The sequence below is a fragment of the Mustela nigripes genome, chromosome 10, assembly GCF_022355385.1.
Source record: "Mustela nigripes isolate SB6536 chromosome 10, MUSNIG.SB6536, whole genome shotgun sequence".
In the NCBI taxonomy this organism is placed as follows: Eukaryota; Metazoa; Chordata; class Mammalia; order Carnivora; family Mustelidae; genus Mustela; species Mustela nigripes.
Window position 1 is genome coordinate 6,991,124 of NC_081566.1, and position 71,884 is coordinate 7,063,007.

General features: G+C 41.5%; 2 protein-coding genes and 2 long non-coding RNA genes across 5 annotated transcripts in view; 2 read left to right on the forward strand and 2 right to left on the reverse strand.

Annotated features, from left to right (window-relative positions):
- Window positions 1-2,859: 2,859 nt before the first annotated feature.
- On the reverse strand, window positions 2,860-31,406 carry FH (fumarate hydratase). 2 transcript variants are annotated; one of them, XM_059412496.1, is made up of 10 exons: window positions 31,238-31,406; window positions 23,937-24,071; window positions 21,020-21,130; window positions 18,911-19,087; window positions 16,028-16,210; window positions 12,864-13,029; window positions 11,549-11,752; window positions 9,939-10,066; window positions 6,857-7,010; window positions 2,860-3,342 (listed from the first exon to the last, which is right to left on the reverse strand). In XM_059412496.1, the coding sequence occupies exons 1-10, from the start codon at window positions 31,361-31,363 to the stop codon at window positions 3,200-3,202; spliced, it is 1,527 nt and encodes a 508-aa protein (XP_059268479.1). In that variant the 5' UTR covers window positions 31,364-31,406; the 3' UTR covers window positions 2,860-3,199. The 2 variants fall into 2 exon arrangements, with proteins under 2 accessions (XP_059268479.1, XP_059268480.1); XM_059412497.1 differs by lacking the exon at window positions 21,020-21,130.
- Window positions 31,407-31,601: 195 nt separating this feature from the next.
- LOC132025372 (uncharacterized) lies at window positions 31,602-33,164 on the forward strand. The gene is made up of 3 exons (XR_009406551.1): window positions 31,602-31,837; window positions 31,953-32,138; window positions 32,304-33,164. It is a non-coding gene; the product is annotated as an uncharacterized LOC132025372 (long non-coding RNA).
- Window positions 33,165-49,345: 16,181 nt separating this feature from the next.
- On the reverse strand, window positions 49,346-59,073 carry LOC132025373 (uncharacterized). Its single transcript, XR_009406552.1, has 4 exons — window positions 58,663-59,073; window positions 57,219-57,302; window positions 56,095-56,270; window positions 49,346-49,915 (listed from the first exon to the last, which is right to left on the reverse strand). It is a non-coding gene; the product is annotated as an uncharacterized LOC132025373 (long non-coding RNA).
- The window catches only part of KMO (kynurenine 3-monooxygenase), a 46,372-nt gene continuing 27,196 nt past the window's right edge, over window positions 52,709-71,884 (forward strand). Inside the window, 4 exon segments of the mRNA XM_059412499.1 lie at window positions 52,709-52,944; window positions 69,806-69,875; window positions 70,167-70,264; window positions 71,469-71,558. Of these exon segments, the coding sequence (XP_059268482.1) occupies window positions 52,891-52,944; window positions 69,806-69,875; window positions 70,167-70,264; window positions 71,469-71,558 (312 nt within the window). The 5' untranslated portion in view covers window positions 52,709-52,890.

Below are 71,884 nucleotides of genomic sequence, written 5' to 3' on the forward strand. Positions count from 1 at the left end.
TCTCCAGCTTCGCATCTCAGCTCCGCGTAAACATCCGATGTGCAGGCTAGTCCCAAGTTACTGATGCACACTTGCCACTCTCATCCTGAACGGTGCACTCCTCCCTCACCAGACAGAAGCAAAATGAAGTCTCGATTGCAGATTCTAAAAGAGAAGGCTCCTCTGTTAGAGTGTCATGCTTGGTAGAGGAAACCACTATTCTCTCCCCCCTTTCAGTCCCGGGGATGGAAGGCTTCTCGCTCCAGAGACATACAAGTGCATATGCTTGATGCTAAGACAGCAGATGGGATGGAATGAGCTCTTCCTGTGTGGACCTTAGCATCCTGGTCTGTCACCGGGCGCCCGTAGTCAGTCTCCGGGGAGAACCCTGGAGTGCAGGGTAGCGTCAGTAGGCATCTCCAGGACCATCAGAAGATGCTCAGCTGTCTGGCTTGAAGTGTTGCATGATCTCAGCGTTCTGTCTGCTGACATCACACAAGGCCAACAAAAATCAGCAGCTTCTTTCTCCTCACACAAATTGCAGGTAGAAGCTACTCTAGATGACTTACCGAAGCCAGTTGCTGAATGCAAGTTTAGTAACTTTTCTGTAAGAAATCCCTTCCTAATAACACTCCATGCAATTAAAAGCTTCTGTTCCAAACTTTAAAAAAACAATCCAAGTATCATTGACTTGCAATATCCTGTTCGTTTCAGGTATACAGCATGATTAGGCATTTTTATACATTATAAAATGCTCCACAAAAGTCTAGTTACCGGCTGTCTCCATGCAAGGTTATTAAAATAGTGCTTTATTGTATTAAAATATTCCCTATGTTGTATCCTGTATTCCCATGACTTACTTATAATCGGGAGTTTGTACCTCTTAATCCCCCTGAACAAATTCATTCTTGATTACCAGTTTTAAGCTTACCTTTCTGTCTTTAAAAAATTATACTAAATTTGTGTATCTCCCAGATTTCTTGTTGCCATAGTTATAAATCAAAAGGACAGTTAAGGAGGAAATGAAAGAGGCATAACACAACTATAGTCAAGGATATGGTCGTTAAACATGTGGGTATGAAATAGTCTCGTAAGTTACTGTGAATACATTTTTTCTGTCAACCAAATTAAAGTTATATGAGCCAACTTCGCTTGTGACTTACTATGAATTTCTCTGACGCTTGTGTGTATCAAGCTGGTAGTAGTTCCAGACTGATCAGTTTATAAATCCCATGGCTTTCCTCCCCTGAAACTAGTTTGCTCAAGAAAAGCCCTTGTCATTCTACATGTTTGTTCATATTCATGACACCCTCACAATCCATGGATTGTTTCTGGGTCCATTTCAAACATATTTACCTGACATTTTAACCAAAAATGTATCTAGATATTGCAAAGCATAGAGAGCCATGTGCAAAGCATGCAAAGCCGCGGGTACAACATGGCCCCGGTGTAAAAACACTTGAGGTTGGAGAGCCTGGGTGGTTCAGTCCATTAAGCATCTGCCTTCGGCTCAGGTCATGACCTCAGGGTCCCGGGATCGAGCCCAGGGTCAGGCTCTCTGCTCAGCGGGGAGTTTGCTCCTCCCTCTCATTCTCCTTCTGTGCTTTCCCTCTCTCTCTCTCTGTCTCTCAAATAAACAAAATAAATCTTTAAAGAACAAAAAACAAAATACAACACTGAGGTTGACTTTCAGCACAAACCTTCACCAGGGAATCCTATGATATAATCCTTAATTATATCCTATGGGATTATAGCAGTTTTCCTTCAGAAACATCGCAGAGACCACCGTCAGCTCACAGGATTCACTGATGGCTCCTATCACGCTAGGACAGAGTGGAGAGCTGCGCAGACTGTTTGAGGCCGGGAACTCAATCTGCTGCTATCTCTGTTACGTAACTGCTGACGTCTCGAGCTGAGCCCTCGCACGATGGCCTATTTAGACAGAGGACAGAGGACGCCTGCCTGAACAGACCATCCACGTCACCGAGTCCCACAACAACATGACAGTTGCCAGTTTGGATGTTGATTACCAGGCACTGCTAAGCCATTTAATTGATTTTACGATTTTTTCCAAAAAAAAAATTTTGAAACAAAATAGACGAAGGAGAACGCATGCTTTGTTTTAAAGCAAACTGTGCCAACGTCACATCACCACCACTGTGAAGAACACTGGCAAAAACAGTTACTGGTGGGGTGGGAAGTAGATCCTATAGGTTCCACATTCCATAAAAAAGCTGGGAAATCCTTTTTGCAGGACAAAAAAAAAAAAAAAAAAGAGTGCTCACTCAGGCTTCAGAGATTGAAAAACATAATTTCATCTTTCATCACAAGGGTTCTAAAACTCTCAATTACAGTCTTAGATGCTATGTACGCTGCCTTCTGAACACCGCAGGGGATGGGTGTGGATGGCCAATTTTCCAAGAATAAGCGAATCCCTGATGAAAAATCCTGGCACGTGCACAGAGATGATGATCAAGACTGCCTTTCACGACACCCTCTCTTCCCAAGTTCGGGCCTGTCTAATGCACGTCCTCGAATTCCTGACCCACAGTCTGCTGCCCTCCACTCGTAACTGATCTAAGGTCAGGAGGAGGGTGTGTGTGTGTGTGTGTGTGTGTGTGTGTGTGTCTCATCGGCACATGGAGCAGGTCTGCCCAAATTTTTACACCTGCCCTACTTCCTAACAGAGACGTATGCACACGCACACACGCGCACACACACTCACCCCCGTGCAGCAGGGCAAATGCTCGGTTAGCATATGCCCGGAAACCACGGGAAGAGAAAAATGTCTAAGTATATAAGGAACAAGGTAAGAAGTACCTTTTCATTAAAGGGGAATTGAAAACAGCACCAGCCAACAAAATTAAAACTCTTTAAAAATTAGTATGGCTCTTTTATGAAAGATATAAATACACATACACAGAAATGAGATTTGACTATAAAACAGTCAATTAACATAAAAGAAAAATGAGTCTATTTTTACTTTATACAATTTAATCACTTCATTTTACACTTTTCAAAACTCTAAATTTTCAAAAATTTACACTTTTGGACCCAGCACACCCTGGGGTTTTATGTATTGACCAAGTTGTTCTGCTCCAGACATTCAAGTTCAGAAGTCGTTTCCTTGCACATTCATCTATTTCTGTTTAAGAACAAATAAGGAGTCTTTTTCATTTCTTTTACTGAACATAATTACTTTTATTATAAATTTATTAAATCACTTTGGACCCAGCATGTCCTTAGGTTTCACCCACTCATCAAACTGCTCTGCGGTGAGAAAGCCAAGTTCAATAGCAGTCGCCTTTAAGGTGGATCCGTTTTTGTGCGCCGTCTTCGCAATCTTTGCCGCCTTGTCATATCCTGAAGAAAAAAATAAAAAAGGCAATGTAGGAATTCATACTGAAATCTGGTTTTCTAAAGCAAAAGGTAATCATTTACTCAACTGAGGCTACTGATCTCAAGTAACATGGTTAATCTTAAAAAATATTTAACAGAGGGGCGCCTGGGCGGCTCAGTGGGTTAAAGCCTTTGCCTTCGGCTCAGGTCATGATCCCAGGGTCCTGGGATCGAGCCCCTCATCAGGCTCTCTCTGCTCAGCAGGGAGCCTGCTTCCTCTTCTCTACTCTGCCTGCCTCTCTGCCTACTTGTGATCTCTGTCTGTTAAATAAATAAATAAAACCTTAAAAAAAAAATTTAACAGGGACACCTGGATGACTCAGTCGGTTAAGTCTCCAAATCTTGATTTCAGCTTAGGTCATGATCTCAGTCATGAGATCAAGCCCCTTGATGGCTCTACATTCAGCATGGAGTCTGCTTAAGATTCTCTCTCTCGGGGCGCCTGGGTGGCTCAGTGGGTTAAAGCCTCTGCCTTCGGCTCAGGTCATGGTCTCAGGGTCCTGGGATCAAGCCCCACATCGGGCTCTCTGCTCAGCGGGGAGCCTGCTTCCTCCTCTCTCTCTGTCTGCCAAATAAACAAAATCTTAAAAAAAAAAAAAGTCTATCTCCCCTTCTGCCTCTGCCCCAGTTTATGCAAAATAAATAAAATCTTAAAAAAAAAAAAATTTAACAGCGATTATCCTCAGACCTGTGACTTCTGATGCAGCCTAAACCCTTTACTTTTCATAAGTGAGATAGGCTTAAACATACCTCATTTTCTATAACAGATTTGTTTCTACGGGCAGTTGGCCAATTTAATCGTCTTTGGGTTCCCCTGTGTAGCTCTCTGGCTAAATGCTAATGTACAATAATTTTTAAAGGATCAAAAACATATTAGCCCATCTCAATACTACATTGAGAACAACTCCTAACTTCACAGGGGGAAGAACAAAAACACAATATAGCATTAAGACATGAAAACATACTTCTAAGTAGTAGATATATGTGTTTTTTCCAGAAACATGTTTAACTGGAAGCAAAGATTCTACAAAAGCATAACCAGCTAGGTGTCCGCAGTGCCCCCAGCAGATAGCAGTCCCATGTAGGAGCTGTGGGCACTGGCTCTGAGGGGGGAAGGGGTGGGGCTGGGGAGGGACGCACCTGCCAGGTGCTTCCAATACACTTGCCGGTACTTTGGCCTCATCCCAACATCCCAAGCATAGTGGCAAGTTTTAGCAGAAATCTATTCTCATACCAAACACCACCACCAAACATATCTGTTTGCCTAAGATATTTGCTTCTGGAATTAACAAAGGCAGGGACAGCTTTGAAAGTTGTCTTAACACAACTAAAAAAAGGTCAGAAGGCAAAAACAAGAAAGAACATAAAAGACTGTCTAGCTCGCTCAGCGTGTGTGTTTGGTTCAGGTCAGGATCCCCTGCTTTTTTCCATCTCTCTCTGCCCCTCCCCTCTGCTTGATCTCTCTCTCAAATAAATAAAATCTTAAAGAAAAAAACAAACAAACAAAATGAAACCGACAAAGGAGGAAAAAAACCCCCAAATACCCCCAGATCAGAGGACTATGGTCAAAGGGACAAAAGCCTTGAGGCAACACGATCGTCAACACGTCAAGTGACGTGTTGTTGGCATGGACCCATTAACCACCCATGAAACGAATTATGGGCAATTTCAGTATTCACCTGAACTGGCGAGGCTAAGCTTGTTGAAAAGGGCATTTACTGATCAGAGTAACTTTGAGAATATGCAGGGAATGATCCCAATCTTTTGATACCGGTTGAGTCCTGATTTAGGACCGAGGATGTGATCTATTCTGGAGAATGTTCCATGTGCACTAGAGAAGAATGTGTATTCTGTTGCTTTGGGATGAAATATTCTGAATATATCTGTGATGTCCATCTGGTCCAGTGTGTCATTTAAGGCCTTTATTTCCTTGCTGATCTTTTGCTTGGATGACCTGTCCATTTCAGTGAGGGGAGTGTTAAAGTCCCCTACTATTATTGTATTATTGTTGATGTGTTTCTTTGATTTTGTTATTAATTGGTTTATATAGTTGGCTGCTCCCACATTGGGGGCATAGATAGAAAGAATTTTCATCAGATGGTCAGGGTCACCATTAGGTATTGTGTGGCCTTATACTGAGGACGTTAGAGTCTAAGTCTTAACGCTAACCGTTCAGCTCTACTCTTCAGGTTCCACAAATCCCCATCCCCAGCCAGTGTGGTCCACGAGTGCACAGAGAACCCAGGACAAGCAGCTACAACGTTCAGGCTGCAGCAGCAAGGTGCAGCTTGCCCATTTATCCTCGTATGGCCTTTGGCTCACAGAAATCTGATTCCAAGAAAGACCAATCAATCACTTGGCATTAGGAGCACTTGTAACTTAAGTGTTTGAAGTCAAATGTGAGAGAATGTTTCTCACATAAGCCTTTGGGTTCCCCTGTGTAGCTCTCTGATTGAATGTGAAAGTACAATAGTTTTTAAAGGATCAAAATATTACCAATCTCAATTCTACACCCCAGAACAGGCTATACTGCATGTCACAGCTACATACATATATGATATATACAGATATATATCCTATAAATATTTGAAACAGTCAAATGAGCTCTAACTTTATAAAACAGAAATTACAGCTTGATGTAAAGCCAATAGTAGAAAATCTGCCTTGAAAGTTCGGCATTATAGAAGAGTATTTTAAACAGCAACCATATCGTGCCAATGACTGTATCATAACTTAGTATAAAATAGGAAATCGAAGAATATGTTAACAACCTCAGCTCATCAGTAAGAAGGTGGGAAAAGGCTTTCAAGGCACCATAACAATGCAGCGAGCGCCTCCAAACCTACGGGCTGAAACTGTGTGTTTGGTAAGGACCACTCTGGTCAGTCCCCAGTCTAAGCAGGTATGTTTGAATTTACACAATAAAATATTTATAGTTCTGGAAAAGGCTTGCAATGTAAGACTCATGGTTTTAAATATAGTATTTACATTTTCCTCCTTTCCCTATAAGCAATGAGTACTACTCTTTTTCTTCTGTCCTTATTGGTAACTCCCTATATCTGAACTGAATCAAAGAACAAAACCGAAGGGTAGTAGAGGAGCTAGAGAAGGCAGAAAAATGAGCTCATCCCACACTGCTAACCAGCCAGTGCCATCTAGTGACGCTACCCGGTGAGGAGAGCTTTCCCAGGTAGAATGTGCAGAACATTCAGCCTCTCAATACCACTGAGATCTGTGTTAATTTTGAACTGCTGAGTTACCACATTTCAAATGAAACGAAGCTTCACTGACAGCATATTAATATATAACAGTGTCTTTCAACCCAGTTGCAAATATTTTGTGAGATTTTACTAAACAATGCCCAAAAGGAATTTGCTGTCCACCTTGATCCAACAATCTCTTAAAAATATTTTAGCTTTTATGCTAAAATATTTTATGCCATTTTGTAGTCGAAAATGGCATAATTCCCAAACCTTACCTATATGAGGATTAAGAGCTGTCACCAACATCAGAGATTCATTCATCAGCTTGTTGATCCTCTCTGTGTTGGCCTGGATTCCCACGACGCAGTTTTCAGTGAAGGAAACAGCCGCGTCCCCCAGCAGCCGGGCTGAGTGTAACACGTTTTTGATCTGGGACAGGAAAGGTGAAGTGGAGAGGGAGAGAGAGAAAGAGGGGTTTAATGAGCCTAACTTTTGTGTCCAATAATATATATTATGCGCTGGTTCCTAAATAAGTATGTAATTTGATAAACATGGAGCACTCCTGTGGTGTGTAAAGCACCATCCCCCAGAAATAAATGTGAAAGAAATTATGAAGCTTTGAGGACACGGAAATCTCAAAGACGTAAAAGCCATAAACACAAACAACTGGAACCCAAGACCTGTAGTGTGAAAGAACACTGAGTGGTATAATATGTTAGCATGAAGAGAAAATTCAGTTGCAGGAATCGGTGAAGTCCTATTTGATGGAATGGACTTAGATAACCAGAGATGGATAAAGAATCTTCTAGAAGAGAAGCAAAGATGCAGAGGTTAGAAAGTTCAGCCTGTCTGAGGCAGTCAGTGTAGAGAGGGCTTCCCAGGTCTTAATGGCCATCATGTTATTAATGCTTAACAAAACAAATATTCCCCAGACCCTTTAAAATAAACTTTCACACAGTATTTAAAATGGGCAGAGGACATGAACAGACATTTCTGCAAAGACGACATCCAGATGGCCAACAGACACAGTGCTCCATATCACTCGGCATCAGGGAAATACAAATCAAAACCACAATGAGATATCACCTCACACCAGTCAGAATGGCTAAAATCAACAAGTCAGGAAATGACAGATGCTGGCGAGGATGCGGAGAAAGGGGAACCCTCCTACACTGTTGGTGGGAATGCAAGCTGGTGCAACCACTCTGGAAAACAGCATGGAGATTCCTCAAAATGTTGAAAATAGAACTGCCCTATGACCCAGCAATTGCACTACTGGGTATTTACCCTAAAGATACAAACGTAGTGATCCAAAGGGGCATGTGCACCCGAATGTTTATAGCAGCAATGTCCACAATAGCCAAACTATGGAAAGAACCTAGATGTTCATCAACAGATGAATGGATCAAGAAGATGTGGTATATATACACAATGGAATACTATGCAGCCATCAAAAGAAATGAAATCTTGCCATTTGTGACAACATGGATGGAACTAGAGCGTATCATGCTTAGCAAAATAAGTCAAGCGGAGAAAGACAACTATCATATGATCTCCCTGATATGAGGAAGTGGTGATGCAACATGGGGGCTTAAGTGGATAGAAGAAGAATCAATGAAACAAGATGGGATTGGGAGGGAGACAAACCATAAGTGACTCTTAATCTCACAAAACAAACTGAGGGTTGCTGCGGGGAGGGGGGTTGGGAGAAGGGGGGTGGGGTTATGGACATTGGGGAGGGTATGTGCTTTGGTGAGTGCTGTGAAGTGTGTAAACCTGGCAATTCACAGACCTGTACCCCTGGGGATAAAAATATATGTTTATAAAAAAAAAATTAAAAAAAAAAAACATGAAATCAGTTAGTTCGCTTTAGAGGCTTTTTTCCCTTTTTTGTAACATTTCCAACACATATAAAGATATATCTGCATCCTACTCTCTTTTGGGTCTAAAAACTCAGGGTCTGAAAAGTACAGTCCCAAAAATGGACTCCAGCAGAAGGCTCAGAACTTCAAAGTTTGATTTGGCACTAATGATTTTAATATGAGGCAAATGCTGGGGCGCCTGGGTAGCTCAGTCAGTTAAGTGTCTGCCTTTGGATCAGGTCATGATCCCAGAGTCCTGGGATCGAGCCCCACATTGGGTTCCCTGATCAGCAGAGAGCCTGCTTCTCCCTCTCCGCCTACTCGATCCCCTACTCGTGCTCGCTCTCTATCTCAAAGAAATAAAATCTTAAAAAAATGTATAAGGCAAATGTTGATTACCTTGATGGATTTTCTATAAAAGACAAAAAATAGATTTTTTTTTAAACAAAAAGATTAGCAAGACATTTGTTGCACATCTATATTGCCAGATAGCCGCTATTTCCTGTTTGGAATCTGCCATGCAAGCAAAGGCTTAGATGTCTGAGTTCTGCTTTGGCTGGGCTTGTATTTTTCATTAGATTGTACATTTCACGAGGGCAAAAAAATATGTCTTGCTTATTGTTCTATCACTAGTACCCAATATGGTGCCCAATATAGATTTGAAAAATGCGTTGAATAAATATTCTTAATATTTGTCATTTGCCTGTCTTTCTCAAATTAAAACCAGACTTTACACCAGATGCAAACTGCTAATAAGCTTCCAGTGTATTTTATATACAACACTTTACACAAATAAAGCACTCCAAAGGATGGCGGTTCTGAAGCTGAGGAAAGCGGACGAAAGCTAAAGATGACGCACCCTGCTGCATTTTCATGAAGAGGAAGACAAAGAACAGATTTTAGACGCACAAATGTTTTCCAGGTATGTGGAAAAGGGAAAACCGATGAAGGAAAGCCAGAGAAGGACAGGGAAGAACATCGGAGGAGGGTGCTGAGGAAGCCAAGGAGAAGTGTTTCAAGGCCAAGGTCAGATGTCACCAAGTCTACAGGCCTATGTGAGTTCCAAATGACCAGAAGAATAATTCGAGGACCAGTCGGAGGCAGGAACCGGGAGCAGTGAATTTGCCTTAAAGCGAATGTGGGTTATCCTTCTAAGACACCGGAGTTTGAGACAGGGTTGAGGGACAGCTCAAGGAGACCTGACTTATTTCTAGCCGCTGGCATCTCCCCCACTGGGTGAGGGACAAGGAAGAAACCCACACCCTATTTCCAGACTTTTTCTTATTAAATAAGGCAAACCATCAAATCACTTGAGCTAAAAGTCACCTAATCAAATATCCAGGCTGAATCTTCTAATACTAACAAATGCTTGACTTCCAATTGCTACTTACATCATCTCAGTACCTAACATGAAATCCTAGAAAACTTTATGCAAGAAAACCCAAGACAATTAGCCTTCAGTCAAAAAACGTTAAAAACTGAACCTCAAACTTACCATCATTGGCTTGAAAACATTCAACTCAAAATGTCCATTGCTGCCTCCGACCGTGACAGCGACGTGATTCCCCATGACCTGGGCAGCAACCATGGTCAGCGCCTCACACTGGGTAGGGTTCACCTTGCCTTCAAAAGAGCCACCAAGGAAAGAGTCCACGTCAAACGTGCTCATGGTGTCGAGTGCCAGTTAAGATTATGTATCATGTCAACTGATCAAGAAAAGGAGGAAATCTAACTTCATTAAATAAAGCAAGTCCCCCGTCATCAGGGCTGATACAATGAAACCAATCAAGAGAGAGGGATGGGTGGCCCCAAACCGTGACCCACTGGCTCAGGGGCTCCTGAGTAATGAGTACCCACACCCACACCCACACAGGGAACGTGGCCCTCCCCGTTTCCACAGCTTTCGTTCACTGCAGAACGCTGGAGCTAGGCACTGAACACCCCGTGGGGAGTGACGCAGCCCCTGGCCTGCAGAACCTGGAGGCCGGGGGGAGAGAGCCAGCAATTACAGCACAGGAGGGGTAACCACAGAGACGCCGGCCGCAACGGGAACACTCATAAAATAAGCACCGGGCTGACTTTCGGGAGACTTCTCAAAGCGGACATGAAGCAGAAATTCTCCTACTCATCCTAAGTCTCCAGAGCCCCATCACCCTGGGAGCACCCCTCTGATGAGCTCAAGTCTAAACCAGACACCGCAGATGCCTCCGACCAGTACAAGGCGACACGACGGAAAGGTTACTTCCTTATCTGTGAATCTGGGCTTCTCTTTTCTAGGCAATCACTTCGAATTTGCCGGCAACTAAACTTACATCATTTTCCAACGTAAACTATGCTAAAACCTCATCTCTTCTCGTTCTATACAGGTGCACCGATTTCAAAGAACCTATAGTCAGGTCTTTCTCACTATTAAAAGTCACCTTGTCAATTTTAGTTGAACCTACAGAGATGAATCTTGATCCTGTCACCCGGTGTGCTGCTGTTTCCTTATCCGCTGACGTGAGCCACTCGTACCCCGTGCCTTCACCCTTGGTCACCAGTGAAGCAGTGAAGGGGCAAAACCCCTCAGCCTCCCGTCTGAAGTCAACTCATTAGTGTCACTCCATCATCACTGTTCACCCACTACATTCATCTAACAAGGCTACCCACATGTCCCCAAGGGACTCAGTGACTGTCATAGGAGTCTGTAAATGACTCGCTAGTGCCTGTGTCACTTCCCTTACCTGACAGGCCAAAACCCAAAGCAAAAAATGAACTAACAGGCAGTTGGAAGAATTTGTTTCTATTCAACCCATGCTGATCACTTTAACAGCTCGTTTCAGGGTTCTTCTGGCTTTGGATTATAAAAGATGGAACTTACACATTCGCTCATGTGGGGAACCAAAATGCACGTGCTAACTCATTCTCTCTTCCTGTATTGCTGGGTGGTGTTCCCAACTCGGATCACGGGGGGCCCGCACACATTCTGAAACGAGTGTGCAACACACGTCCCTATCCGTGTTTGGGATCAAACTCATGCTCAACACACGGAGACGCGCTCTGTTTATGAGGCTGCCCGGGTTCTTGCCCAGCTGCAGTGCTCAGATTTACCAGCTAGGTCATTACCTGGCATGATACTGCTTCCTGGTTCATTTTCAGGCAAGATCAGCTCTCCCAGACCTGAGCGGGGACCAGAACCCAGAAAGCGAATATCGTTGGCGATCTTCATCAGACTGCAGGCGCTCGTGTTCATGGCTCCACTAAGTTCAACCAAAGCATCATGGGCGGCCAGAGCTTCAAATTTATTTGGAGCAGTGACAAAAGGCAAGCCTGAAGAAAAAAAATATATATCTATGAGTTAACAGGTAGAATTAAATGTTGTGGTTTTTTTTTTTCTAATATCTGTGAGTTAAACAGAAAGTTCTAGGACACGAAAAGCAAACACAGAAGAAAAATTTTACTTCAAGAAAAAATGAGTATCTTCTGATTCAAGCTTTGTCTAGGTTTAAGTCTTGAACAAGCAGGAAGAATCTGGAGATACTAGTGTGTTTAAAAGATAAAGAAACAAGGACAATAAAAGAAATGCACTGAAAGAAAAACACTATTCTCCTGCGAACATGTGTATGATGCCTACTACTTCTGAGTAAGGAGGAAAAGGGGCTAAAGTTCACTTTATTCCACACTCTTTTACTAGTACAATTGTTTCCCATCTTAGGCTGTCCTAGTGCCTCCTTTAGCCGGGACCTTGCAGACTCCCTGAGATGGCAGGGGGCCAAAAGGAGTTAGAATTTCCACTGTCGCCTGTGTTCAAATTTTAAAGATCACATATTCTAATTCCTGTAATACAGTTCTTCTCAATTAAAACTTGACTGAAAAACCAATCTCCACTAGAGACCATCTAATTATGTCTGCCCTTTCAGCCAGTAGCATCTATCTCTTCAGAAGAGTTTTCTGGAGATGACAACTCGGCTGTAATAATAGTTATTATCGAGAACACAGCACTCTCTCTACTAAAGGAAAAACAAGATTCAAAAAGGTCATTAACTCAGAGAAATGTCCCAGTATGATACAGGGAAAAAAGAAACTAAGCCTGTCAGTATCTCAACATATCTACCATTGAAAGCACTGTGTGTCAACCATCTGCTGATTTTGCCTGCTTTGAAAAGGGTATTTGAAACAGCTTTAAAGGGAAAATGACTGAGCATCATGATGACAGTAAACAAGCCAGCATTGACAGATTTAATTGCACACCGTATGAATCATAGATGGGAACCATGAAAGGCAGAAGGATGAATACTGTTACTTCTGAAACAGACATAAAACATGTTTGATGGGAAAATATTATTTTTTAGCTTTAAAGTCACAAGAATTCAAAGCAGAAACACCTAGAAAATATAGACCAGTGTAACGAAGAGGAGTCGGAGTTCATATTCCCGCTGACCTGTGAGCGCGGCCACTTTGGCCGCCACCTTCTCTGCAAAGCCGATTCTAGTATTCAAGCCGGTGCCCACGGCAGTGCCTCCAGCCGCAAGCTCGTAGACCCTTGGCATGGCGGCTTTTATTCTCGCCATCGCGTATTTCACTTGTTGAACATAACCACTGAATTCCTGGAAAAAGAAGGAAATTAAGGAGAGAACATGTGATTTCTTAACAGCTTACAAGTGACTCTGACTGTGTTGAACAGAAGTTCTTTTAAATATGTTCTTATAAGTTATGAGCTACCAAGTGCCATGTGTACCATTTTAATTCATACGATGATCAAAGTACAAGGAAGAATGAGGATTTATAAACCTATAAGGTGGGATGACACCACAGAGGGGAACATGCAGCCTGGTTAACTGTCTTCTTTTAACAGAAAGCAAAGAAAAACAACACAGGAAATAAGCTTTATTTTTTAAAGATTTTATTTATTTCTGCAAAAGAGAGAGCAAGAGATAGGGTGAGAATGAGCAGGAGCAGAGGGGAGGGGCAGAGGGACAAGCAGACTCCCCACGGAGCAGGGAGCCAGCCCTACATGGGACTTGATCTCAGCACCCTGAGATCATGGCCGAGCTGAGGGCAGACATTTAACCAACTGAGCCACCCAGGCACCCAGGAAACAAGCTTTAAGAAAGAATTACTTTAGTACATTAAATTATTAGTCTGTTTGCAGGTGATTTTTTTCTTGTTGTTATATCCCAGACAACGTCAAGAAAGAAAAAAAAACCCAAAAAACCCTGAATTGTCTCTTCAGACAAGTGCAAACAGGCATTTTCTCCACACAATTTCAGCTTAAAAACCTAACAGAGAACAGGAGGCTGAACGGCCCACTGAACAGCACAAGCAGGTAACAGGCCACAGTAAGACTAGAGCTTCCAGATGCAAGTTAATTCTGCTATTACTGTCACAGGGTTCCCAGAAAGACATTCTACAAAAGGTAGCCACAGAATGTATTGTCTGAACAGGACAGGGCCCCTTTTAAGAATTATGCTGAAACAATTTTAAGAATTATGCGGGGTGGGGCACCTGGGTGGCTCAGTGGGTTAAAGCCTCTGCCTTTGGCTCAGGTCATGATATCAGGGTCCTGGGATCCAGCCCCACCATCAGGCTCCTGCTCAGCAGGGATTCGGCTTCTCCCTCTCTCTCTGCCTGCCTCTCTGCCTACTTGTCATTTCTCTCTGTCAAATAAATAAATAAAATCTTTAGAAAAAAAAAATAAAGAAAGAATTATGCAGGGACAAAAGGCATAAGCCAGAACTCAACCAAGCAAGCTAGACTATATGGTTACACTAAAGCTCTTTTCCCTGCTTAAAAACATGGAAAAACCATGAACAGTTCTGATTAGTATGAGGATATCTTACTGTGTTAAAGAAAACATTTTAGAAGCTGTAACCCCTTTCAGGTAGACCAGATCCATCCAACCTAACGTCACTAATACATAACCAGCTGGGTGCACTGAAGAAGTTTCTTTTTATTGGGGAAAACCTGCATAAACTCAAAAGGCAATTGCAATCAAAGCAAGTGTAGGTGCTCCGGTAAGGTGAAGTCCACCAGAAAACTGTTGCTGACGTAACAGGGAGAATGATGATTTTACCCAGGCGGCTGTCATGGCCCCAAGAGACATTAGCTCCGTGGTTTTCCACCATGTGACACACACGACAAGGAAAACGTTAGAAACCCGAGGGCCCCTGCTGCGCAGAAACCATGCCAGGCACTAAGACGCGCTGCAAGGAGAAGAGGCTTCAGGGACAACAGAAGGCGGGAGCCCCTTCTCTCGCGGCACCCGTACTCCCATGAATCATTCTGTTTTCCTCGTCCCTTCCGTGTTGAAATTAAGCTAAGCAATCAAGCTTCCTGCGGTGCTCACGTGAACAAAACTACAAATGAGCCTTTTCAAGTAAGCAGCCCCGCTCCCCTCGCCGTCACCTGATACCGCATCTGGGCAACTCACCGTTCCCGAACCACGGGAGAGTTTTACCATCAAAAACCATTGCCTGGGGGCGCCTGGGTGGCTCAGTGGGTTAAAGTCTCTGCCTTCGGCTCAGGTCATGATCCTGGGGTCCTGGGATCGAGCCTCACATTGAGCTCTCTGCTCAGCCGGGGAGCCTGCCTCCCCCCCTCTCTGCCTGCCTTTCTGCCTACTTGTGATCTCTGTCTGTCAAGTAAATAAATAAAATCCTAAAAAACAAACAAACAAGCAAAAAACAAAAACAAAAAAAAAACATCGCCTGATTCCCTTCGTGTCCTTCGTGGTGCGTGCTACTAGACATGCTCTGAGGCACTGATCAAGAAACACAAAAACACTTTCTGGTATTTGGGGGAAGAGAGTAATACCCCTTCCCCATATGGCCCAAAACAATCTTACAGGTAGACAGGCCTTGCTTAATCAATTTAAAAGTAATTTTTATAGAGCCTACTCTGTACAGTAAGAGACAAAGGGAGACAGGATGATGGTCCTGGGACGCTGAAGGTGGCGGTGACCGCTAACGCCAGTATGTCCTTATTACTACGTGTCGGCATGCTTCTACACCCTTCACGCGAACCAAAGAGAACCTCACAACTGGGCTAGGGTACAGATGTTATTTTCCTCATTTTAAAGCTCAAAAAACTGAGGAGCAGAAAAGCTCACTAATTTTCCCAGGGTCCCACGGTGTGTACGTAGCACAACTAAGCTCTCAACCTGAGCCGACTGCCGAGAGACTGGCTCACTGTCCTCACGCTGTGCTCTTCCCCTGAGAATCTGTCAGGAAAACTACTGACGGCTTAATGCAGAAAAGTCTCTGCCACTGAACTGTTACAACCTGGCCTTTTATTTTTTATTTTATTTTATTTTTTAAAGAGTTTACTCACTGATTTGACAGAGAGAGAGAGAGACAGTGAGAGGAAGACAAACAGGGGGGGGGGGGGGATGGGAGGGGGAGAAGCAGACTCTCTGCTGAGCAGAGAGCCCGATGCAGGACTCGATCCCAGGACCCCAGGATCATGACCCGAGCCAAAGGCAGACGTTTAACGACTGAGCCACCCAGGCGCCCCGAACTTGGCCTTTTAAACAAGTACGATTTAGAGGGTAATATGCTGGCCATCTGTACCAATCCCCAAACCGAATCAACAGCCGCGCTCATCTACCTGCCCGAGGGTGAGAGGAACAGCATCCTGCGTGTGAGTACGCCCAATTTTGATGATCTGGGCAAACTCTTTAGATTTGGCATGGAGAGCATCGTGTAGCTTCTGGAGTCCCGGCAGGAGCACGTTGTGGACCTCTATGGCGGCGGCAATGTGCATTGCTGTGGGAAATGTGTCATTTGAGCTCTGTTGGAAAATTTACAAAAATGGTAAAATGTTACATCAGAAGCAACAAAAAACACACGTGAATGTCTCCATTAAAAACATCTCTAAATGATTACACGAAACTCATGTCTTTAGTGCTTAATGACACTGACTTGCGGCAAGACACAGCTGACTTAAGGTTTGAGAGCAGCAGTCGGGCTTAATAAGCGCAGGACTGTATCATATATGCCACCTCCTCTTCCATGCTATTAGGATAACTGCTAGTAAATGGTAGCAAACAGGAAGGACAATTAACAAGTACATGTAAGGATATCTTGCAGTTACCGATAGTCTTTTATTAAACTTGAGCAAAATTCTTGTGAGGTAGTTCATCACTTTAAAAAAGAGGAAACTCAAGCTCTCAAAGAAATGGTGTGACTTGCCAAAACAGTTAGGAACTGGCAGAACTGGGACCGAACCAGGAAGTCCATACTCCACACTCTGTTTTCAACTGGAAACCCTTTACTTTTAAATTATTATGCTACTTTAAAAAAAAAAAAGTGTTATTTTTATAGGTTTTTACTGTGGAAAATATCAAACCATTTCCAAGAGCAGAATGAATGGTACAAGGAACATTCACGGTGTACACCGATCTCACTTGCCACACAGCGCCCCTGACTCGTACACACGCGATTACTCTCACTTGGATTTCAGACTTACAGTATACATAAAAGAGAAATTTATATATTTAAACACAAGTAATAAGTTTGAAAGATCCTTCATACGGTAACCTTGTATGAAAAAGCTTCCCCATTAATACTTTAAAATAAATTAAATTACACCTAGCACCAGATCCTAATTTCTGAATATTTTCCAGTGAGATCCTCCAAGAGTTCCCTGGCAAAATGGGCACTGGCGGGGCCCTGGGGCAGGGAAGCGACAGCATGATGGGCCTGGAGCATCTGGTAGAAGAGAGTAGAGAACTGCTTTAAAGAAAGAAAAAAGGAGCAGGGGGAAGGATAGGGATACAAAGGACACAGGAGCCGACGGAGAGGACTCCCAGAGCTAGAACAATCTGAGCAACAACATAAGTAATAACAGTATCAGATTAGAGCCCTAAGAGTAAAATAAAAATGCACAAATCCATGTTGATATACATAAACAGATACATAAGTGCGGAGGTAGAGAGAAGAGGACAAATCTTCTTTACGGAAAAGTTCCAATTAATAGAGCACAAGGAATGAGGGGAGTACAAAACCTTAGCGTCACCACTAAGACATCACAGTCGTAACTGCTATAGGCCAGATCCACTAGTGAACGATAAGCTTTGTGGACAAGTTTAAGGAGAAAGAGGGTATTTGTCCAGCACCATAACTACTTATTAATTCGGTGTTGATTTTAGTACATGACCAAAAATTCCTTGATATGCCTCCCCTCACAAAGTGAAGTTGAAGGGCAGTGCCCGAGCAGAAGCAGGCCTGCGTGGCTCACTTCTAACAGAAAACAGAAGGTGGAGAAGCCCAATGGCCTAAACAAGGGTTGAAGTTCACATCACCAGTCCCAAGTCCTGGTGCTATCATGTACCCCAGCCGTGACGCAGTAAGAGGAGCCCTTCCCTTCTGAACAGTTTTCCCAAAATCCAGAGTCTCCACCTGATCATGAGAAAGCATCAAACAGATCCAAACCGAGGGATTCCACAAAATACGTGACCGCTACTTTCCAAAGTGTCAAGGTGACAAAAGACGAGAGTCAGAGACTGGAGGAGACTAAGGGAACACAGCAACTAAGTGCAACATGTAATGTGGATTTTATCTTGGAAGAAAAAAGATGTTGGCAGAAGACTAGGGCCATCCTAGGAAAGTCTATCTAGTTGAGGGTGCTGTATACCAATGTTAATTTCACAGTGGAATAAACGTACCAGGGTGAAGAAAAATGCTTAAGGGAAGCTGGGAGAAGGCTATACAGGAACTATGTGTGAAGTACCTTTGTAATTCTTTTATAATTCTAAAATGATTTAAAAATAAAGCATTTTTGGGGCGCCTGGGTGGCTCAGTGGGTTAAGCCGCTGCCTTCGGCTCAGGTCATGATCCCAGAGTCCTGGGATAGAGTCCCGCATCGGGCTCTCTGCTCAGCAGGGAGCCTGCTTCCCTCTCTCTCTCTCTCTGCCTGCCTCTCTGTCTACTTGTGATCTCTGTCTGTCAAATAAACAAATAAAAAAAAAAATTAAAAAAAAATTAAAAATAAAAAAAATAAATAAAAAATAAAGCATTTTTAAAAAACAAAACAATATAAATAGACTTATATACTAAATTCAGGTTCCCCAATAGGGATTTTTATGAAGTTTAAGACATAGACCTAGGATTTCTAAAAGAAATAAGAACATAACAAGAATTCTGGAACACTGAAAAGAAATAAAATGGAAAAATATATACTTCAAAGAAAAAAAAATGTGGTATATGGACTTTCTTCATCTGGATTGAACCTGAATTTTGAAAAGTAGCTTTAAAATATTTTATTTTTACTACTCAGACCTCTGTTGAAATAAGCCCTTTAAATTGTGAGTTGTTAAAATAAAATCAAAAGAAAATGCCAAACACACAAACAAACAAAAAACTATCAGTCCTTTCCACTAAAGAATGTAAGCCAAATGAACCTTCCTTGTCAAAAAGCTAATTCTTGTTTTACAGTCATAATCTCAGGCATTCTTTTCAATTTATAACAAAGAAAAGATCATATACTGACCTGGCTTTTATTAACGTGATCATTGGGATGTACGGGTTTCTTGCTACCAAGTTCACCTCCTAGCATTTCAATTGCTCTATTGCTAATGACTTCATTTACATTCATATTTGTCTGGGTTCCAGATCCCGTCTGCCACACCACAAGAGGAAAATGATCATTTAATTTACCTTCGGCTACCTGCAGGAAAAAAGGTTTAAAAAATGGATTTTTAAAAATAAGAAGTATTCGCTATCCATTTAGCTATTGTGATCAGCTATGATTAAGGAGTCGCCTATCAAGTGCCGTTCTAAAGATGCTCACTTTTCTCATACGCTAACTGATTTACGGATGGTGCCGCACAGCTCGTGCTTGTCCAGCGACTCCAGGCTTCTGCAGCAGCCCATGCTCCAACCACTGCTGCTCTACAAAGTGAAAGGTTATCTACTCTGAAAGATACAATTGCACGGATTGCAGGTGAAGACTGAATCAAAGCCATCTTTCTTCTATATCTCCAATGGCCTCCTCTAATAATAACCAGACAGGGCCACCCGTTAAGGCTGGCACACCTTAGACACGTTTCCTGTGGTGCTCAGTGGGAATGTCCTATAGAAGTCACAGCTGGACTCAGCATGATAATGAACGAGTCACTTGAAAGTGAGTTTGCTGACAGCTACTTCACTGCACAGACGTGCGACATGTAGCAACTGCCAAGAGTAGAGACAAGCACAGCCCAGATTTGTCCGTTTCTGTCATATAATTTTATGTGTTAGTTTTTGAATTATAAAGCTTTCTTAGAGAGTAGGTGCTGAACTTCATCTTCTAGACGTCTTCTAGAATGACTTTAGCTTAAAAAAAAAACAGTACACACCTTAGAAAATTATTACCTTTAACAATTGGTCCCTTTTAAAATACAACTTTTTTTCCTAGTTATGTAATAGACGTTCAGTGTGGAACATTTTGAGAAGTGAGAAAAATGTAGTTACGACAGCGCTGCCCCTCAGAAATGGTAACTCTTGGCATTTTGGCTTCTCCCTTTAGGCTTGTCCCAAGCAATGGGTATGCAAACATGCACAATGGAAAACACATGTTCTCTGTTCATATTTTCCAAACACAAATGGGATCATAAAATACATACATTTTGCTACCTCCCCGACCCATACTTCCTATATGGTGGGCTCCATCATAGGACATTCTTTTTTTTTTTTTTTTAATATTTTATTTATTTATTTGACAGAGAGAGAGCACAAGTAAGCAGAGCAGCTGGCAGAGGGAGAGGGAGAAGCAGGCTCTCTGCTGAGCAGGGAGCTGGATGCAGGGCTTAATCCCAGGACGCTGGGATCATGACCTGAGCAGAAGGCAGCCGCTTAACCGACTGAGCCACCCAGGCGCCCCTATCATAGGACATTCCTAAGAAAGTAATTTTCTATGGTTCTATTATATAGTTTATGTAAGCATCTGTTATGGTCAGGTACAGTCTAATTTGGTATTACCATAAATAGTACTACAATGAAAAACATTGTAAATATACGTTTTTAACCATTATCTCTACTTCCTTAAGATTACATAAGTGGATTAATAAAATTACATTCTCCATACATATCAAGTAACTGACTAGTTTTAAAAGGAACCATTTATACTTAATAAAATAAAATGTAGTATAAGTTTAACCATGTCTCTTCAGGTTTTCTTCAAACTGTGAAGAGAATAAAAAATAAAAGGTATGGGGTGCTTGAGTGGCACAGTTGGTTAAGTGTCTGACTCTCAGATTCAGCTCAGATCATGATCTCAAGGTTGTAAGATCGAGCCCTGCATGGGACTCAGTGGGGAATCAACTTGAGATTCTCTCTCCTTCTTCCCCTCCCCAACTCTCTCTCTCTAAAATAAAGTCTTTAAAAATTTAAAAAAAAAAAAATTTTTTTTAAAAGGTACAGCATCATCCCAAAACTTTTGCCACAATATTTTAAGCACCACACTAATATCCACTAATATCCAAACAAGCTGCTGTCACCCTACCTTGAAACTCATTAACTCGGGAATTCAGCGCCCCTTTTCCCTGCCAGAGCCTGACATCATCTAGCAGAGATGCGGGTCTGATGCCACTGAGTAAACAGCACACTTGTCACCTCCTACCTCATCTGCTGCCTTCATAATGGCCTCGGCAATCTTGGAATCAAGACCATAATCCTGGTTTACTTCAGCAGCGGCTCGCTTCAAAATGCCAAAGGCTTTAATAACTGGGATCTAAAATTAATCAGAAAAATATCTCAAAATTGCAGGTTTCATTAAGAATATAAATTTAAGATTATTCTTTTATGCAAGTGAAAACCTACATAAAACACTAAAGTAAGTAATGTTACAGTAACACTAAGATTACAGAGAGGTATGTAATGAACCAAGATTCATCACGTATCTGTTTAGGGAACCAAACAAAAGCAAATAGGTTGACTCTTTAATACATGTGTGTGTCTGACCGCACCCCCCCCCGAAACACACAATGCACCACTTTTTTATGAGAGATTAAAACAGACATGTGTTTATTTCATATATATAAACACTAATGGCACTCAGTCATTTCACCAGCAAGTACCATTTTTCCTCACTGGATCTCATGCCATATTATAATTTTTCCCTCTCCTCATTAAAAACAATAAAAGTAAAAATAATATTTAACTGCCAATAAGTTCTAAATAACCATTACTAAATGGGTATCACTTCATCCCAAAGCCAAAAAGCAAGTTCTTCTGGTTTGTCAATGAGGCTTTGACATTCCTTAAGTCATTGGAATGTCCCTCAGAATATTTCTTTAAGCCCAGGGTACTACATCTGGACTTAGGGCTTACAGCTTCGGATGCATCATCTCACCCTATCTCAAACCCTTTCGGTTTGCGGATCTCTTCACTTCCTGCTCTGGATCACCTCACCAAATTTAAAGGGATGAAAGTCAGCGACTTTTGCTGACTCACCAAGGAAGTGGAATCTGGTTTTTGTGAGACAGGAAGTATGTATTATGGCCACAATTAATAATGCAGATTATAGTCTGGCTCCCACAAGAGGTCTGAAGGGGGAAATGTGCAAGGGAGGAATGAAGGGTGGGGACTGTACAGGAGAAGCTACGGTCCTCACCCAGAATCAGGGGGACACTGAAGAAAGGGAAGAGGACATGTTCAAACCAGGCTGAAGGGAGGACAAGCTGAAGGTCAAACGGAAAAAGAAATAAGAGAATATCCGTGTTTTGAATTCTAAGAAACCAGAATCAAACCATTTTGAGTGTTTTACCCAAATGAGATAGAAACAAATGGCACATAGCATTAGAAACTTAAAAACCAGGACGCCTGGGTGGCTCCGTGGGTTAAGCAGCTGCCTTCGGCTCAGGTCATGATCCCAGCGTCCTGGGATCGAGTCCCACATGGGGCTCCTTGCTCCGCGGGGAGCCTGCTTTTCCCTCTGCCTCTGCCTACCAGTCTGCCTGTGCTCACTCTTGCTCTCTATCTCTCTCTGACAAATAAATAAATAAAATCTTTAAAAAAAAAAAAAAAAGAAAAAGAAACTTAAACACTGTAAACATGACACAGATGGGAATTTAAATTTCTACAGGAGGACACTGCAGTGGTGGCTTAAACCACTGCCAGGTCGTAACCGAGAGGCCTCCCCGCTCTGGCCATCCGAACGTGGGGACTGACCCTGGTGTCTACGGACTCAGAAAATGAAAAAAGCGTCACAGCAGCTTCACGGATTACGATCACAATAAAATGGTAAAATGTCACTGGGGAGAAAAAGAAGGGTCTCATTATTCTTAATTTACTCACATTAGAAGTTCATAATCGTTTTTGGTTTTGCTTTCCTTTGGACCTCAGGTACAAGGGGCCAGGTTTACACATACTGCTCAGATCAGGGCCCATCAGAGTCTGCTTTGTATTTTAAAAAGTTCAGGATATTAATCGAGGTGAAGCAAAATGTGACAAAAAAAACAGATACCCCACATGCCCATCTTTTACAGGCGCCTAACAGAAACAGCTGCCCCATTTCTGGAGCAGCGGCAGCAACCACACACCCCTGAATCCCACCTCTGCCGCCAGAAGCAGGAGCAGGAGCAGGAGCCCTGCTTACTCCCACCACTAGTGCCCTGCACTGACCTCCTCAGTCCCAGGAGCTGAACTCGAGGACACTTCAGATCACCTGCTACCCTCTGTCACCTCACCACGTCATCTGACCCTAGTTTGCCCAACCACTAGGCTGACTGGTGGAGGCAGTGACAAAAAGATTTTCTTTTCTATTGTAGAAATGTATAAGCCTGTGAAAGTTCAGTCTTAAAGGCTTAGCAATGGGCTAAAATATGGAAGTTAAGATGACTATAGGGTAAAAAGTGTATTCGGAAGACAGTATTCCACAGCTCCCCGACCAAAGCCTGGCCACTTGCAGGCTCCGAGCCTAGGCCACAGCCTGGCGCTGACCAGGGTTCACACCACGGCCGGGCCCCAGTAGCGTACGGAAGCCAGTCAGTCAGTTCTTTCCACTTCTGACATCTCTGAAGCCAGGATGCATCACCATACAGCCAATGACAGGGCCCGACTCTGACAGCCCTTCTTCCTAGTGCTACTGAGTGCATCTGACCGGTGCATCTTCTGAGGTCATCTTACACTTATTGAAATACGGTAGAAAAGTTTCCTAATCCTTCGGTCATTCACCTGGCACTGCGCGTGTACTTATGTATAGACAGGGTGAGGAAGAATAGTTTTATGTATTTGTGTACACTTTTCTGGAAACAAAAACCAAGATAGACAGAAAGTATAATATTAAAGAAAAATCTGTTTCCTTTTCAATCAGTCTCTTAAAAATCTGTCTTAAATCAGCTTAAAGAACTAAGTATTAAAACGAAAAATGTTCAAACTAAAATTCTAATAAAAATCTGAAAAAAAAACCCAGCAAAAATAAAGAGACTCACAAAGCCAATTCTGTAATAAGTTTTTATTTTAATTCAGTAAGATATTTATTTGTAAAATAAAGTGACTTGTTTGAATAAAGCCAATACTTCCATAAAACCACTTACTGGCATGCGTTCTGTCGCACCTCCAATCTTAAAGTTCATTGTGGATCTCACCGTCTGGGCGCCATAATACTTATCATTTGGGACCTTGAGTTCACCAAAGGTGTCAAACTCTATCCTAAAGGAATTTTGACTCGCCTAAAGAGAAAAATTAAGACACTGTTAGAGCTTGAAAAGAAACAGTATCAAAGTAATAATATCCTATCAGCTTGTAAGGGGCAAGAAACCTAAATACCTACTCAAAAGATAAAAAACCCCGCTGGATTCTCCTTCTGCTCTCCGGTTCTTTTCCTGACAAATTTGTCACACTTTTTTTTTTTGAGTATAGGTGACACGCACAACAGTACACTAGTTTCAGGTGTAAAACACTGAGACCGAACTCTAGGTCCTACAGTGCTTGCCACGGTGTAGGGTGTAGCTATCACCTGTCACCACACAACGCAATCAGCATACAATCCACTGTTTTCCTTATGCTGTACCTTCTACCCCAAGACTGACCTCATTCCTTAACGAGCCTGTACCTCCCACTCCCCTTCAGCCATTCTACCCATCCTCCCGTCCTCTTCCCTCTGGCAACCATCAGTTTTTTCTCTATATTTATGGGTCTGCTTCTGCCTTGTGTTTGTTTACTCATTTGTTTTGATTTTTAAATTCCACATATAAATGAAATCATACGGTATTCATCTTTCTCTTATTTCACCTAGCATAATACCCCTCTAGGTCTATACATGCTGTTGCAAATGGCAAAAAAACAAACCTCATCTTTTCTATGGCTGAGTAATATTCCTCTCTCTCTGTGTGTGTGTGTGTGTGTGTGTGTGTGTGTGTGTGTGTGTAGTGTGTATACGCCACACCACACCCTCTTTATCCATTCATCTCTCCGTGGACACTTGGGCTGCTTCCATAATTTGGCTATTGTAAATAATGCTGCCATAAACACAAGGGTGGATCTATCTTGTTAAATTTGTGTTTTTGCTTTCTTTGAGTAACCATCCAGTAGTGGAATTACTGAATCATATGGGATCTCTAATTTTTTGAGGGGCTGTTCTCCCACTGTTCTCCACAGTGGCTGAACCAATTTGCATTCCCACCAACAGCACATGAGGGTTCGGTTTTTCTCTGATCCTCACCGACACCTGTTCTTTCTTAGCTTTTTGGTTCTGGTCATTCCGACAGGTGGACGGTGATATGTAACTGTGGCTCTGAGGTGGAGATCCTTGACAATCAGTGATGTTGTGCATCCTTTCATGCCTCTGTTCGCCATCTGTACATTAGGTCGTCGGCCCATTTTTCAATCAGATTATTTGGGTTTTTTGGGGGTCAAGTTCTTCATCTATTTTGGATTTAACCCCTTATCAGATATTATTTGCAAATAATGCAGATGTTAAAGACAGACAAACACACCTATTCAGAAGATAAAGGAAAGCCTCTGAAGTATCTCTAGTAATCTTTTCCAATCCAGGAGTATACCTCTTATTGGTTAAACTTCAGCCAATTCAGTGCACTTGGGTTAATCTCTACTTCACTGGGAACTTTAGAAAATGGTCTAAGAATGATACTTTAAAATTTGTAAATATTAGATATTTAAGCAGAGCTTTACCATGATCTACAAATACTACGAGCCACAGCACAGTGGCTTTGCAGTCAAACAGCCCCCCACGCAGTCGCTGTGTCACCCTTAGTAAGTCAGTTTTTCTCATCTATAAATTAAATGTAGCGATAAGGGAGGATGGCTAGGTCAGTTCTTAACCTTTCCAGAGCAAGTGAGCCCTCTGAGGATATGAGGAAAGCTATGGATCCCTTCTCTAGAAAAATGAACATAAATACATATATGAAAACTCTTATGTATGATTTTAGGGAGTTTATATCTTGAAGCCAAACACCACCCTGAATAAGAACCCATGATCCAAAGTCCCTTTTATGGAGACCCTAGGATTCTACCAAGTACTTCAACTTTTGCTGATAAAAAAGTTAACAACTGCTCAACAAATATTTTAGAATACTATAAAAAAGATTTATTGTAAAACACTAAATAGTTGGAATTTACCTGTCACAATTTAAATCAAGGAGACTTCAGAAAGATACTCTGAGTTTTTATGTGCATTAACTATGAAATAAACATGGTCAGATGATTCAAAAGATTTAAAAATCTGGGGCGCCTGGGTGGCTCAGTGGGTTAAGCCTCTGCCTTCGGGTCAGGTCATGAACTTAGCACCCTGGGATCGAGCCCCGCATCGGGCTCTGTGCTCAGCGGGGAGCCTGCTTCCTCCTCTCTCTCTGCCTGCCTCTCTGCCTACTGGTGATCTCTCTGTCAAATAAATAAATAAATAATCTTTTAAAAAAAAGATTAAAAAATCCCTAGCCAAGTAATTCTGCTTTAGTAAATAGTCCTCTGGGGGGGGGGAAAAAAAATTAATCCGTAGTTACCCTTTGGGACTAGACAGGTTTACAAAACTGTTTATTATGTTATAAAGCCTTCTGGATTGCAAAAAGAGAAAAGTATGATTGTATCTAGGTAGAAATACAGTAATATTATCAATGAGGTACATTTTTTTCCTATGTCTAAAAGTCTACAGAAGACTGGCCTAAGCCAGTAAGAAGCAGTAGCTAATAAAAATAATCACACCTCAGCGTAATTACTGGGCTAATGTAGCAAATTCTTTCCAAGTATCATGTTATTTGACTTTTACAACCACTCTAGGAGATTTTACTATTACCATCTCCATCTTAGAGGAAATACTGGGGCTTGGAGAGATGAAATAATCTTGGGAGATCACCCAGTTAGCAAGAGGAAGGGCCTGAAACCCCCCAACCTTGGACTGTCAAAACCCGAGAGCTGTTTGGATTACTACTTTTTTGTTACTACTTCCAAAAGCCAAGAAATGGAGGGAGTAACTTCAGATTGGTCCCAATCAACCCCCAGAGTTGTACCCCAACTCTGGACAATAAGAGGATGTAAAAGATGAGTAGTTAGATTTTTTTCTCTAGTAGGGCTTGGTTACACTGACACCACTATACACCCACTTGGCTCCCTTCCCTGTAGACGAAAAGAACGTGGGGTTCTTCATTTCAAATACACAAAAATATTTTCCGTTATGATCTAAGTTTTAGATAGCCTCAGGAAACATCCACATATGTTGAAGTAGACTTTGGCCCAATAATACCAGCAATGACAGCAGTGACCCTGGACACATGAGCTAGGTTTTCTTCCTCTTGTCATCTCGTTATGTGACAGCAATAAGAAATCAGCTCCAAAGGGGAGGTCAGTTTCCATCAGTCACGTGAGGAATCAGGTTCAACTCCTTAGATTTACATCACTGCTTTCTGTGTTCAAAATTATTAAATTTGCATCATGAAACAGCAATATGTTTGTCTCCTAAGTAACTGGTTTCTACGGTAAAACTCAGATCCATTCAAAGTTATTTGAAAAGATCTAGATGAATATATTTTGCTGTGTTCTTCAGCTTAAACCTGAACAATTTTTAAAATTCCAAATTAAGAAATAGCAACCTCAATCAAATTCTAAGATCTTGACAGTGACCATTAAAATGTGCAGAGGTCAATTGTGGCTGAAATCACAATCCCAGCAAAAACATCAAAAAACATGCTTATTGTCCTCATTATAAAAAATCAACACCCCAAATTTGCAACAATAAACATTGTTTGCAGCAGCTTAGGTAGCTAATAACAAACTGTTGCAAAAAGCCAAACACTTATTTCTTTATTTGAACCCAAGGAAATATATACATTGCATCAATTTGTAAAACAGAAACTGAAGCAATGCTGTCAAAACACTTTAAGACACCAGGAATGAGAGAAAACTATCTGTCAGGAAGCTAGACGTGGCGTCAGCATCTATTACAGAAGCTCTAAGAGAGAGAGAAAGAAACAAGGAACCAGGTAACTTTGACAATCTCTCCAAACCTTCTTTTAAGAAACCTACAGAAGCCAAATTTCTGTAAGTGTGCTTTACAGTAACCCACAGAAAAGGCCTTTATACGGTGACCTGGTACGTACATCAACACATACATATACGCACACAAGGCTGAAACAAAAACTTCATGAAACAGTAGGAATATTTTCTCTTCCATGCCACTCTATTCTGTCAAAATAAAAGAATAATGTTGGTAACTACCCACTACATTGATTTCACCATCCACTAATCAGTCCACCTGAGGTCTGAAAAGCACCTATGTGGTTTTCAAGATTTTCCAAATTATCATGTACATTATCTCTTTCCAGTGTCATGGGCAAGAAGAGGAAGGATGCTCACCCTGAAATACTGAGAAAATGATCAGTGCTTTTGATGAAAAATGAAGCGATGAATGGCATCTCTTAAATATATGTTTTTACTTCATGCAATACAATCCAGTGTTACTAAAAAAGCTAGTGCTTCTGAAAATCGTGCCTTCATATGCCATAACTCAGAGTTTCTAACAGAAGGCAGTTTATCACTTTGGGTAACACCACGGTTTAAAGAGTTTAACCAGCCAGGCATGGGGCAGGCAAAAGTGCTACTTGCCACGGACGCCTGTGAAATTGGTGCTCATTTAAAATCTCCTCCCTTCCAGGGAAGCATGAAGGGTCATGGTCCTGCAGTCGGACTGCCAGTAGGCCCTAGAAATACCAAGGACTATTGTTAATAGACACTAACCCCAGGAAACTCTCAAAGTCAATGAGTGGTTCTCAGAATCTCAAAGCCAGTCTAAACCTGAAAGGTCTCAGGGTCCTGGGATCGAGCCCTGCATCAGGCTCTCTGGTCAGCAGGGAGCCTGCCTCCCCTTCTCTCTCTGTCTGCCTCTCTGCCTACTTGTGATCTCTCTCTCTCTCTCTCTGTGTCAAATAAATAAAATCTTAAATATATATATATATATACATATGTATATATATATATAGGCCTTGGGGCCTTCAAGGTGTCCTCATGTATATTCATGTGTACGATAACCATTAACTAAACCCTGGCATCTCCTGAAGAAATGAAATGCCTTTCAGATTCTCAGGTTAAAATGGGTTAAAAGAATATTTCAGCGTTCAAGAAAATCCAAATCATTTTTTCTGTAAAAGGACTATTCAAAGATATAAAAATCCACTATTTGACTTCACTGTGTTTGGGTTTTCGGTTTCTTTCTGAAAAAGTGTGTCTGGTCTTAAAATGTAGGTAGTAAGGAGGGCACGTGTTGTGATGGGCACTCGGTGTTAAACGCAACTATTGAATCACTGAACACTACATCAAAAACTAATGAGGTATCACACAGTGGCTAACTGAACATAATTTTAAAAAGGGATTTCTCAAATTCATAAACTTCTGCTTCCTTCTAAAAAATAATGTAGGATGACCACCAAGTCCTGCTACACTGGAAAAATATAATAAATGTTTTATTGATATTACACTGCCATACAGAAGATATTATCTACGCTTCCAGACTTCATAGTCATTCTGCAGGTCATGAAGGAAATAAAAGTGACTTAACAAGATGTAGGGCCTCCCCACCCATCACGCCAGCAAGTAACTACCCAAGCTACATTGTAGCTGTTCTCCATGAGACATTCTCACCTGAGGGAGCTATTTCTCTGGGCAGTTTTTATCACATCATAACTAACTGTGCATGCATCCTTTGTTTACTGAATCTCCCTGCTAGTCTCTAAACTCTATGCCTGTGGTGACTGTCCTTTCCACAGGGCCCAACACATAGCAGGCATTCAATACGTTATTTCCTATTGGATAAACATTTGTGTTCTTTTAGATAAAATGTAACTTAGGGCAGTTAGGGTTATGTAAATCCTCAACAGCAATAAGAAAAACTTAATCAACACAAAGATTTTGGAGCAGAGCTCTGAGGGCAGAAGATATATTTAGAATTAGGGGGGCAATCTGTCTTCATCTGATCTTAGCTATCATTCCAACACTAAAAGCAAGGCAGTGCTAGCTTTGGAACATTTAGAGCAGGGCAAATTCAGCTCTCCAGCCTCCGATTCCCTTTTACCAAACACTAAATTAGTAAAAACTAAATAAATTTTTAAAAGGCTCTAAAATGCATTAATATTAGAGCAGGGAGTTGCAGGAACATAAAAGCACCCCGATTTTGTAGTTTCAAGCACAGTAATGCCGTGTTAATATCTTCAAGTTTACAGTTCAGAAAATATCTTGGACTTTTGAAATACAGGGAGGCACTCATTTAAGTGCACTCACTATTTGCCAAACACAAAGTACTTGCACGTGAGCAATGTTGCCGGGTACCTGTTCTTACTTCCATTCTACACGCAGAAACCCAAGCACAAAGACAAGCGGCCCCAATGCCCAGCTCTGGGTAGCAGCGCAGGCTCTGCAATCACAGACTGCAAAGCTCACACCACCGCTCCGTGAACCGCGCGGAACTGTGACTCTTCCTAAACTACCGTTTATTCCCCAAACTTGTCCTAACAATACCCGCGTGCGTAAGTATTTAACATGCCCGGTAAGGGGCGTCTGGGTGGCTCAGCGGGTTAAGCCTCTGCCTTCGGCTCAGGTCATGAGCTCAGGGTCCTGGGATCGAGCCCCGCATCGGGCTCTCTGCTCAGCGGGGAGTCGGCTCCCCACCCGACCCCCGCCTGCCTCTCTGTCTACTTGTGATCTCTGCCAAATAAATACACAAAATCTTCTAAAAATCAAATCAAATAAAATGCTCGTTAAGCAGCCCTAATCACGGAGGGCGCCACTCTAAAGCGCAGAAGACTTGAGCTTGGGCCGCTAAGTTCCTCGGGAATCTCTGAATAAAAAGTAGACTCGGCTCCACGTTGGCTCCTAACCAGTCTGCACCGACCGACTTCAGGGCACAGCTCCACCCAGGTCGGGGAACCGCAGCCCAGCAAGCGAAACGGGCCCCTTCTGAGAGGCGGAATCTTCTCCGCCCCCAGAGCCCTCAGCCCCACCGGAGGCCCGCAAGCCGCTCGCCGGGGCGGGAAGAAGCCCCCGGGCGGAGGCGACCGGCCGCAGCGGGCGGAGGGGCCGCGGAGGCCGCGGAGGCAGCGGCCCTCGGCCCCGCCTCCAGCCCCGCACAGTCGCCAGCGCGGACGGAGCCCCCCGACCCCGCCCGCCCCGGAACGCCGGAGCGACCCCGCAGGACCCTCGCCGCCCGACGCCGCCCCTGCCCGAGCGCTCCCTGCGGGCGGCGGCGGCACGGCGGGGCCCGGACGCCAAGCGCGGGCACGCAGCCCACGCCGCGCTCTGCCGGGACGCCCCGGGAATGCCTCCCGCCCGCCCGGCCGGCCAGCGGAGGGCTGAAGGTCACCGCCGGGAGGCCGCGGCTCGGACGGCGCGCGCTCACCATTCGGGCGGAGCTCGGGGTCCGCGGCGGGAGGACGGCCGCCTCTCCGAGGCCGGGAGCGGAGGCTGAGGCCGGAGGCCGCACGAGGCGACGCGAGCGCGCGAGAAGCCGAAGGGCGCGATACATGATGCAGCGGGTACCTGGGTAGAATTTGGGGGTGGTTGAGGCCACGCCCCGCGCGGGTTGTCACAATCCGTCCCGCCCACGGCGCCTCGCTTTTATCCAATCAACAGCCTCAAACTCAGCGGGTGGGGCGGGACCAATCACGAATGGCCAGTAAAGAATGAGGGGTGGGGTTAACTTCGAGCGGAGGAGCGGACCCTTGACTCCCTCGGACTCCTGGGAAACGAGTGAGAAGGGAATTCTGGGGCGGGAAGTCCGGTTACTCTGAGGGAGCTCGGTCGCCGCGTGAGGCGGGCGGAGCGGGGGGGCTGAGCGGCGAGTCCGCGGTTCGGTCGATAACGTATTCCAGGAAGAAATATTTATTTATCGTGTAGCCCGTCATTACTGCTTCTCTCTTTGCAATCTTTTTAAAATTTCTTCCAGAGGACATCTTCCGTGTAGAAATTGTGGAAATCGGAGCAAAGTATGAACAATGAGGTAATCATCACGATGATGATTAAGAAAGTCGTTCTGAGGTCTCTGCGGTTGCCTTTTCTTCTTTTTCGGACTGTTTTTTTTTTTTTTTTAAAGATTTTATTTATTTATCTGACAGACCGAGATCACAAGAGGCGGAGGAGGAAGCAGGCTCCCCGCTGAGCGGAGAGCCCCATGCGGGGCTCGATCCCAGGACCCTGAGGTCATGACCTGAGCGGAAGGCAGAGGCTTAACCCGCTGCGCCACCCAGGCGCCCTCAGCCTGTTTTTTTCGAGTGTAGTGAGGGCGAGGTCTCTAGTTCCAGGTGATCGGAGATTTCTGTTGTTTACATTTACGTTCCCGGGGGTTTGCACTGATGATGTGCCTATGCACATTAAAGGCGTATTGTTGTCGTATCATCGGTGGGGACAGAAAAGCTTCTGGCCCACAGTTTTATCTCGTCTTGCTTCTCTTTGTCGCTTGAAACTAGGTGACAGTCGATGATGACATAAGCCACCGGGTGATGTCGGAAGTCCGAAGTCCGGGACCTGCGAAGCCGCGCTCACGGGAGGTAGTCGCTGCCAGAGCTCTGGGTCGCGCTGCTTGTGTTACTCTGTGGCTTATGAATTTGACTTCCATGTATTGCAGATATGAAATTTGAATGACTGAGCATGATAGTTGCACAGATACGGGCAGAACCCCAAAACCTCACCCGAACTCTTTCTAGCTCACCTCTTCCCTCTGTCAGCGGATTCAGAAATTACTAGAATGCTTGATGAAAAAGGGAAACCAAGAGTGGCGGAGAAGTTAGAAGGTCAGAAGACAAGAAATGTTGTAAGTTAGAAGGTCAGAATACAAGAAATGTTGTAATTCAGAATCAAAAAGATAATGCGGGGCGCCTGGGTGGCTCAGTGGGTTAAGCCGCTGCCTTCGGCTCAGGTCATGATCTCAGGGTCCTGGGATCGAGCCCCGCAGCGGGCTCTCTGCTCAGCGGGGAACCTGTTTCCTCTCTCTCTCTCTGCCTGCCTCTCTGTCTACTGTGATCTCTGTCAAATAAATAAATAAAAATCTTAAAAAAAAAAAAAAAAACCAAACACGGTAATGCAGTGGTTTTAGGAAACAACCTATCCCACAGACGTAGGCCTCTCAGCGTTAGAAGCAAACCACACAAAAGTTAGTGTGAAGACAGTAGAGTCAGTGTCATCACTTTGACAGAAAGCTACAAGAACATCAACAATCCCTAGCACCGCGCATATATTTGAAAGTTCTTGATTTCCCACTTTTTTTTAATATCTTTTCCTTTCTTCATTACACTTTGTCACCTTTCCGCATCAGAAATATTAGATGGTGTAAAACAGATTATAAATTAAACCTTTTGCTCAGCATTCACAACATTATGTCCCATTTTCAGAATTTCACCTTCGACTGCCATTCCCAGGTGAGTTTCCTAGGTTTAGTTCCTGTCTGGACTGAACATGGTGTACAGTTGTGCTTGTCGTTAGGGGAGGAGCGTTTTCCATTTTATTCTTCATTCTCATCTCTATTCGAGGTCTTTGCCTGCTTCAGGACGATCAAGACTCTTTAGATAAGGAATCATGTGTGTAAATCCCTGTTGGCTGGCAACCCTGCGGGGTAGTCCAGGGACACTGGATTACTTCCCCCTAGGTTGGCCCTCTGTTCTGCGACCCATCTAGCCCGCCTCTTCCTAGGTCTCCAAGCCCAAGTTATCTTTACCCTGTTTGCTGTTCCTCTTAAGCCCTCAGAATATTGCATATTGGTTTTATAGAACTTATAAGAGTAATTTTTAAAAACTTGTAACTGGTCGTTCTAGATACTTTTTAAATTTCCCATGACTTCTGGCAAGCCTATTTTCAGAGTAGAGAAAAGGCAGTCATCACTGGGAGTTTGTTAGCGAAGGAGCCCAGCTCCTCTTCCCATGATAATGAATTTTCTAGATGGAATTATGGGCTCATATATCATTTCTTTTTTGCAGTTTTTTAACATGCACTTTTTTGGTTAATTTATTCTTATTTTCACTTAGTTCAGTGTGTGTGTGTGTGTGTGTGTGTGTGTGTGTGTGTTTCCCAATCTCCTGACTTGAAATCTAGTTCAGAGTTTCTGCAAGGGTGGGATGTAAATGGTCCCTGGTGATTGTAGGTGGGACAGGAACTTAACATTAAGTAATATTGATCATTATCCCATTTTCAATTTTCTTCTAACCCTACTGATTTAGTAAGAAAGAGTTCTTTTTTGGTGCTGGTGTATACTGTATACCTCTCTAACACTTGCTAATATCCTTTTGTAAAAATAGAGTGGGGGTGCCTGGGTGGCTCAGTGGGGACCTGCCTTTGGCTCAGGTCATGATCTTAGGGTCCTGGGATCTAGCCCCACATCGGTCTCTCTGCTCAGCCTGCTTCCCCCTCTCTCTCTGCCTGCTTCTCTGCCTACTTGTGATCTCTCTCTCTCTCTCTCTCTCTGTCAAATAAATAAATAAAGTATTTAAAAATAGCAGAAAAGTCTTTGGTGAAACTTCATCTATAGGTATAGAATTCAGCTACGATTTCTTTATTTTTCTATTTTTTTCAAGATTTTATTTATTTTAGAGAGAGAGTGCACAAGCTTGCGAGCAGGGGGAAGGGCAGAGGGAGAGGGAGAGAATCTCAAGCAAACTCCATGCTCAGCATGGAGCTCAATGCAGGGCTCGGTCCCACAACCCTGAGATCGTGACCTGAGCAGAAACCAATAATTGGACACTTAACCAACTCAGCCACCCAGACACCCCTCAGCTATAATTTCTGTATTTCCCTTCTACTCATCAATGAAACCAATTCTTCCATTTGCAACCATAATTTAAGTTACATTTTTATTTAAATAAAATGTACATCAATTTGAAACAAAATATTAAGTATACTCTGAAGGCATTATGCAATAATTGAAATTTGGGAAACAGTGGCTTATTATATTACTTAATAATGAAAATGTAATATAAATACCTTTAAGTTAATCATTGACACTTTATTTTCATTTTCGCATACAACCTTTTATCCATGTGGAATGAGTTTTTGTTTTGTGTTTTTTTCATTTGTTTACCTTGAACTTTGTCCATAATAATATTGACCTGTTTTCTTCTTGTTGACATTTGTGTAGTTTGTGTTTCTGTTTTTTTATTTGTGCTCAAGTTGTGGGACTCTATGTCCTCCTGTGAAAGCCAAGTGAACAATATAATAGTTTTTTTCTTTCTCTATTCTAAATCTAAAACCTTGTTGACAAAATTGATAGTAACTTTGGGTTCTTATCAGTCTAAATATCTTCATTATCCTAAATAAAGACTTTGAAAATTCTAATTTAGGTTACCTCCAAGCCTGCGAGATTACTAAGGAATTTTTAAGTAGAAGCTTGGTAGAAATGTTGGAAGATTTAACTGTAAAAGTCTTCCAGGAAGTAGGGCAAATACTCAAAGAGAAGGAAAATATGAGACATGTATTAATAAAATTAGAGAAACAGGTCAATATGTCCAACATCTCAATAATTTTGGTAAACAATATACCAGAAACCATTAAACAACTAAATTTAAGACAATATCTTAAAACTACGAGATGTGAGTTTTCATAATAAAAGCCTATCAAGTTCCCAGAACAGCTGGGAACACAGGGCAGAGTAAGTCATATCATATCATCAAGAAATATTAGAACTCTGTGAACTCTTCTCTTTAGAAGAGTTTCCAGAAAGAAAATTAAACAAGCCACCTACAGAGGATTAGGAATATTTACGACTTCTCAGTAATAACACTGGAAGCTAGAGGGCAGTGGATTGATGTCTTCAAATTGTTAAAAGAAAATAATTGTAATATTCTATACCCAGCCAAATCACATGTAAGTCTAGAATAAAAATATTTTCACATGGGCAAGTCTCAAAAATTTACTTCCCATCTATCCTTTTTCAGAAAATCCCCAGAGAAAATTTTCTACCAACACTGGAGAGTTAACCAAGGGAAAGGCAGGCATGAGCTTCTGAAAAGAGAGTTTCCAACATAGGAAACATAGACATGGAAAATTCTCTAAATGAACTTACGACAGCTTGCACTTAGCGTAAAGAGCAGCCATGGCAGACTGAAGCAAATCAGAGCCTTCAGGAGATTATCTCTCCCAGAATACAAAATCTTTAAAGCCTTGAATATATATTCATGAAAGATTTAGACAATTGAAGAAGAATTTGGAAATTGAATTTCTGGTAAGTCTTAGAAAATTCAGCAAAGAAAAAAAAAAGACAACTCTTAAGCCAAGAAATAAAAATAGTTATATTTTTCAGAAAAGGAAAAATAACCATTATTAAATTTAATGTCACAGTTATAATAAATCCAATATTGAATATGGACCTAACCAAAATTAAGAAAAGAGAAATGGAAACACATTAATCCTCATTTCGAATAGTGTGAAGTCATGACCTAAAACCACAAACTAAAAGAAACAAGAAATAATAAAATAGTACTGGCTGTTACTGAGAGTCACAGACATGTATGTGGAGCTGGAAATGGTGGATCTTTGTGGGGACAAATGGCAGAAGGGTAGAGAGTGACCACTGCCTATATAGAATGTCTAGAATTTCTTAATTCTTAAAGTTATGTGCACATACAATAACCTTGAAAAACACTAAAATGAGCAGTAACAACAACACAAATTAACGTACTCTCCCTGTATTTAAGAAAATAAAGGAAAAGAAAGCAATTCTTCTACTAATGTGCTGGATTCCCTACCCTCACAAAGACATGTTCCTTATATTTTCACCCTTTTTCTTCTGTCATCAGTTTATTTCTCTTTATGGGACCATTGCCAGAATTAATACTGTAAAGTTGCTGTGTTATCTCTCATGTTTAGAAAAACAAACCTGCTTTGAATTTGCATCCCACCCCAACCACCTCCCCATTTCTAGGACATACTGTATTCATGCACCGTCATCTTGGCTTCACCTCTCAATAAAAGGGTCTTCTTCTGTTACCGGCTGCCTTCAGTAAGCGTCACTGCCCTAAAAGTGCTCTCGTCAAGGTCGTCAATTCCTTGCAGTAAACCCAGAGCAGGTCTAATGGACAGTCTTCTGTATTTTCAGCAACACTGATGCAACTGACATTAGACATATTTTTCTTGATCTTTGTTATTTGAACTCTCCCCTGAATTCATTGTCTACTTCTTCATAGTATTCCTTGCCAGCTCTTCACTCATGAATGAAGAAGTGATGCAGGGCTCAGTCCCAGAAGACCTTTCCTTTTTCTTTAAAATTTTTTTAGTAGTTCTACCATAGAGAGGGTTGAGTTAACCGTGCTCTTAACTTTACAGCACATTATAGAGTAGAAGGTTCATCCATATTTGATTTCACCATTTATCTTCTCCTTTTCTATTCATCCCCTACACCTTTTCTCCTTCTGGTCCCCAGAAAACTACTATAATGTGATTATTTCTATCATTTTACTCATATTTATGCTTGTAAAATATACACAGTTGTTTTGTGCATTTAAAAAATTTTACATAAATAGTAAGGAAATACACGTTTTTCTTTCTCAGCCATCTTCCCAGCCATTCCTCTATCATGAAGTGAGTTATCCATTCATATGGTTTTCAATACAATCTTTATGCTGACGTCCTTGTTGCCTCCAGACTTAATTTTTCCAGCCTAGCCTCCTTCTCTGTGTTTCAGATGTATGTATCCAACTGTATACTTACTATCCCTCTTTATTTACCTAACTCGATACTCATATTTCAAACTCAATAGTACCCCAAAGGATAAGTCTCAGTTGCCATCCCCACCTCATTTTTTCATACTCCATAAATGGTACCATCAGTTATTCAAGCTAGAAACCTGGGAGTCTTCTTTGATTCCTAAACTCTGTTCCCAACCAACGCAGACACGATGCCCAATTTACCAACAAATATGGGCCATTCTACCTCAAAATTATATGAGTCCATCTACTTTCCTCCTTCTCCACTTCCACTGTTATCTATTTGCTAATGAAACAAGTAAATGAATAAACCAGTGTTCATATAATAATAAATTTCATGTACTAGTAAATGTAATAAAAGAAGCAAGCTGGATGGTGTTTAGAGAAAGATGGAGGGGCGCGCATCTTTTATGCAGAGAGATCAATCTGAGGATATTATGTTTGAGCTGAGACCTGAACGCTGAGAAGTAGACACACAAACACACAGGAGTGTTCCAGACAGATAGCTGCAGGCATGAAGGCTGTGGTAACATGAATAAACAATTATTGAGCAAGCCGAGTTCGTCAAACAAATATCGTCAACTTCAATTCTACAAGAATGACGAAAACGGCAAAGCAAATATTATATTAACCTCTGCTAAATTTTTAATTTTTTACAAACTTTTCTTTTCCCCAGTAATACCGATTTATTAGATGTATCAATATATGCAGAGAAGTGGAAATAATCAGTGTCTCTTGTAAAGCATACTATAAATTATGCTCTTCTTGGAGTCATTCTGTTGGAAAGGACTGGCTTTAGGGGTTAACAAGTAACTGAATCCCCATAAGGAGGAATTATTTCTGCCTCTGACACAGCAGTTACCCTGTAAATCTCTAGCTCGTCCCATTGCTCAAGTTCTTCAAGCTCAGAGAATGGAGGAAAACAAATTTCTTAATTTCTCTTCGCGCTCAAGAAAGCCCTATAGAGAGAGAAGGTGTGATAATCTTTAACTTTCCTGAGGCTTCTCTAACCAACTCTTTCTGACTTTTAGGAAGACTAGAGGTATAAGTAGCCATGCTCAAAATTGTAGCTTTGTAATCTTTAAACTTTAAGCTTTATAAAAAAATATTTATTTATTTGACAGAGAGAGGTCACAAGTAGGCAGAGGCAGGCAGAGAGAGAGGGGGAAGCAGGCTCCCTGCTGAGCAGAGAGCCCAATGCAGAGCTCCATCCCAGGACCCTGAGATCAAGACCTGAGTCGAAGGCCAAGGCTTAACCCATTAAGCCACCCAGGCGCCCCTATTTAAACTTTTGATACCCTCTTCTCTTACAGAGCACCCAAGGGCCCTCATGCTATCCTTCAATTTCTAAAAGTTAACAGAATGTCATTCTACCCAAATCTGTTTTCTCCCACCCAACCTTATACAGAAAGTTGATTATCTCTTCCTTCGTATAACCCACAGAACATCAAATCCACAGTATTCAGATATTGTTATAAAATGTAGCTACTTTATAAACTCAAATTTCATTTAGATTTGAATTATCAAAAAAAAAAAAAAAGGCAAGATGAGACTTGAAAATTGCCATCTACCAGGAGGAATAGTCATGTAATATTCACTCTTCCTATTACAGGGGCTGGGGAAACTGCTGGAAGTTATAGTACAAAGTAATTTTATCTGTTCCACTAAGAGTGAAATGAGAAAAGAGCTAAGACTTATAGCAAAATAATAATAATTGCTACCTGTCCAGTCTATCAGCATGTTGTTTATAGGTTACAAAGAAATGTATGATTCATTGTTAATCTCTTTTATCTCTTATATTTGCTTGACATGTTTCCTTGGCACATAACTGAAAAGTAATTTGACCCACCTTATACATAATCTAGAAATGTCATAGCACAACAGCTACCAGCATCCTTATAGTCAATCTCAACGTCATAAATCATTTCAATGATATCATTTGTAAGGTGGGTCAACAATGCCACTCATAACCAAGTATCAAAATTTAAAAGTTATTTTTAAATAATTAAATTAGGTACTATGTAACTATTGCTCAGATAATAATATACTATCAGATGTGCTTTTTTGAGTAGAAGTGAAAGAGTGTGTTTCCAGCTATTAAATAGGGAATTCCGTGTAAACATCAGGATATATTATCTGCGCCAAACCCGCAATATGAATATTGCCATGAGTTTGTCTTCCAGCTGAGTAATATCCAACATGGTCATATCACATGTTGTGAAAAAAGTTTTGACTCCCTAGGATTAAAGAGAGCAAACAGAATGAAAGTCACTAGTTTAGTCTCATCTGGGCCAGTACCGATACCAAAGGAAGAACTTTTCTAGAGACAGATCCTGCTAACTTTACCCAGCAAGTAAATTCTGGATCACCCACAGGAAAATGGCAGAAGCAAAAATAAAACCCCTCTAAAGCATTTTACTGATATCTGAGGCTTCAAACTACTCCTATTTCTTTTCTTTCAAATACGATTTGAGCACTCAGTTTAAAATGAGCACATGGAGGGGCACCTGAGTGGCTCAGTCAGTTAAGCAACTAACTCTTGATTTTAGCTTGGGCCATGATCTTGGAGTCTTGAGATTGAGCCCTGCATTAGGCTCCATGCTGGGTATGGAGTCAGCTTGGGATTCTCTCTCTCCTTATCCTCTGGCCCTCCCCACTGTGTTTCTGCTCACGTGCATGCACACTCTCTCTAAGAGAAATAAATGAATAAATAAATAAATAAACAAAAATGTGCACATGGAAAATAGACATCAAGGGTATCTATCGACCCCCCCCAAAGTAAGTAAATAACCATCAGAATAAACCCACAATAAGAATTATAGACATGGATCCTAAGACAGTCCTATTTGTTATGTTAACTTACAAAAGCTGAGCTTCAGAATTTTGTCAAGGATACTAGAAATAAATGCTAGAAACTAAAAATAGTGCAATATGTAAAAGAATCAAATAATTCCAGAACTCAACATTATAATAGTCAAAATTGAGACCTCCCTAGATAGGTTTATCAACTGAATAGACACAGAAGAAGAGAGAATTGGTAAATTGGATTATATTAAAAGAAGTTATGCATAAGAAAGCACAAAAAGGCAAAAAATAAAAGTAAAGATGAAAGGGTAACAGCATGGAAGACTAAACAATATTTGGAGAGGTAGTAGCTGAGAATATTCTAGAACTGATGAAAGAAACCCAGTGATTCCTTACTAGGCTACATAATCCTTACATATTTACATCTTAGTGAGACCCCAGAAAACCAAAGACTCAATTTAAAAGATAAAAATTGTAGATTGGATTTTTAAAATATTCAAATGAATGCTGTTCCCAAAGCCCACATTAAAAACACACAGATCCAAAATAGCTGAAATGGAAAGGTTGGAAAAGGTATAATATGTAAATACTACACAAATACAGAAAAGTAACACTGATATCAAGCAATTAAACTTTAAAGCAAAAATCATACCTTGAGATAAAGATTCCTTCATTATAATAAAAGCTTTGTTTTGCCTATAGAATATAGCAATTTAATTTTAATTTTAATTTTTTAGAGAGGAGGGGATGAGAGGGAGAGGGAGAGAAAGAATCAAGCAGGCCCCATATTCAGCATAGAGCCCAACATGGGGCTCAATCTAATGACCCTGAGATCATGACCTGAGCAGAAATCAAGTCGGGTCCACTTAACTGACTGAGCCACCCAGGAACCCCAGAATATAGGCATTTCAAATGTGGATTGTTTCATGTAGAGAGAAACTCTTGAGAAAATAGACAAATACTAATCAAACATGAGATTTTTTAACACACCTCTGTCAGTAATTGACCAAATGAGCAATCCAAATTTTGAACACATTATGACTAGATTTGATGTAACAAATATGTATAGGAAATTGCACACAGGAACTCAGAGCACATCTTTTTTCCAGGCACAGGCACAGAAAAGCATACAGATTTACCTTTTGCTGACCATAAAATGAGCCTCAACTAATTTCAAAAGTTTGAAGATGCATAGAACATATTCTCTGACCTCAGTGAAATTTTGCTAAAAATCAGTACTGGTAGGATAACTAGGAAATCCCATCTACTTAAAATGGAAGAAATACATTGCTATTCCATTGAACTGTGGGACTAGCTAAAACAGTAGGGCAAACATTCAATTGATAGGAAAGAAAAGAAAAGAATAAAACACTATCATGATGACTATGGTGGGAAAAAACACAAAAGAAGCTAGAGGTTGTGAGTATTGAGTATTAATAAGAGTTTAGAAATGTTGCTAGATATCAACCCAACAAACAGAAATAAATTGTATTTCTATATACCATCAATAGCAGAAAATGAATTTAAAGATATCATTCAAAATAAAATGAGAAACAAAACAATAATTACCTAGAAATAAATCTAAGAAAGGAAGAGTGAAACTTCTTTCATATTTTGTATAAAACTGTATAGACTTTGGAGAAGACCCAAACAAACGGAGAGATAGCCATGTTTCTGGATTGAAAAACTCAAATGTGCTAAATATGGTATGCTTCTCAGATAGAAATCCTCTCAGTTAAAAAAAAAAAAAATCTGGGTGCCTGGGTGGCTCAGTGGGTTAAGCCTCTGCCTTTGGCTCAGGTCATGATCTCAGGGTCCTGGGATCGAGGCCCACATCAGGCTCTCTGCTCATCAGGGAGCCTGCTTCCCTCTCTCTCTCTCTGCCTGCCTCTGTCTGCTTGTGATCTCTCTCTGTCAAATAATTAAATAAAATCTTAAAAAAAAAATTCCAGCAGGGTTCTTTGTTTTTGGTTTTGGCTTTTTGTTTTTGTTTTTGTGGAATTCACTGATTCGTTCTAAAACTTAGATGGAAATGCAAAATACAAATAGTCACATAGATTATTGAAGAAGGATGAAGCAGGCGAAATTCTTTAAGATATCAAAGCTTATTTCCTGGGCGCCTAGGTGTCAGTCAGTTAAATATCTGACTTCAGGTCAGGTCATGATCTCAGGGTCTTAGGATTAAGCCCTACATTCGGTTTCCTGTTTAATGGGGAATCTGCTTCACCCTTTGTCCCTCTCCATGCTCCTGCTCGCTCTCATTTATTTATTTATTGGTTTATTTTTTTATTATTAACATATAATGTGTTGTTTCAGGGGAACATGTCTGTGATTCATCAGTTTTACACAATTCACAGCACTCACTATAGCACATACCTTCCCCAATGTCCATCACCCAGCCACCCAATTCCTCCCATCACCCTCCCCTCCAGCAACCTTAGTTTGATTCCTGAGATTAAGGGTCTCTTATGGTTTGTCTCCCTCTCTGGTTTCATCTTCCCTGCCTTCCCCTATGATCCTCTGTCTTGTTTCTCAAATTCCTCATATCACTGAGATCATATGATAATTGTCCTTCTCTACTTGACTTATTTAGCATAATACCCTCTAGTTCCATCCACGCTGTTGCAAATGGCAAGATTTCAGGGCTTTTTAATGGCTGCATAGTATTCCATTGTATATATGTCTATCACATCTTCTCTATCCATTCAACTGTTGGTGGACATCTAGGCTCCTTCCATCATTTGGCTATTGTGAACATTGCTGCTACAAACATTCAGGTGCATGTGTCCCTTCGGATCACTACATTTGTATCTTTAGGGTAAATACCCAGTAATGTGATTGCTGGGTCAGTTGTAGGGTGGCCCCTATTTTCAACTTTTTGAGGAACCTCCATACTGTTTTCCAGAGTGGATGCATCAGCTTGCATTCCCACCAACAGTGCAGGATGGTTCCCCTTTCTCCACAACCTCTTCAACACCTGTCCATTTCCTGACTGGTTAATTTTAGCCATTCTGAGGTGTGAGGTAGTATCTCACGTAGTTTTGATTTGTATTTCCATGATGCCAAGTGATGAGCACTTCTTCATGAATCTGTTGGCCATTTGGATGTCTTCTTTTTGGACATGTCTGTTCATGTCTTCTGTGCATTCCTTGATTGGATTATTTGTTCTTTGGGTGTTGAGTTTGATAAATTCATTATAGATTTTGGATAGAAGCCCTTTATCTGATATGTCATTTGGAAAATATCTTTTCACATTGTCTTGGTTGTTGTTTGGTTTTGTTGACTGTTTCCTTTGCTGTGAAAAAGCTTTTGATCTTGAAGAAGTCCAAATAGTTCATTTTTGCCCTTGCTTCCCTTACCTTTGGCAATATTTTTAGGAGGAAGTTGCTGAGGCTAAGGTTGAATAGGTTGGTGCCTGTGTTCTCCTCAAGGATTTTGATGGATTCCTGTCTCACATTGAGGTCTTTCATTCATTTTGAGTCCATTTTTGTGTGTGGTGTAAGAAAATGATCCAGTTTCATTTTTCTGCACGTGGCTGTCCCAATTTTCCCAACACCATTTGTTGAGGAGACTTGTCTTTTTTCCATTGGCATTCTTTCCTGCTTTGTTGAAGATTAGTTGACCTTAGAGTTGATGGTCCATTTCTGGGCTCTCTTATTCTGTTCCACTGATCTGTGTGTCTGTTTTTGTGCCAATACCATGCTGTCTTGATGATTGCAGCTCTGTAATAGAGCTTGAAGTCTGGAACTGTGATGGTGCCAGCTTTGGTTTTCTTTTTCAACATTCCTCTGACTATTCGGGGGTCTTTTCTGGTTCGATATAAATTTTAGGATTATTTGTTCCATTTATTTGAAAAAAAAAGTCATTGGTATTTTGTTAAGGATTGCATTAAATGTGTAGTTTACTCTAGGTAGCATAGACATTTTCACAATATTTGTTCTTCCAATCCATCAGCATGGAACATTTTTCAATTTCTTTGTGTCTTCCTCAATTTCTTTCATGAGTACTCTATAGTTTTCTGAGTACAGATTCTTTGCCTCTTTGGTTAGATTTATTCCTAGGTATCTTATGACTTTGAGTACAACTGTAAATGAGATCAACTCCTTAATTTCTCTTTCTTCTGTCTTGTTGTTGGTGTATAGAAATATAACTGACTTCTGTGTAATGATTTTATATCCTGACACTTCACTGAATTCTTCCTGTATGAGTTCTAGCAGTTTTGGGGTAGAGTCTTTTGGGTTTTCCACATAACCCAAAGAGTGAGAGTTTGACTTCTTTGTCAATTTGCAAAGAGTGGGAGTTTGACTTCTTTGTCAATTTGGATGCCTTTTATTTCTTTTTGTTGTCTGATTGCTTAGGCTAGGTTTTCTAGTACTATGTTGAATAGCCATGGTGATAGTGGACAACCTGTAATCTTCCTGACCTTAAGGGAAAAGCTCTCAGTTTTTCCCCATTGAGAATGATATTTTCTGTGGGCTTTTCATAGATGGCTTTGATGATATTGAGGCATGTACTCTCTATCCCTCCACTGTGAAGAGTTTTGATCAAGAAAGTATGCTGTACTTTGCCAAATGCTTTTTCAGCATCTATTGAGAGTATCATATGTTTCTTGCTATTTCTTTTTTTACTGTACTGTATCACATTAATTTATTTGCAGATGTTGAACCAACCTTGCAGCCCAGGATTAAATCCCACTTGGTCGTGGTGAGTAATCCTTTTGATGTACTGTTGGGACTTTTGGCTAGTATTTTGGTGAGAATTTTTGGTTCCAAGTTCATCAGGGATATTGGTGTGTATATTCTCCTTTTTCATAGGGTCTTTGTATGGTTTTGGGATTGAGGTGATTGATGCTGGCCCATAAAATGAGTTTGGACATTTTCCTTCCATTTTTTTTTTCTTTTCTTTTCTTTTTCTTTGTTTCTTTCTTTCTTTCTTTCTTTCTTTCTTTTTTCTTTTTTTTTTTTTTTGAGCAGTTTCAGATGAATAGGTATTACTTCTTTAATATTTGGTAGAATTCCCCTGGGAAGCCGTCTGGCCCAGGGCTCTTGTTCGTTGGGAGATTTTTGATGACTGCTTCAATCTCCTTATTGGGTATGGGTCTGTTCAGGTTTCCTATTTCCTCCTGGTTCAGTTTTGGTAGTTTATATGTCTCTAGGAATGCATCCATGTTTTCCAGATTGTCAAGTTTGCTGGTGTAGAGTTGCTCATAATATGTTCTTATAATTGTTTGTATTCTTTGGTATTGGTTGTGATCTCTCCTCTCTCATTCATAATTTTATTAATTTGGTTCCTCTCTTTTTTGTTTTTGTTTTTGGATAAGTCTAGCCAGGGGTTAATCAATCTTCTTAATTCTTTCAAGGAACCAGTTCCTAGTTTTACTGATCTGTTCTACTGTTCTTTTGGTTTCTATTTCATTGGTTTTTGCTCTGGTCTTTATTATTTCTCCTCTTCTGCTGGGGTTAGGCTTTCTTTGCCATTCTTTCTCTCCAGCACCTTTAGGTGTAGGATTAAGTTGTGGATTTAAGACCTTTCTTGTTTTTTAAGAAAGCCTTGCTATATACTTTCCTCTCAGGATGACTTTTGCTGCATTCCAAAGATTTTGAACAGTTGTGTTTTCATTTTCATTTGTTTCCATGAATTTTTAAAAATTCCTTTTCAATTTCCTGGTTGACCCATTCATTCATTAGTAGGTTGCTCTTTAGTTTCCATATATTTGATTTCTTTCCAACTTCCTTCTTGTGATTGAGTTCTAGTTTCAAAGCATTGTGGTCTGCAAATATTCAGGGAATGAACTCAGTTTTTTGGTACTGGTTGAGACCTGATTTGGGACCCAGGATGTGATCTATTCTGGAGAATGTTCCATGTGTTCTAGAGAAGAATGTATTATAGTTTGTTGCTTTGGGATGGCATGTTTTGAATATTTCTGTAATGTTCATGTGGTCCAGTGTGTTATGTAAAGCCTTTATTTCCTTGTTGATCTTTTGCTTAGATGCTCTGTCCATTTCAGTGGGGGGGGGAGGGGCTGTTAAAGTCCTCTACTATTATTGTATTGTTACCAATATGTTTCTTTGATTTTGTTTCATTTTATTTATTTATTTTTTTAAAGATTTTATTTATTTATTTGACAGAGAGAAATCACAAGTAGATGGAGAGGCAGGCAGAGAGAGAGGGAAGCAGGCTCCCCGCCAAGCAGAGAGCCCGATGTGGGACTTGATCCCAGGACCCTGGGATCATGACCTGAGCCGAAGGCAGCGGCTTAACCCGCTGAGCCACCCAGGCGCCCTTTGATTTTGTTTTAATTGGTTTATATAATTGGCTATTTCCTATAGGCATAGATATTTAAAATTGTTAGAGCTTCTTGTTGGACAGACCCTTTAAGTATGATATAGTGTTCTGCCTTATCTCTTATTATAGTCTTTGGCTTAAAGTCTAATTTGTTTCATATAAGGATTGCAACCTCAAGTTTCTTTTGATGTCCATTAGCAATATAAATTGTTTTCCACCCCCTCACTTTAAATCTGGAGGTGTCTTTGGGTGTAAAATGAGTTTCTTACAGACAGTAGAACAATGGGTCTTGTATTTTTTATCCATTCTGATACCCTGTGTCTTTTGATTGGGGCATGTAGCCCATTTACATTCAGGGTAACTATTGAAAGATGAATTTAGTGCCATTGTATTGCCTGTAAGGTGACTTTTACTGTATATTGTCTCTGTTCCTTTCTGGCCTGTTACTTTTAGGCTTTCTCTTCACTTAGAGGACCACTTTTGATATTTTCTGTAGGGCTGGCTTGGTGTTTGCAAATTCTTTTTGTTTTTGTTTGTCCTGGAAGCTTTTTATCTCTCCTTCTATTTTCAATGACAACCTAGATGAATATAGTATTCTTTGCTGCCGATTTTTCTCATTTAGTGCTCCAAATACATCATGCCAATCCTTTCTGGCCTGCCAGGTCTCTGTGGATAGGTCTGCTGCCAATCTAATATTTCTACCATTGTAGGTTATAGACTTCTTGTCCAGAGGTGCTTTTAGGGTTTTCTCTTTGTCATTGAGACTTGTAAGTCTTACTATCAGATGATGTGGTCTTGACATATTTTTATGGATTTTGAGGATGGATTCTCTTTTCCCCTAGATTTTGATATTTGTTCCCTTCTCCAAATTGGGGAAGTTCTCTGCTATAATTTGTTCTGATATACCTTCTGCCTCCTTCTCTCTTTATTTTTCTTTTAGGATCCCAATTATTCTAATATTGCTTTGTCTTATGATATCACTTATCTCTTGAAATCTCTCCTCGTGGTCCAGTGGTGGTTTACTTCTCTTTTTCTCAGCTTCTTTTTTCTCCATCCTTAGGTCTTTTATATCACTAATTCTCTCTTCTGCCTCATATATCCTAACAGTTAGAGCCTCCATTTTTTATTACATCTCCTTAATAGCTTTTTTGATTTCAACTTGGTTAGATTTTAGTTCTTTTATTTCTCCAGGAAGGGATTCTCTACTATCTAATATGGGTTTTCTTCAAGACCAGCTAGCATCTTTTTAATTGTCATTTTAAACTCTAGTTCTGACATCTTAATAATGTCATATCAATTAGGTCCCTAGCCATTGGTACTAGCTCTTGTCTTTTTTTTGAGGTGAGTTTTTCTGCCTTGTCATTTCATCCAGAGAAGAACAGATGAATGAAAGAACAAAATACTAAAAGGCTAGCAATGTCCCCCTCCCCCACCCAAAATGTACACTCACCAAAACAGAAGAGATCCGAAACTGGGGAGAGAAGAAAGGAGAAAAATAATATATGATTAAGCTGATGAATAGACCAGAGCCACACATTTGGTTTTGGGTGTATTTTGGTCTGTTAGAAGAGACTGCCTCCCAAAATTTTAAAGAAAGAAAAACATATATATACAAAAATAAGGGTAAACAATGATGGAGGGTTGGAATATGACTGTAAAGATGAAAATTAAAAAAGATTTTAAAAAGGAATTGATAAGATAAAAGTTCATTGAAAAAAGAAAAAAAAAAAAAGAGAATGCGATTAGGATGGAGAGTAGAACAAAGCCATATCCTAGATATAGCTTGTATTTGGTCTGTTAGAAGAAAGTGTATCCCAAAATTTTAAAGAAATAAAAACTTATATGTATACAAATAATAAGGTTAAATACAATGAAGGGATAGAATATGACCATAAACATAAAAATTTAAGAGGATTTTTAAAAAAGGATTTAGAAGATAAAATAGTTAAATAAGTTAAAATAAGAAAGAGGAAAATTTTAAAAATAGAAAAGGAAGTAATAACAAAAAAATTTTTTTTAAAGATTTTATTTTTATTATTTATTTGACAGAGAGAGATCACAGTAGACAGAGAGGCAGGCAGAGAGAGAGGGAAGCAGGCTCCCTGCTGAGCAGAGAGCCCGATGCGGGACTCGATCCCAGGACCCTGAGATCATGACCTGAGCCGAAGGCAGCGGCTTAACCCACTGAGCCACCCAGGCACCCAATAACAAAAATTTTAAAAATTTAACTTTGAGAGACTAAAGAATCATGGGGAAAAAGCCATGCATTCTATGTGCTGCGTTCCTGTAGCTCTGAATTGGTGGGTGAACTTGGTCTTGGCTGGACGTTCTTGCTGATCTTCTGCAGGAGGGGCCTGTCGCTGTGATTCTCAAATGTCTTTGCCGGAGGCTGAACCGCACCGCCCTCGCCAGGGGCCGGGCTATGTAATCTGCTCAGTTCGCACTCGGAGCTTTTCTTCCCTGAGCGCTTTCCATACCGCGTTGGAGGACGGGAATGAAGATGGCGGCCGCCCAGTCTTAGGCCCAGATTGCGGAGCGCTCAGGGCCGCACTCCTCAGTGCACCTTGCAGAAAAGCCGTCAGTCCCTCCCATCTCCCTGGTCTCAGCACGCTCCGAGCTCCCCCGGCCTGTGACGGGCTGTTTCTATCTCTGGCACCAAGCCCTGTTTGGAGTCTCCAAACCCAGCAGATTCCTGCCGCGCTCCTGCACTACTCCTCCTAGAGAAGGTGAGTCTCCCCGGATCTGCCACTTGTGGGGTCCCTGCTCAAAGAGCAGTGCCCCGACTGGGCGTCAGATCATGGTTTAAGGTAACCCCAAGCTGCGAGCCCTCTTCTTGGCTCTGTCTTTGCCCCCAGCTTCCCCGCTCTGATACCTGTGAGCTGGGCTGCACTCAGACACCCCCAGTCTTTCTGTGACCCCAAGGGTCCTGAGACCACACTGTCCCCGTGAGGGCTCCACCCCCTGCTTAGCCTCTGGACTGACGTCCCTCTGTGGAGCAGACTTGTACAAGGTCCGATTTTGTGCCCTGTTGCTCTACCGCTTGCCGGGATCCAGCCCCCTCCCCCCCACGGTTTAGCTTCCTGTATATCACCTTGCATTCACTTCTTGGCATGTCCTACCTTCCAGAAAGTGGTGGTTTTTGTGTTTGTAAAGTTGCTGCTATTCTTCTCTTCCATCTCCTGTTGAGCTTGTAGGTGTTCAGGATGGTTTGATAAGTATCTAGCTGAACTCCTGGGACCAGACGATACTTAGGTCTTTTGCTCCATCTTGTGCCACCTTGCTTCTTCCTCCTCCTGCTCTTTCTTCCTCCCAAATAAATAAATAAATAAAAATTTAAAAGCTTATTTTACAGTTACAGTAATTTGGCTGTACCACCGGCTCCATAAGGGCACGTGTGGAATAGACAGAATAAACTAGAAAAGAAACCTAGAACCAGGTCCACGCACACATGAACACTGGACAAACCCAACAGTGGCAGAAGGAAAGTCTTTCACTAAATAGTACTGGGGGAAAGTTTGTATTCATTTGGAAAAGAAAAAGAAATTCGACCTATGGAAAACATTTATAAAACCTGACATAAAGGAAAAGCCAAAAAGACAGAGTAACAAATTTGCCTATGCCAAAATTAAGAGTATCTTATCACCAAGGAAGGCCACTAAGAAAGCAAAAAGGAAAAATGCATCAGAGTATAAGAAGGAAAGTAATTATTTGCAACGTATATAAAAAATAAAACTCAAATCCTATTTCAGTTTAAAAAAAAAAAGATCCACTGATAAGAAAAGAAGCATATGCAAAAGAAGAAAAGCAAATTGTGAACAACAGATGAAAAAGTACTCAACTTGATCCATAATGAGTACAAATTAAATTGATCGTGAGCAAGAGCATGAACTCACCGGACATTCAAACCTAACAATTGTATGTGTCAAGTAAAAGTGAGTACCACACTTCAGAATATAACTCTGGTTTATTTAGAAAGATTAAAAATGTGCACAACAAGTCTCTGTTTCTGGACATACTCATACATGTGTGCACTGCAGTGTATATACAAAATTAATCAGGGCAGCGGGATTATTCATAATATTAAAATATTGGAAATACCTAAGTGTTCATCCACAATAGAATGGATAAATAACAAGCGATGATAAAGATGAACTAGAACTACATGCAGAAGCTTGGGTGGAGGGGCCCCTGGGTGGCTCAGTGGGTTAAGCTGCTGCCTTCGGCTCAGGTCATGATCCCAGGATCCCAGAGTCCCGCATCAGGCTCCTTGCTCCGCAGGGAGCTTACTTCTCTCTCCGCCTCTGCCTGCCTCTCTGCCTGCTTGTGTGCTCTCTCTCTTTCTCTCTGACAAATAAATATATAAAATCTTAAAAAAAAAAAAAAAAAAAAAAAGGTTTGGAAGGAGCTTAAGCATGATTCTGAGAAAAAGAAGCAAGTCGCCAAGAAAAAAAAGCACGAGTTTAGTAAAGTTTTTCAAGAGGTAAAATGAAACTATTTTAGGGATGCATATATGTCAGTGAAATTATAAATAATAGCAAGAAAGTGATGAAGTCAGGATGGCAATTGCCTCTGTGAAGGAGGGGTGGTAGGAAAAGGCCTCATATAGATCTCCAGGGTTCCCACAGGGTTCTTTTCCTGGACCTAAGTGATGGGTACTTTACAGTAAGTTATTGTACCTACTGTATACTGTTTTGTGTACTTTAATTTTTTTGCATTATGGCCCTTGATTTAAAAAAAAAAGAGCACTGTATATATTTCTATGGAAGAATTCTCCAGCTATACGTTGTGAAAAAATAGTGTATAGGAAAGTATAAAAGTGTACAGAATTTACTAGTATTTATGGACAGGAGTGGAAGAGACGAGGCTTTAGAGGGACAGACAGCGTGACCCAGACACCGAAACACTGTCTCTGGGCAGGAGAAACAGGAGGCCCAGGGACAGGGTCAGAAGACTTATTTACTCTAAGACCCTTTTGTTGTGTCTTTTGAATTTCATATCATGTGAATGTATTACCTTTTCAAAATAAGTAAATAAAAAAGCTGAAGGGCAAAGTACTTTTCTAACAACACTAACCATCCTTGTCCACGAGGGGCCGCTGTTTAATGTCTTTTTAACTAGTTCCTCACCTGCAGGCTCCCTGCTCTCATCAGGAGGTGAGGAAGTCCTTACTTTATTTTACACATCATGTTCCAGGAAAAAAAAAAAAAAAAAATCAAACAACAACAAAAAAACACACAAGAACCCTCAATTCACAAATATGCACCCAAAGTAGATAATATGCATGTAAAATGGGATGAAAGAAGACAAAGTGGAGAGATCATAGGAATTCAGGGATGAGTTTTTTTTTTGTTGTTGTTTTTTTTAAAGATTTTATTTATTTATTTGACAGAGAGAGACAGATCACAAGCAGGCAGAAAGGCAGGCAGAGAGAGGGGATGCAGGGCTCGATCCCAAGACCCTGAGATCATGACCTGAGTAGAAGGCAGAGGCTTAACCCACTGAGCCCCCAGGTGCCCCTGTTTTGTTTGTTTGTTTTTGTTTTACTTTTTTTTTTTTTTTAGAGATGAGATTTTTTTTTTTTTATTAAAGAACGGCATTAAACATCTCCCCTGGAGTCAATGCACACATTAGATTCTAAAGTTTCTAGCATCTGATGCCAAAAAAAGGAAGTATGGTTAGTGACAAATTCAAAATCTTTCTCGGGAGACAATTAATACGAAAAAAAAAAAATCTTCCTGGCGGTCTGTTAGAGACAATCCATGAGGACGCTCTAGGTGTGCTTCCTGACTGGTTTTAATAACTGGAATAAATCATACAGCAGTTGTGACACCAAAACGACCTCACTCTCCCAGAGAATTGTAAGATGCTTTAGGACTTCAGATGGGGGAAGTTTCATTCATGGTTAATCGTGAATGAAAAAGAAAGTAAGTATCCATGCAGCAGAAAACAGAAGAAGAAAAGCCGGAAGACCAGGCTTTAAAAAAAATTCCCCGTCTTACATGCAAGACAGCGAGTGGCTGTCTTCACGTGGCTGGATTTTTCAAAATTTGTTTATTGCAGTGAATTCTTTTTGCTTCAGCTTGAGCTGATTGTGCTTCGAGCCGCTAAGGAGTTAAATGCTGTCTTCTAAGTTCAAGGGGAAATTAGCCCTGCTCAAACACAGAGCTGGCTCACAGGACAGGGCTCTGGGCAATATAAAGGCGGGGAGCCAGCCGCCAGGAGACACAGTCTCCTTTGTGACAGGAGCTACAACAATCACAAAAATACTTTGGCAGTTATGGATTCATCTGACATTCCAAGGAAAAAAATAGCTGTCATTGGTGGTGGCTTGGTAAGACTCTATTTGGATACATTATCCCTGTTAGTGGTAATTATATTATTATTAGTCTTAATAATTATTGTAAGTCGCTTGCACTGACTGTCCATCTTCTTGTGAAACTTCTCTGATACTTAAACACACCTATTTTAAATATGGTATTAGTGGTGATTTGATCTTTTCTGCAAAAGGTATTTTTATTTCCATTAAATACAAAGGTGTCTGTTTTCCCTGCTCATTTTGGTGTAGCATTTCTTAAAAACAGAAAATCAGAGCAAATTGAATTGGATGCATCTCCATGTTGGCTATGTTTTTAAAACAGAAATTAGTGTGAGTAGTCATTTTAATCCAAGCGTTTGCCTCCTTTGGTGAATAACTCAATTTATACTAATAATAAGAATAAAAGCAAATTCAAAATTGTTATGTAGGATGTTGGCTAGTTATTTATTTGGGTCCTGGGGAATAGCACCTGCTTGATGTCCTGACTTATTTGGGTGATCCCACGGAGAATGTTAGGTGGTGGAGTGAGGGGCTCCCCTGTCACTGGGCACAAGAGACGAAACTGCAGAGCCTTACCTCACACCTAGAAGATGTGGCAGGGGTCTCTTATCTGCTGCCATTGTTATCTTACCAAAGCTGGTCTGTTTCATGTGGTGCTGCCCCAAGTAGATCGTGTTTTTCTCCCCTCAACAGAACTCTCTTATTTTGGAATTAAAAAAATCACTATTGGTAAAAGCTTAACCATTTTGTTTTCGCCTTTGCTGTACCCATTTATAGGCTTTTAGCTCGTAGGTATTCATTTATTCATTTACTCAACAAAAAATTCTTCTTCTTCTTCTTTTTTTCAACAAAAATTTCTTAAGAGCCTTGTATGTGTCAGACACTGTTCAAGGCTGCATAGAAATTGGTGTAGTTCATACCACACATTTATTTATCAAGTCTATGCTGATTCTTGTCTTTCGTTCTGCCTTTCTTAGGAGCTTCTCACCCAAAGCACTATGACAGCTCCTCTAACATTTCTGGTTCTAGATCTCAGTTTGCTAAGGAATGCTGTCACACGTCATGTGGGTCAATGCATGTGACACATGTTGTCATTTCTTTGGGTCTCAGTCCAAGTCTTTCCCATAAAAATTTTGCAGGAAGTGAGATTTATGTATTCACCAAAATGTCACTGCGTGCCTACTATTTGCCAACACTGTTTTAGTTACCAGGAATACAGTGGTGAACATTCCTGGGAAGTGAACGAGTGGAGAAGAAAACAAATAAATCATTTCAGTGAGAGACAGACATTGTAAAGAAATGCAAATAGGGGAGGACTGCAGGAAGTCTCTGTGGGTATCTGTTTAGTCTGGTCAGGGACAGCCTCTCTGAGGGGCGTATATGACCAGAGACCCGAATAGAAGAATGCAACCTTGTGAGGGGCTACAGAAAGCATTCCAGAGAGAGGAGATATCTAGAAGAGAACCCCTGAGGTGTTCAAGGAGCAGACAGAAAGGCAGAGAGAGTGAGGCTAGAGAAGAGGGGCCCCTGAGGAAGGTGAGCTGAGTCAGGTCCCCTCGGGTCTTACAGGGCAGGGCAAGAAGATTGGGTTTCACCCTGAGCACAATGCAAAACCACTGGAGGACATTAGGCAGAAAGTGAGCTGTGATTTCTAAAAGATCCCTTGAGCTAGTGTGTGGTGAAGGAGTGGAAATTTTAAGACAAGATAGACTAGTTAAGACCCTGTTGTGTTTGTCTAAGACTCAGACTATGGGAGCAGCAGGGACACCTCTTAGAATGCCTCTTAGCAAAGGGGAGGTGACAAATACGTGATTGCATAGGTGATTTGGGGACCCATAAAAATGTGGGTGTCACCCGTGGATTTCTTGCTGAGTAACACTTACATTCTTGTCATGTAACCAGTTCATTACCTGGGCACATACCTGTGCTAGAACGTAGAAGATATGTATTAGAAGCAACTAAAATTCCAAGCACCTGGGTGGCTCGTTGGTTAAGTGCCTGACTCTTGATTTTGACTCAAGTCATGATGTCAGGGTTGTCAGATCCAGCCTTGAGTTGAGCTCTGCACTGAGCGTGGAGCCTACTTAAGATTCTCACTCCCCCTCTCCTCGTCCCTGCTCATGCTCTCTCTCTCTCTCTCTCTCTCTCCCCGAAACAAAACAAAACCAAAACCGAAGAAAACTCCAAAACAAAAACTGACTAAAATTACTCTGCAAAGGAATCACCCACCCCATTGCAGAGGCTCATGCCCAGGAATCGTGTTTGAGTCCCCTTTTCATTTTATGTGCAAACCTCCCTTCCTCTTTTACTCCACCTGTAAACTTTTGTGGCTCTACCTCCAACATCAGTGTCAACTCTGGCCAAGGCCACCACCCGTCCAGACCATCATCAGCCTTCATCCACCTCCTTTGTGGTGCCCAGCTTCTACTCTTATCCACGGACAGTCCATTCTCCACCGAGCAGCCACAACCATCCTCCTAAAACCTAAGTCTGGTAACTAGAACTCTTTGCCAATAGTTAAGTAGTTAACTCTTTGCCAATAGTCTTTGTGATGGTTTCCCCTTGCAAATGAGATAAAACCCAACTCTTTATCGAAAGGCCCACTAGAACTGAGCCTGTCTACCTGCTTGGCTTCATCATTTCCCTGTTTTATGTTTGTTTGTTTTAATATTATCCATCAGGACCAGAAATTACATACCTTATTTATTTTTGAATTTTAGCCCATTAACTATCTACTCCAACTAGAACACAAGCTTATATTTACAAATGCACCCCAGTGGCTGGAACCATGTCCAATGTGACTTACTGTTATTATTTAGTTAGTATTTGATAGACGGATGAACGAGAGGGATGGAAAACTCTCTTAAGGATCGGACGATGAAGGAAATGTCGCAATAGACAAAACCTTGAATACTGAGCATCTAATGAAACAAAGTATTAAATAAAGCAATTCAAGAAGGTTAAATTAAAACACAGAGGACAAACTAATTTTCTCACTCAACTTCTTTCTTGTATCTTTCTGTTCACCTTTCCCAATCTCTTCCTGCCAATGGGCCATATCCTAGTGTCTTAAACTGTCTAACGCATTAAAGACTCTCCCCAGCCCCTAAAGAGAAAAATGCAACAGAGTTGAGAACTTTTCCTTTGAAGTCCAAAGGAAGGTACCTGTGTTGTGCAGTCAGCTAAGTGTCCAACTCTTGATTTCAGCTCAGGTCGCAATTTCAGGGTCACGAGATCAAACCCGATGTCAGGCTTCCCATTCAGTGTGGAGTCTGCTTGAGATTCTCTCTCCCTCTGTCCTTCCTACTCATTCTCATTCTCTTTCAAATAAATAAGAAAATCTCAAAAAAAAAAAAAAAAAAAAGCCCAAAGGGTACAGTGAATTCACATTATTTTTTTTTCAGTAGTAGCCTTGCCCACTGAAAAATCACCCTAAGAATTTGTCCTTGCCTCACTATAAGAGATCATCTGACCCCATGATAGACCAATTAATTTCTTTTCTTTAAAGACCTGTCAAGTCAAGGAGGTCAGAAATCAACAGATCAAGGAAGCAACTCTTACTGAGAAATGAAAGGTGACAGAAACTAAACCATGATCTTAAGCTGGTGAAAGTTGTTGCTTTTTTTTTTTTTTTAAACTTTAATCTGAATATTGAGGAAGATCACTGTATCAACTTAGACATTTTCCTCCTTGTGTGCAACACTGCTCCCCAAGTCCCCAGCCAATGTCATTACTAAAGGATCATTTCAGCCTGTGAAGACCTCTTCTCTCCTGGAAATGTCGACAAAGTTGTTTGCCTTTATCACATGCTGCATCCTATAAAAGTTATTCATATACATGGTTTATTTGCCCATAAAATGTATTTCATTTTCTAAATCTTGAGATTGTTTTATCTTTGGGTCCCACTCCCTTCCCTTTTATAAAGGTCATCTCAGGGCCTTATACCGTCAAACACACAAAATATTTTGTGTGTGTGAGTTTGCTTTCAGAAATGGGGAATCGTGTGCTTACAAGTTGTGGGCAATTAAAAGAAAGACAATGTTTTCCACCAGGATGGTGCCCTAAGGAATGTCGTCCTTGAAGGATGATCTTGAAAATGGATTTGAAAAACAACCGCTCCCTTTCAGGCTGGAAGAAAGTCTATGGGGGTAGCTTTCTGATTCTGTAGCCTCTGGCGGCGGAGGCAGGAAGAGGAAAACAGCCCATTAGTGGCCTTACTCTGTGTTAGTGATCTCTTCCTGTTTTTACAAAGTGGCAAACCAGTGAAGTCAAAAGAAAGTCTAACTAACCTGTCTGGTATCCTGAAGCTATGTTCATACTCAGGTCCGTGGTTTTCAGAAATGCTGCTTCTGGTGACTGTTTGCAGTGTTTACCTGTAGGGTAGAAACAAGCAGAGCCATGGTGAAAATGCTGAAAGCCACACTTTCAGCAATAGCTACAGCTCCTCGAGCCTCATTTTTGGGGGAAAGCCAAGAGCTTTAGCTGGAAGAGCTACTGAGGATTCCAGGCTCAGCTGTAGCCTGCCATCCAAGCACACGTTCAAAGAGGTATCACAGGGTAGCCTTGAAGTCTTTCTTCTGTCTCCTCTGCCCACAAGCGGCCCCACTACACATTGTTTAGTGATCCGTCATCCCTGTGTTTGACCAACAAAATTCTCCTGGGAAAAGTATTGAGAGGGTGAAGTCTTTCAAACCATCAGAATGAGGAGACACATTTATGATCCTTATGACTTGGTTTCCATAATCGTGCCCATCTCCTAGGATTCGAGTCAGGTTAGTGACCTCTGTTCATGAAATTGCCTTTGAAGCAACTTCACCTTGACTCTGGGAGAGCGTGTCACAGGCATATTTGCTGGAGTCCCTCGTGGGTTTATAGGGTCAGAGTGGTCTTGATGCTGGGCTGGCTCTAGACTGTGTTTTGTCCTGGGTTCCTGGGATCTCTCCACCTTACCGCTCACTCTCTACTCACCTGAATGGGACAAAGCAGTTTCTGACAGTGAGGGTAAGGCATCAGCCGGAAGCCCAGAAAATCACTCAGAACACCAGATGGCTATGTCTTTTAACTCTGAAATTCGACTGCTTCCTTTTCACACTTCCTTATCCACTCATCTTTAGCTTTGTTCTCAATCTAGCCGTTATAAAAACAGAAATCAAATATCACCCAGAATTTTCCCTTTTGCCAAAGTCAATATCTAGACACACAGAGACCATCGAATGTTTTATAGCTTGGGGCAAGGCCTCTATTTCGGTCTTCTGCAAAGGTTAATGAGATAAACCATGTAAAGGACATAATTACTATGAGCCTTTATTATTATTTTATTGATATGAAAGTAAATTAAACTCTGTTCTCTCCACTCTTGATTCCCACTCCCCAGACACTGAGCCCTGTATGTGAGAAACGCTCGCTTCCTTCTGCACTAGTATCTAGGACCTTCTGCCAACAGAAGGGGAGTGGGTTTCTCTGTGACTGTGGAGGTCATCCGGAATTCGCTCCAAGCTAAGGACGAGTCTTGATCCCGTGCTCTGGTTCTCCTCTCAGTCTCTTGTGTAGCTTCCCTTGTGCTCCGATCCGACTCATCAAAGGCATTTATCCTAGCTGTCTCCCTTCTTATTCAGCCATATCTCTGCTTCTTCGGGAGGTTTGGCTAATGCCTTCAGATTTTGTTGCTACCCAGACAGATCGTTAAGGTGTCTTGTAAATTCGGCTGTTACCTGTGTGATACAGAGAACTTACCCTGCAGGGCCTGCTTCATTTACTGCCTTGTGAGCTGCACCTGAGATGAAACCAGGAACTTGAGGCAGCTCAAAGCTTAACTGCCCGTTTTTCTTTCCTTGGCCCCAGATATGGTCAGTCAGTCTGTCCATGACCCACGCGTGCACCTGCTCATGAATCTGTCCACTCAAAGAGGCCAGCTACCCATGTCTTGAAGCTGGCCTCAGGGAGGTATTGGCTTGAGACAAAAAACTGTCCTTAAAAATAAAACAAAATGCAATGAAGAATCTTTAACATGGTCTCTCAGAAACACCCGGTTTGGAGGCTGTTCAAAACTCACAGCAAAACCGTAAAAATAACTCGTCCCGCGCACCCTCGGTTTCTCCCACCTGCTTTGCAGCTGTTTCAAAAACAAACCCAGAGATCCGACCCACTCCTCCGGCCCTCGAGGCTGGCAGCGTCCCCTCCCAGCTTGTTTGTTTGCCTGCCTCCTCTGCCCTCTGTCCGCGCTCGTTCTGCTCTTCTCTTCATTTCCGCCTGGTGCTGCGGCCCCGCCGCTGCTGGGGCACCATTCCATTACTGCAATCCCAAAAATTACATATTAAATATAATTAAATTAAAATAAAATAAACTTCCTTTTTTTTTAAAAGATTTTATTTATTTATTTGTCATAGAGAGAGAAGCGAGAGCAAGCACAGGCAGACAGAGTGGCAGGCAGAGGCAGAGGGAGAAGCAGGCTCCCTGCCAAGCAAGGAGCCTGATGCGGGACTCGATCCCAGGACGCTGGGATCATGACCTGAGCCGAAGGCAGCCGCTCAACCAACTGAGCCACCCAGGCATCCCAAAATAAAATAACTTCAATGTCCAAATATAAGGGCATTGCAGACAATGAACTGTAAAGCGATTGTTTCAAATTCTGATTTAAAATATTTTCTGCAATGGAAATATATTCACAGTATCCTATTTATTTTTTAAAACAAAATCACAAAATAAAATATACAACATGGTACCATTTTTAAAAGAAGTATTATATATTTATATATAATACTTTATATATATAATATATATCCATATATGGATATATAATAAATATCCAATAATTTATATCCATAGAAAATTTTAACACTGTAAGATTGTGGAACACTAATTTTTTCCTTCATGTTTATCTAATTTTCTATTTTTATTAAAAAATGCTGGGTTCTTACTAAGTATCAGGTATTATGGTTTGGACTAGAAATAGAAAGAGTGCTAAAATATAAGCCCTAGAAATATTATTACTCTCAGGGCACTTATAGCCTGTGGGAAAGTCAGACGGGAATGTAAATAATTCTGTTCTTTGTGGGAGATATCAGAACACATATATTCACGCAGACATTTGTGGCATTACAGAAGAAAAGGCAAATAAGTCTTTTGGAGGAAGAGAGGTATCAAGAAGAATTGTACTGAGAATAAGAGTCTTTTTTTCTTTTAAAGATTTTATTTATTTATTTGACAGAGAGAGATCACAAGTAGGCAGAGAGGTGGATAGAGAGAGAGAGGAGGAAGCAGGCTCCCCGCCAAGCAGAGAGCCCAATGCCAGGCTTGATCCCAGGACCCTGAGATCATACCTGAGCCAAGGGCAGAGGCTTTAACCCACTGAGCCACCCAGGTGCCTGAAAATATGAATCTTAAAAGAAGACAAAAGCTTTTCCAGATGGAGAAGGCAGGAAAGGATTGTTCAGGCAAAGGGAATATTGTATTCAAAGGCATCTAAAGTGTAAAAATGCATGGTATATTCAGGAAATAAGCAGTGGTTTTGGTATGCCTATTACAGATAGGGAATGGCAAAAAAATGAACTGAATGAAAAAGAGAAGTTGGGGTCACATATAAGGATCTTTTCGGTCATATTGAAAATTTGGTACTTTTCCCCGAAGATTTCTGTGGAGCAAATAAAGGGCTATAAGACAGAAAATGCATCCTCTGATTTTTGTTTCCGGAGACACCCAGTCTATGGAGCGTGGCGTGGATAGGTAGAGACTGGGAAGCCGACACCATCATTCAGGTGAAAGGTCATGAGAGCCTTGAAAAGAGAATGGGGGGTAGGATAGAGAGTCTGTTTGGGAAAGCCTCAAGGGGATCAACAAGACTTGTTGTCTGATTAAATATGTATTGGCAAATAGAACGGGATGTTCAGCGTTCCCTGAAGTGTCCTGGTTGGGTGAACTAGTGGGCAGTGCTGCCAGCCTCTAAGCTATGGAATCCAGAAGGAGGAGGAGGAGGAGGTTTGAAGTTTGAGGGAGGTGAATGGGTTGGATTTGAGGCACGTTGAGATGGAGAAACCTGTAAGACCCCCCAGGTAGAAAGAGGTTCGCTAGTCAGAGATGAGTTCACAAGATGGATCAAGGCTGGAGGAAAAGTCCTAAGAGCCCCCACAGAAAGCATCAGGGAGGGAGGAAGGTTGAGACTGCTGCTTGCCCTCAAAGACCACATCCAGGTAATACAAGCTGGCGTATTCAGGGTAAGGTTTAAAATTAAAAACTCAGAACGTATGCAGTTCTGGCAGATGGAACCATTACCAACAAAGTGTGAAGACATTTTTATGTGCTTATTTCATGGAAAGTGCAGTTAACATCCTGGTTCTTTTCATTCCATTCATACGCTCAAAGATCAAATTCTTGAGAAATCAAAATATAGTTGGATGAGTGGGAGGTATAAACAGGCTTTTCTGTTTGGGGACAAACTCAGAAAAGCCTAGGAATCTTAGGGAGAGTTTTATACGCTTCATAAAGTCAAAGAGTTGACATGTGTTTAACATGCTATCAGGTTAATTTCAAACACATTATAATCACAAGGCATAAAATGCATGACATTTTTATAGTCACAGTGCCCCTCCCTACTAGAATCAGCATTTATAAATTAAAAGATCCAGTTTTCTCATTATCATTGGACGTCTGAATGATCATTGCTGGAGAGGTCACATGGAACCCACAGAAATTTGGCAAATCCTCTTGATAAAAGCAGGCTGGCAGTGGGGCGCCTGGATGGTTTGGTTGTTAAGCTTCCGCCTTTGGTTCAGGTCTTAATCCCCGGGTCCTGGGATCGAGCCCTGAGACCAGCTTCCTGCTCATCGGGGAGTCTGCTTCTCCCTCTCCCTCTATCCCACTCCCTCTCCCTCCCCATGGCTCCTGTGCTCTCTCTCTGTGTCACTCAAACAAATAAATAAAATATTAAAAAAAAAAAAGGCAGGCCAGTGAAACACTGGATCATTTACATAAAAGAAATTTTCAAACAGTGTTTCTAAATGGTAAGTTAGGTGCCCATAGAGCAGACCAGGGTGGGGTCCACCAAAACCCATGACTTACAGAGAAGGAAGTAAGAGGAGACGGGAAAAGAAGGCAGAAAAACAGAACAACCGGGTCAACCCGGAATTACATAACCGAGGAATCTCCTCAGAGCTCTGCTTATGCACAAACAGGCTAGACTAGTTGTTATTAAAGCTTTTAATTTGCAGGGACACCTGGGTGACTCAGTGGGGTAAGCCTCTGCCTTCAGCTCAGGTCATGATCCGGGGGTCCTGGAATCGAGCCCCGCATCGGGCTCTCTGCTCAGCGGGAAGCCTGCTTCCTCCTCTCTCTCTGCCTGCCTCTCTGCCTACCTGTGATCTCTGTCAAATAAATAAATAAATAAAATCTTAAAAACAAAAAAGCTCTTAATTTGCAGACTATTCTATGATCAAAACAATCTACTCTTGTCAACTTTGGATGCCTCAGAACAAATAGACGTTTCACCATTGCCTGTGAACTTGAGAGAGCTGTCCTATCCCTGTCAGGGCAGAAGTCCCAGAACTCCCATCACACAAAGTGCGGATTGCTCCCAAGGGTCCAACCCTGTCCCGTTTCCTCTCCCCTCACCACCCTCATTTCTGGTTCTGCTCAGAAGCCGGCTGAGCCTTAACGGAGAGTCTGTGGGGGGCTCGCCTTGGTGTACACACGTTTTCCTTCCCATTTGTATCTTCATGTCTAATCAGCCTTCCTACCCAGCATAATGCTAAAGAGGCCGCTGACCGCCCCCACAAAGCACATTTTATAGAAAGAGAGGAGGGGAAATAAAAGTAAAGTGGAAAACACTTTATTAGCCATGTTACTAATCCTTGTGGCTGGACCATTATAGTATCTACCGGTATGCCTTCATTTTAGTTTTAGTCGAACTTTAGTTACACAGAATTGAAATTACAATCTTTGTTGTTGTTTTAAAGATGTTATTTGCTTATTTGTGATAGAGAAAGAACACAAGCAGGGGGACCAGCAGGCAGAGGGAGAAGCAGGCTTCCCACCGAGCAAGGAGCCCAATGCAGGACTCCATCCCAGGACTCTGGGATCATGACCTGAGCTGAACACAGACGCTTAACCGACTGAGTCACCCAGGGACCCCTGGAATTATAATCTTTGTTTCAGGACATATTCTGAACACATCGTGGGCTTGGAGAAGACTTCTATTGACTTTTTAAAATTAATACTAAAAAGCAGCAGCAGCAACTGAACTCACCCCTCAACCCTAGAATCTGCACATTGCTAGTGGCTTGTATTAACTTCTGCTTCTCCCTCACCCATTGTAAGCGTATAAGCATTGCCTGGAATCTTGTGTTTATGATTCTCTTGCATATGTGCATGTGTGTGTCTTATGTATATATGATATATTTATCTCCTATATGTACACATAAATAATATACATACTCCTAACAGTTATGTAGATACATGTATCCAGGATTCAGCTTCACTCATCTTTATTTTGTCAGAGTATCGTGCAGGATGAAGTCGTCTGGGACTTACTCTTCTCGTTTATAGCATTACTAAAATACTCATATCATTGCCTTTCATTGTGTGAATATACCGTAATTGATTTGTTCACTCCTCCCTGATGGCCATTTGGGCTGTTTCCAGTGTTTTTGTCTGTTATGAAAAGTGTTCTTCTGAGCATTCTGGCATGTGTCTCCCGAGTACATGCCCTGAGGAGACAAGGCAGATTTGTTGGGGATGTGGTTGACGAGGTCATTGCTAGTGGTGCGTAAGAGCTGCTCCTGGCCCTCATTCTCTCCAGCACTTGATTTTTCATGAACCAAGATTATATTTAACCTTACTTCCAAATTACTTCATGTAGCTTTATTCCAACATTCCTGACCCTGCGGGTCCCCTGATTAGTATCCCTCCCCGTTCCGCTCCCTACCATGAGAGGAGCGGTGAGTGTTACAGGCTGTGGAAGAAAAGGGAGCTTCTGAAGCCTCTCTCCTTTCCTAAATGGACAGACTCCACTTAGCCTTTAATCGCTTCCTTAATTGTTTCTTAAATGCCACAGAACAATTTAGCCTTTGGAGGAGATTAATTTTATTGTATCAACTTCACTGTAACCTTCCAGTTTCCTTTTCCCTAAAGCAAACTGGCTAGTGCTAGTGCCTTTACTAGATATTTTTTAACACAAACAAGGAAGGAATGTAGATAGACTTGCAGGTTTTCATAAATCAAAAGAAAACAGAGAAGGAAGAAAGATTTAAGTTGTCTGTGTTTACCAGGAGGAAATCCTCTGTGGTTGAAATCAAAGGATCTGTGATTAGTGAAACATAGAAGTGTCCAGGGCTGTGCTGGAAGAGAGTGAGAAGTGAAGGAAAAGCTGTTGAGACACACAGTATTCTGTGCCGGCACCAAGTCATGCTGTTGGTTGAGACGGCTTGACCCCTGTTGGGAAAGTGATGCCAGCAATCGGAGAGGAAGTCATTTCAGATTAAGGAATTGAAAGCAATCAGATGGAGGGATTAAAAGGAATACAGTTTGTCATGATCTCTTCTGACACATCAATTCTAACCGTTAATGAGCTCATAATTTCAGGAGTGGCTGCACAGGGTGAACTGGTTTATTTATTATGATTTTGGTTTAGAGCAGTTTTAGGTTCACAGCAAAATCAAGAGGAAGGTATAGAGATTTTCCAATATCTCCACCTCCCACACATACTAGCATCCCCTATTATCTGCATCTTCCCCCAGAGTGGGATATTTTGTGCAAGTGATGACCCTACATGGACACGTCACCCCTCAAAGTCTGTAGTGTACATTGAGCTGCACTCTGTGTCTTTGGACAAACGCATGGTGACATGAAGGTACCATTAGGGTATCATACATAGTATGATCCGTTTGTTTATCCCCCACTCCAACCCTGGCATATTTATTTTAACAAAATAATTGAACATGGATTTCTTGGTTGGCCTTACATAATACTAAAAATATGTATTGCTTTGCAAAAATTAAATTTGAAACCTTTCCACACACTTAATGGTTTAAATAGGGGCAAAGTTCTTAAAATAACTATCACCAGTCTACAGAAACAGAATGATAGGAACAAAGTTTGGTGGCCACAGTGTCAGTGAATGGTGAGAGGAGCTCATGCTTGAATCACTGGATTATTTAAAAAACAAAACCAAAAACAAAACCCAAGAGAAACCAAACAAAACCCAAACATAGGTGCTCCATGTCAAGGTGCCCTGGAGCAGAGGAGTAAAACCCGGAGGAAATAGAAGAGGAATCGGGTCTGCCTGTGCCCGCACCCGGCCTGACCAAGAGGCCCTAAACTCTGACCAGGTGCATGGCCCCCTCCTCAGCCCCCACATATACCAGGGAGCTGCTGAGAACCTCGGAGACCTCCCACCTCCCAGATGTGCCCCCAGCTAGCTCTGTGATCTTTCTCTCCCACGTCTCACTGCTACCTTCCCTTCCAAAGCCATCCTCCCTCCTGTTGCCATCCGTCAACCCCTGAGCCTCTTGCCCCCGTCCTGAAGACTTTTGTACATTCACACCATCTGTTATCTATATCCCAGCACTGCCATCACCCTTAGTGACTCTCAAAGTTCACATGGTTGACCCACATGAATCTCCAGCCCCTTTGTCCTTGACCTGTATGCTTCCAGTATCTTCCATCTCCACCATACTTCAGCCTCCAAGTCCCATGGCCCATGTTGGGCTTGGACCTTGTCATCCCACAGAACTGCCCCATTGACTATAATAGAGCTAGACCTCAGACTCTGATTAAAAACCTCCTAACTCCCTCCTTCAGTGGCTAGTGCTACATCTGCTCTTCACAGGGACCGCCTACTTCTCCCTGCTCAGAAGCCTTCCTCTGTCTTCCTTCCATGTCGTCCAACTTGGTGTTATTGTCCCTCAATCCACCTAAAATCTTCAAGTCCTTGCTTTCCAACCCATCCACATGGCCCAAACCCACCCTGCTTGGTTTCAACCCTCTGTAGAGAAATCCAGGTGGTCCAAAGCTGTAAGAAAAAATAGAACCTAACCTCACATCTTGGTGTCACTATAATTCATAGTCTTTACCTTCAACTATATCTTCAATGATATTCAAACACACTTCTAATTTATTGATGAAGAGCTCATGTTCTGGAACCAGACTGGATCCACTTGAATCTCCACACCAACTCCAGCCCTCACTAGCTGTGGTGTCTTAAGTAAGACACTTCACCTCTCTGTGCCTCAGTGACAGTGCCTGTAGGACAAGAAGACAGCAGTACCTCCTTCATAAGGCTGAAAAGATGAAGTTGAGTAGAGTGGTGAACATAACAACCACTTCGTGGTTATCGTGCATGAGCGCTAGGATTTCCTAAACGCCATCTCTCTGTTTCCTTCTTTCTAGTAGATACTTTCAATCTTTGTCATGTGCTCCTTCTTGCTTACAACCCTCCTCTTGACTCCCCCACCCTTATTTGGCACATTATTTCAGTCTCAGTTTATAGTTTGTTTTTTTTCCAGGAAGTCATACCCCATCCCACTCCACTTCCCTTACTTGGCTTGAGGGTCCATTTTCAAACTGCTGCTCACCTTGTGTTATAATCGACTCTAATCCTCTTGAAAAGCCTGCGTTTAATTTGTTGTCTGTAGTATCTCTAGCACTTAGCACAGGGACGGTACATAGGAAAAAATTAATGTATATGTGTATTAACTAAAAATATACAAATAATATTAGAAAAAATGAAGACCTAGACAGGACTGCGAACTCCCTGAGGGCCGCTATTTTCTCTGGATCACTTCTTTTTTTATAAAGATTTTATTCATTTATTTGGCAGATGGAGATCACAAGTAGGCAGAGAGGCAGGCAAAGGGAGACAGAGAAGCAGGCTCCCTGCTGAGCAGAGAGCCCGATGCGGGGCTCGACCCCAGGACTCCGAGATCATGACCCGAGCCAAAGGCAGAGGCTTTAACCCACTGAGCCACCCAGGCACCCCTGTTTGTTTCGTCTTAACTGAATTAGGTGTCATTGAGCGCAAGGACTTAGCTGGATAATCTTTAGATCCCTAAAGTTTAGTAGATTAAATCATACATCATAAATGGTCAATAAATTTTGACTTGGTTTCATTACAAATTTTATTTAACAATGTAATCTCTCTCTCATTCATTTATACATTTGACAAATGCTGATCAGGTACTTATTTTGTTGCAGACACAATAGTAGAGGCCAGGGATCAAATGGTGACCAACCAGTGTGCAGCCCACTGGGGCAGACATATTGACCACACAATCACCCTAAAGATGTGAAATTTCGATCAGGGTAAGCTCTTGGTATTATTTTCCAGGGCTACCATAACTAAGTATCACAAACCAAACGGTTTAAAGAACAGATTGTTATAATCTCACAGTCCTAGAGGCTAGAAGTTCAAGATCAAAGCATCACCTTATTAGTTCCTCTTGAGGACTGTGAGAGAGGGATGTATTCCAGGCCTCTCTCCTGGGCTTGCAGAGGCCCAGCTTCTTCCCATGTCTCTTAATATCATCTTCCCTCTCTGATGTCAATGTCCAAATTCCCTTTATAGAAGGACACCAGTTGGGTTAGGGCCAATCCTAATGACCTAATTTTAATTCAATTATCTCTGTAAAGACCCTCTCTTCAAAGAAGTCATACCCTAAGGTACCAGGGTAGGACTGCACAATGTGAGCTCGGGGGTGCACAAGTCAACCCCTAGCATTTTTCAAAGGAAAAGCATATAGAGCATATAGCATTGTGAGAACTCAAGGAAGTCAAGGAAGGCTTCCTTGGGGAAGAGATCCAAATAGCCAGTCAGTATATGAAAAAGAGGTTAACCTTTTTAGCAATCAGTCATGTGCAAATTAAAACCACACCCATTCCTATTTTACCTATCTACCGTAAGATTTAAAAGTTTGAGAACACCAAGTGCTGACAAAGATAGATTCTTGGAAGCTGCTGGTAAGAAAACACATTAATACAAAATTTCGAAACACTTTGGCATAATAAATGTGAAGATACATAAACCTTTGACCAGGGATAAAACTTCCATGTATAAAAACCTAGAGAAAAATTACACAGGTGTGTATCAGGATCCAGGTACAAAAATATTCTTTGAAGCATTGCTTTTTATTTATTTTTGAGAACGAGAGAGAGAGAAACAGTGAGTGAGCAGGGGACGGGGCAGAGGAGAGGGTGAGGGAGAACCTTAAGCAGGCTCCATGTTCAGGGTGGAGCCCAACTCTGGGATCAACTCAAGACCCTGAGATCATGACCTGCGCTGAGATCACGAGTCGGAAGTTTAACTGACAGAGACACACAGGCACCCCTGCAGCTTTGTTTTTTGTTTTTTAATTAAAAATCAATTAACATATAGTACTAGTTTCAGAGGTAGAGGTCAGAGGCATATAATACCCAGTGCTCATTCCATCACGTGCGCTCCTTAATACCCATCACCCACTTTATTCCCTCACCCACCTCCTGTCTAGCAACCCTCAGTTTGTTTCCTATAGTTAGGGGTCTTATAGGGCTTTTTTCCCTCTCTGATTTTATCTTATTTTATTTCGCCCCCTTCCCCTCTGTTCATTTTTTTGTTTCTTAAATTCCATATATGTGCGAAATCATATGCTATTTGTCTTTCTCTGACTTATTTCACTTACCATAATACCCTCTAGTTTCATCCATGTCATTTCTGGCAAGATTTCTTTCTTTTTGATGGCTGAGTGATGTTCCTGTGTGTGTGTGTGTGTGTGTGTGTGTGTGTGTGTGTGTGTGTGTACCACATCTTCTTTATCCATTCATCTATTGATGCACATCTGGGCTCTTTCCATAGCTTGGCTATTGTGGACATTGCTGCTATAAACATTCAGGTGCATGTGCTGCCTCGGATAACTACATCTGTATCTTTGGGGTAAATACCCAGTAGTGCAATTGCTAGGGTGAGGGTAGCTCTATTTTTAACTTCTTGAGGAACCCCCATATTGTTTTCCAGGGCGGCTGCGCCAGCTTGCGTTTCCACCAACAATGGAGGAGGGTTCACTTTTCTCTGCATCCTCACCAACATCTGATGTTTCCTGAGTTCATTTTAGCCATTCTGACTGGTGTGAGGTTGTATCTCATTCCTGCAGTGTTGTTAACAATATCCCCAGGCCATGTTTCATAATATAAACATTTATCAAATCATTATATTGTATATATTAAATTTGTACAATGTAACATTATATTATGTCAATTATGTATCAGTAAACATGGGAAAAATATCCTTAGACCAGAAACTAATGTCCTTCAGCAGCACAACAGCTAAATAACCTGAGATGTATGCAATGAAGAACCATAGAGCAGTGAAAGTGGACGGCCTGGAGTTTATGTACAATCATATAGATGAATCTCAGAAGCATTTTGTTGAGTTAAATAGAGAAGATACACAAGTATGATTCTAATTATGTGATTCAAAGGCAAGGATGGAATATTGTCAGAGTCAGAATAACATTTACTCCTAGGTGAAAGGTTGGGGGTCATAACTGGAGAGCAGGTGGTGGGAGCTATGGTGGGCTGTGATACTCTGTTTTCACCCTCAAGTGGTAGTTACATGGATGTTTGCCTTCTAAGTATTCTATAAAATGGACACATGATATTTCTGTATGAAAGTCATATTTCACTATAAAAAAGTTAAAAAAGAAAAACACCAAAGCTACCTCTGAAATCATACCATTTAATCTTGAGTTCATCCCATTATTTTTGCAAACAATACCTTCCACTAGGGATTAAGTAAATCAGTTGCACAGCCAAGTCTGATACAAGTATCACTATGCACAATGTTGCATTTTGCCCGTAAAAATTCCCTATATTTGTGGAATCAAATAAAAATATGAAAAAAACCTGCTTTGATTCTCAGGTTGGATCATTAAATGCATGCTTCTTTGCAAAGAGGAATTTCCAAGTTGACGTGTATGAAGCTAGGGAAGGTAAGACAATACTGAAAATCGTGAGCTGTGAAAATTCTGATTCTCTGACATCTTTCTCTTTAGATTTTAAAAAGAAAGTTTTTTTTAGGAAGAGGAGCTTAGTTTTGTTTTGGTTTGGTTTTTTGCAGCCTCAGCTATCTAAATTTAATTTAATACAAAATCACAACTATTAGTGTTTTCTTTACAGGAGATAACAGTTCTTTTAATTTGGTTCTGATTACACCAGTTCTTCAGGTCCTGTATCTTTTCCTGTCCTAAGATATAACACGGCGTCTACTTTCAATGTCTTAGATATCCGAGTGGCTAAATTTGCACGGGGAAGAAGCATTAACTTGGCCCTTTCTTATAGAGGACGGCAAGCCTTGAACGCCATTGGCCTGGAAGATCAGGTACCTTGTTCTTGCCTTTTCCTTGTAAAAGATAATACTTGCCATTTTCCAACAACTACGTGCTCTTGATTTTAGCCTGGCTTGAAGCATGGCGTAATGCCAAGAACCTTTGATGAAAATGCATTCCGCAAAGGTTTTCAAACTTCTAAATTTGGTCAAGAGGGTGAACATTTGACACTTGAGGCAGCTGGGGGGACTGGAGCATGATGGGGAGAAGACGGGGCCTGCCATCCCCCACCCCCTCGTTGATGGCCTCCGACACAATGGGCTGTTGGGTCTCGGCCCACGGGATGTGCAACTGAGGAGGCATCGGGTGAGAAGAGGATTGCGAATCCCCCCGCCTTTTTTTTTTAACCACACAGGTCCATTATCTCTTCTCCACAATTCTGAACTCCAAAAAGCTCTGGAAACAGAAAGCTTTTCATCACCCATTCAGCAATAAAGTTGACCTGATGTGAGGCCTTCCATGGCCTTCTAAATACTCTCATGGAGTGTGAATTTTTGCTACAGATATCTTCTGCTCAGGATGGGGTGCTGACCCAACGTCCGTGGGCCGTGCTGTGCATGGGCACGCACACTCCATTATCTATCTAAAATTTGAAAACTTCGAACCCGGAAACCAAAGGGTCCCAAGAGTTTGGATAAGGACTGAGGGGTCTGTAGATTTTCCCAGTGGGGTCTCAACATTGCCCAACTTCTCATTGTCTAGAGTGTCACTTGGAAATGTAAACAGAAGTCATAAATTTTGCTGATGGTACTTTTGCTGACAACATGTCTTTGAGATGGTAACACGGGTCCCTACAGGTGCCAGTTCTAGTTCCACAGATTTCCTTAGATATGCGTGTAGGAAAACACTCTGCATGGGGCTTCAGGGCTCCAGGGTTTTCCTCCTCGTGCATGGCTCACTCGGTTTTGTGATCGTGAGAATATCACTTATAACTTCCTTGATGCTGAACCCTTTTCCTGAATCATAACAGGTGATTTAGACCAGATACAATTTAAGTGAATTCCAAAATCTAAAGGTTTAAAAAAAAATTCAAAACCTAGAATTTGCAGGAACATACTTTTCATCCGTTAATCCTTTGCATTAATTTTTAATTTTTTTGAAAATATCCGAAACATCACATTTCGAAATGGATATCTATCTGATTTGTGTGATGCTGCACTGTTGTCACTGAAATTGGTGTTTCCGGCTTTATTTCAGATTGTATCCCAAGGCATTCCCATGAGAGGAAGAATGATTCACTCTGTTTCGGGGAAAAAGTCTCCACTTCTGTATGGGACCAAGTCACAGGTCAGTTGACGCTGAAGATAGTGTTTGCTTCCAGTTGAGTCTAACGTCTGGAACTTGACACTTGCTGAATGGTTCTTCTTTCCTCTCTGGTCCTATCTTCGGCCTTGTCTGTGTCAGTCTAGCATTCAGAAACTATATTAGTTAACAAGTTAATTGATAGGGGACCTTTAAAATAGGGCTTGGTTGCCAATAACCATTCAATAAGAGTTAGTTAGGGTCTTACGTTCTATTAGGCTCTTTTTTGCTTATAGGCATCAGTCACGGTGACCTGGGACCCCTTTCTCGCCCATCTCCTCTCAACTACATAGAGAAGAACACCATGTGTT

Coding starts and splice junctions, on each gene's coding strand:
- FH (XM_059412496.1), bottom strand. CDS start 31,363: ATGTATCGCGCCCTTCGGCTTCTCGCGCGCTCGCGTCGCCTCGTGCGG. Junction 21,131..23,936: donor GTGCGACAGAACGCATGCCA/GTAAGTGGTTTT, acceptor GATTAATTTTAG/ATCCCAGTTATTAAAGCCTT. Junction 16,211..18,910: donor ATCACGTTAATAAAAGCCAG/GTCAGTATATGA, acceptor ATTTTCCAACAG/AGCTCAAATGACACATTTCC.